Below are 72,089 nucleotides of genomic sequence, written 5' to 3'. Positions count from 1 at the left end.
CTTCGAAGAAGCCATTAGAAAATGGGTATTTGCAGGAAGAGAAGATCAGAAGCAATACTAGACCTATGTGTGTATAAATAAAAGGGTAAACTACTCGTATGACCAATACTCTATTGTTATTTTTAACTTTGACCATTAATGTTTGAATTTTATCAATCAAACCACTTAATTATTTAAATGTTTTAATCACGCCACTTATTGTTACCCTTTAACGAAGAAGATGACGTGAATGTTAAAAATATTACTATAATCATACATTTAGTATTTAATATTTTTATTTTTATTAATTTGGTCCTAATTTTAATTAAATTAAATTAAATTGGTCCCAATTTTGTCACCACATGATTGGAGTATTAATTTTTTAATTAAATTAAAAATAGGAGAAAATTAATAGAATGTATAAATATTACAGATTAAATATATAATTAATATTTTTAACAACCATCTCAGTTAAATGTTAATGATAATGACCCGATTGAAGCATTTAAATAATTATATGATCTGATTGAAATATCTATAGTAAAAGTGAAAAGCAACAATCATTTAATGGTCATACAAGTAATTTACGCTTAAAAATTTGATTTGATTGATCCTATTTTGATCTATTCATTCAATTCCACCGATTTGCTTTTTAGTTTTTGAATAATTTAGATTGAATATTTGATTAAAAAAATGGATAATTGAATTAGATTCGGACCGTCTGAATTTTAGTTTAGAATATCCAAAAATTCAACAAAAATTAAATTTTTGGATTTTAGAAAAATTTTAATTTAATAAATAATTAACTCACTAGCCCATTAAGATAGTAGACTAATAAAAATTAAGATTTTTAATTATTTATTATGTGTGAATAATTAAATATAGAGTAAACTATCAAAATGGTCTCTTACCTTTTATCTTTGTACATTTTTGCTCATCAAATTTAAAAAGATTAAATTTTGATCACTTGCATTACCGTTTTATTAAATTTTAATTACTAAAACATTGAATGTCGTTAGTTTAATGATTGACATATTAGTAAAAAAATTAATTTTTATTTTAACCCTTAAACTTTAGGTAAAATATTAATTATAGACTTTTTACAAACTCAACATAATTTAAGAACAAATTTCATTTTTTCTTTTTTTAGTATATTTTTCTTCAACAAACACCTTCACCAAAACCATGCTTTTTCACCGCTAATATTTAAAAAAGGCTTCAATAAAAAATAACTATCCAAATTATATTGTTTTTCATAAATAATTGTCTAAAGTAATTTTTGACTTTTTCGGTATCTAAAGTTACAAACATTTTAGGTGTACAAGCCATCAACAGTGTTAATTTCCCTGTTAAGTGACACGTGTCACAATCGGTGATTTTTAAAAAAATCTTTAAATTAAAAATTAAAATTTTATAATTTTAAAAAATATATAAAAGTTTTGAAATAATCCCAAATTTTTTGAAAATCTTCATTTCAACTCATAAACTCACGTCGACTATTTATAGCAAAAGGCGAAGGTGGTTGTGGGTGGAAAGGGCCGCGATTGTGGGTTAAGGTTAGGATTTGGAGATTTTAGGGATTTTGAGACTTTTTTTATAATTTAAGAGAATTCTTTTTTATAAATATAATAATATTTAAAAAAAATCAAAATCACCATATTGTGACACGTGTCACTTAACGGAAGAAATTAACACCATTGACGGTCCGAGCACCTAAAATAGTAACTTTATAACGTTAGGTATAAAGATGAGTTAAAAAATAATTAAGATATCTATTCGTGAAAAGTATTATATTTTGGACACTTATTTTATATTTAACCCAAAGAAAACCCTTTGATTTCATGTTCTCCTTTTCAAAGCAAAAAAGAAAGGGTAAAATATATTATTTCTCACTAAACTTTACTTCCTCTCCTATTTCGTTCATTGTATTTATAATTTTTTCAATTTACTTACTAAACATTTAAATTGTTCATGCTTTAGTCACTCTAAATTATTTTATTATTATTTTAGTATAATATGACATTTTATTATTATTTAATATATAAATAATATAAAATATCAAATTAAAATAGATGGTGGTCGTCCACTATTTGTCATCATTGGACGTCATCGTGGATAGCAGTAGATGGTGGCCTTTCAGTCCCATATTTCATTGATCGCTTCGTCTCAACCCCTAAGTTCAAATCCGACATTCATTTTGTTGGAACATGCTTTGAATCCAATCAAAAGTGAAAAAATCAAAGCGTTGACAGTCGTATATAGTGGTCGTTCATGGGTCGCTTCGTATCGACCCCTGAGTCCGAATCCGACCTTCATTTTGTCAGAATATACTTCGGATTCCATGAATAAGATATTAAAAGTGAGGAAATCAAAATGTTTTTTGTCTAGAATCATAGGTTTTGGTATATTTTTTGTGAAACAACCACTAGATTCGAACTCAACGTATAAAAACAAATTTCTCAATACTATTTGGGATCAAACGACTGCAAATTTCGAAGGTCGACGATGACGAGAAAAGGCGATGGACGTTAGTGGGGTTTGGGATGAAAAAGATAAAGGGGTTAAAGTTAGAGATATTATTTTATTATTTATTTTAAATTAAATTTATATTAAATTAAAAAAATCATGTCATAGAATAATAATAATAATAATAATACAATTCAGAGAGACAAAAACAAAAATAATTTGAAAGTTCAGCGAATAAATTAAAAAAATAAAAGTACAATGAGTAAATAGGAGAGAAAATAAAGTTTAACATGAAATTAACAAAAGATGCAATATTAACAATCTCTTTGAGAAGATTTAAGAAACGATAACCTAATTTAAAGCTAAAAAACGATAGAAATAGACTAAACCAAAAGTGTGATAAAAAAACACAATATTTTAGATTGAGTGCAACCTAAAATTTTATATTCTTTTTAACATTTTCGATTGAATATAAACCAAGTTACCATTATTCACATATTCATATACCAACATCCTATGCAATCAATCAGAAATAACAGTTATAGCTAAAAGTGAACGAACCTTCAATGAAATCAACAAATAAACCAATCAAACAAATTTGAACTTCACCTGTGAACTCCTTCTATGCAATATCCAAAAGCCGCACAAGAATTTTATGTCGAACATGACCAGTAGCCTCCACTTCAACCCTAAATTCTTTCTCTGCCTGCCCCCTAGACATCCAATTCAGCAATATTATTACAAAATAATTTTTTCGAGAAAAAATAAATCCAAAAGCATCGAAATAAACAAGATGGTGTCCGGAAAGATATCCTTACAGATTATTAAGAAGCTTCTTAACTTCTACTTTGGTTCCATTGATCAGTATACCCTAGTAAACCATCCCATATCCGCCCTCCCCAATAACATTCTCCCGAGAAATGATTTGAGGCACGATCAAGATCCCTAAGAGTAAACCAGTGACCCCACCTGAGATGTCAAATCTCTGGCAAGGCAACTAAGGGGGAGGCAGTCACTAGTCCTCCATACAACAATGCAGATTGATCTCGGACTGTTCCAGACCTGCCTTCTTCTCCTGAATGCAAACTAAAACCTCTTTCAAGATGATAAACTGAGCTGCATTGACTGACATTATCAGGATCACTCGATTTGCTCATCCCCAAAAGAGCTAACATTTTCTCCGAATTCTTATCACTGGTTTTATCATGAACAGAAATGACTTGATTCTCCGGATGATCATTGCAGCCCTCAACTCCAACCTTGTCAACGTTGATGTCCTTTGACACATCCGGTATTTGAGAGAGCAAGAACTTGTCGTCTACTCCTCCGAAATGTAACCATACAGATAAGATGCCAAGAACCAGCAAGATAAATGCACCAACAGATAAACCAATCAATACCACAGTTTTAGACCAAAAAATGGTGTCTTCTCTGATAACTCGGCATTTAAGGCATCCCGAGACGACATCGTTGACCTTCCCGGACTTTTAACACAAAATTATATTCAATCTCTTGTATGCATGATAAAAAATTTAACACATTCCTACCTGCGTACCAGAAACATGTCATCTAACACCAAAAATGTCGAAACTATTAATAAATTTTCAAAGTCCATAAATGAGCTTTAAGTTAAATGAATAAGTGATTGTCATCAAAATCATCCTCACACTCAAATAAGAAAACCCAAAAATGATAATAAATCCATAAGATTCTTGCTTAATCTACACCCATTAAAAAAGATTGGGGGGGGGGGGGAGGAGAATATGATACCACATTTAATGAAGTTCATATACATTCAATGAATCAAGAAGAACCATTCTATAAAACAAAGCAGACCACTAAAAATTCAACAACAAACTTCGTATTTCATAGTTTTAAATAAATAAAAACATCACTTATAGTCCAATAAAGATACAGCAAAACTAATTCAAAAAACAGGAAAGCATTTACCTTGTTCTTTTTTCTTAAACGTTCAAATAAACAAAGGGAAAAGAAAAACAAAAACCTTACATTTTAGCATCCAACAAGGAATCTTTCAATGAACAAAAGGATAATGTCACGCCCTCAGAACCTTCAAGCTCAAACCGTCGGAATATCAGAGTTAAGGTCTGACGGGTCGTGCGGCTTTAGACGCTTCTTGGTCTTATCTTGGGAGAGAGTAATAAAGCTCTGAGACATTTACTCAATACTTTCAATGTTCTTTGTTCATTATTCTCTTAGTATTGTTATCTATCTTGGTGGCGAGGAGTAGTCGCACTTGTGTTTGCATTTGCACACAATAATCCAACGTTGGTGGCTTGGAGTAGCCACGTTGGTGTTGAAGCTTCCACAATCCTAGAAGCCTTGAGGGCTTGGCAGGATTTCAAATAGCAGCCGAATAGCGGTATCGCGGCCGGTATATCGCGATCGCGGCGGTGTCCGAAATCGCTATTGCGAAAATAACGGTGTGAAGCGGGATCACACCAATAGCGGCAGATCGCGACCGCTATTTAACGGATCACCAATCGCGATAATAACAGACTGTTATTCCACTATTATTCCGTTATTTTAAATTTTTTTATAAAAAATGTTTTTTATTAAAAAAATCAGTTCATTCGAAAAAAAATTCACAATCGCGATATCCACAATGACTGCAATAACATCTGTTATATCCACAACCTTGATAAACGCAACGCTACAAAAAACGTGACCGCGAACGATATTTAAAACCCTGAGTCTTGGTTCCAACCTTGACGAGTTTGCATGCTCATTAGGCTTGAGTAAGATTTACTCAGTCGCAGAGAAGAACAAGAAGCGTCGAGAAGCGCCTAAGGCCGCACGACTCATCAGACCTTAACTTGATATTTCAACGGTTTGGACTTAAAGTTAGAGCTGTAAAAAGCTAACTCGACATGCAAAACTGACTGAAACTGACTTGAGTCAAAACTGTTTTTGACTTGCGCTGCGGCGATCCGAAACCGACTCGAGTCGGAACTGGTGTTGACCTGAACCCGAGTTGGACCTGGAAATTGTGGATCTGAACCCGACCTGCATCCGACCTGAGAACGACCTGAACCCGATTTGAACTGAAAATATGATACCCGAACCCGAACTGCATCCGATCGATATGAACCCGAATCCGAGATTGACCTGATAAATAATTGGCATTACCCGACCTGTTTCCAACCTAACATGTTATGAACCTGACCTATTTTTAACCTGACATGTTTTTAACATGACCTGTAAATGATCGACTTGTTAATGACCTGATCTGATATTTACCTGACTTATATATTACCATGGACAAAATTATAAGATTCTAATAAAATTATGAGTTTTTTAGCTTAGGATGTAATTAAAAAATTAATATGATTATTTTTAAATGTTATAATAAATATTTACTATGATAATTAAATTAATAAATAGACCTATTATATAAAATTATTTGATAAAATTAATAAAATTATTTAAATGTAAATTAGATAAAACATGATTAATAATGCAAAGGAAAATTAATATAGTTTAATTTATATAAATTATATAGTTTAATTTATATAAAGAAAAATAATATTAATAATGAAAGTATTTATTATGTAATATATATTAATGTTTTACATTATCAATATAAATAATTTTGGCAATAAAATGATAATTAATTTGATAATAAATGAATATTAATATTGAACGTGATTAATTCTCTAAAAATATAAATATAATCTATACCGTTTAATTTTTGTACAAAAAATTATCTAACAATTATAACATAAATAAAAAATAATATAAAATATAAATTTAATTGATAATCATAATTTAAATAATATTTAATATAAAATTTGAATAACATTTGAGTCAATTCAAGTTGAATAATAACATGAAGAAAAAAAATTTAAGCTCTCAGATCTTATAACAAAAATGTTATAAGGCTAGAAGCCTAACTTTGCTACCAGAAACTTCTTCATCGAACTTTTATATCGAAATAACTGCCAACATTGTTAAATTATGGGCAACTTTTAAAGCTACCAACATAATTTAACATGAGTAGCTATTTCGAAAAAAATAACAGTTTCAACAATCTATTTAAGTCAGACCAACAAAATAAAATCCAAGGCAATAACAGGCAGCAGCAGGCAGCAACAATGCATAATTTGTGCATTAAACAAACATTTAATTAGCGGTAAAGCCAAAGGGAATATGATGGCTAACAGTGCCAAACATTTCTGACTTTACCAAACCCTTACATGATCAAACATTCAACATTGTTTATGAAAATAAAATTAATATCAAGTAAAATCAGAATGTGTTACTTTGGACAGAAGCATCCTACAAAAAAACAAAAGCATCAATGAAAATTTGTTTCAGTTACTGTTAAACATAATAAATACAATAAGTAATTAATAAGTAAAAGTTACTTGTAAACGGAAAAAACAAGACTAAATCGTAAATTCCAATGGTTTCACTTAACGTTAACACCCTAAAAAATTAAAATTAAAATAATTAAAAAAACAGTTTGAAATATTTAGATTAAAATAAAAAATAAAACAATTATATCATACCTTTACATAGCATAGTCATTAACCACAATAAAGTAGTCTTCATCCTTATCATCCGGCTCAAAACCATACAATTGAACCTCATCCTCAACATAAAGAACATCGTACAACTCCAAAAGAAGTTGTAATTTATATCGAGGATCAAGTAAAACAACAAAAGACAGAATCATAGAGTGATCATACCAATATTTCTCATAGAGTTCAAGCATGGGTCCTGCCATTGCAGAAATACCTTCACAAGGATCATTATGAGCATCTCACAACAATTTCTCAATTGCAACAACGTTAGCCAAATACAAGTTAGAAGTGGGATACTTAGAACCAGAGAAAAGAGTAGTAATTTCATAAAAGGCTCAAGAAAAACACAGATTTTTGAATTGTTTCCCATTCATAATCAGTAATGATATCCAACTCATTTTCCCTATTAACAAACAAGTTAATTCTTAATCTAGCCTCAAGTTCCCTGTGAATCATCAAGTAAGTCGAATTCCAATGAGTGGGAACATCCAATACTAACTTATCAGAGAAAGAAGAATCACAGTCTTTAACAGCTAATTCAAAGGCACAAAGTCGAGAGTTAGAAGAATCAATAAACTTAACAATATGACATAATTTATTAACAGAAGAATCAATTACCTTTAAAACTTTTTGAACTATCAAGTTCAAAATGTGGGCAGGACATCTTATATGGAAGTTCTTACCATTACAGGGAAGAGGAGAAATGACATTCAAATCATCTTTCAGTCTCTTAACCATTCTATCATTTGCAGAAGCATTATCTAGTGTAATGGTAAATGTTTTTTTTTCAAGCCTCATTCACATATCATCTTTTTCACAAACTTAAATATAGACTCAGCATCATGAGGAGAAGGAAAATGACTAAAATTAAGTATTTTAGACTAAAGTTTCCAGTTATTATCAACATAATGAGCAGTAAGGGCAAAATAAGAACGTGAAGTACAGACAGACCAAGCATCACATGTAAAACAAACACGACTTGAGACAATGCAATGAATCAAGTAGTAATTTTTTACGGTTTTCATGCTCCAACATGCAATACTTAGTAACAGTATACCTAGATATATCCTTAACAGAAGAATTAAGGATGTAAATCCCTAAGTTTTTCATTCTCAACTATACTATATGCATAACCATGATACAAAATAACCTTAACAAACAATTCACAGTATTTGTTTTGATTAAAAGAAGCTACACTATCTGGATTTTGAGCAAGAAAAACCTTATATGCTTGGCATTTCTCAGTATGCCTTCAAGGGTTAGATGTACCAATATAATAATAGCTTTATACCTTTTCAATTTACAGTACTTACACTCGACATAAACAAAACCATCATCAGATTTGGTGAATGTGTAGTGGTCCCAAACAGCAGAGGTTCTTCTTCCAAATTCGAATGAACTAGTGGACTTCCTCTTAGAGGATTTATTTAAATCAACTGCTTCGAACAGTACATCATTGACATCCCCTTGTAAAAAACTAGGGTTAGTATGGTAAAATTAAACAGTAGCTACAAATTAAACATTTTATTCAAATCCTAAATAAAGGTAGCTAACAATCTCATACAAGCAATCCGAATGAACAACCAACAACACAAACAAGGACTACAGAGGAAACAAATTAAACAGTTTATTTAAATCCTAAATAAAGGCAGCTAACAACCTTATACAAGCAATCTGAATGAACAACCAACAACACAAACAAGGACTATAGAGGAAACAAATCAACAGTAGCTACAAATTAAACAGTTTATTTAAACCTTAATAAAGGCAACTAACAACCTTATACAAGCAATCCGAATGAACAACCAACAACACAAACAATGACTGCAGAGGAAACAAATCAACAGTAGCAATAAATTAAACAGTTTATTTAAACCTAAATAAAGCTAGCTAACAACCTTATACAAGTAATCCGAATGAACAACCAACAACAAAAACAAGGACTACAGATGAAACAAATCAACAGTAGCTACAAATTAAACAATTTATTTACCTCTTTCAGAATGACCTTAATTCTGATTTGTTGGGTTTTCTCCTACAAAAAAATGAATAATATATTAATAAACAATATTAAAATAAAATAATAATAAAATACAAAACATACCTGGATAATTCAACTCGTAAGAAAGGTTGTCCATGAAACCCTTGAAAAAAAAGGATTCAAATATCAACTAAGATAGCAAGTGAAGATGCTCGGTTAGGGTTTTTAGGTTTGGGTTTAAATTCAAGTTAGGGTTTGGGTTCGAGTTTTGGGTTCTGGTTTGAGTTTGGGTTTTGGATTTGGGTTCGGGTTTAGATTTGGGTTCGGGTTTTGGTTCGGTTTGGGTTTAAGCTTAGGTTTGGGCTTAGGTTTGGGGTTGGGTTCTAGTTTAGGGTTTGGGTTCAAGTTAGAGTTGGGTTACAAAAGATGAACATGTTTGGGTTTGATCGAAGAAAACAAAATAATTTAAGGGTTTATGTATTTATAAGGATCAACGAAAGGTTTGGGGAAGAACAAGATGAACTGATGTTTGGGTTTGAGGTTTGATCTAAAAAACATGAAATAGTATGTGTTTTGGTGTTTGTGAAGACCAACAGACGATTTTTATGAAAAACATATATGAACTGGGATGTATACGGATGAACAAGGGAGAAATGTTTGGGTGTTTGATCAAAAAAAAAGAAAATGTATGGGTTTTGGTATTTATGAAGATCAAATGAGGGTTTTGGTATGAACAATGATGAAATTTCGAGTGTTTTATAAAAAAACATAATTGTTTTTTTGGATTTGATGTTTTTGAAGATCAAAACAAGGTTTTTTCAAAGAAAAATGAAGAACACAGATGAACTTCTAGAGAGAAGACAGAGAATTTGAGAGAAATGAAGAGTTAGAGAGAGAGAGAGAAAATGAGAGAATGAATAGAAAATTGAAAATGAGAAAAAACATAATTTTGACCTTATATAGCGATATGTTCGAGTCGGGTTAAAGATTAATTTTCTTTCGTATTATACCGTTGTCCCCTCTTTTTGATTTTATTCAATTTAGTCCAACTTTAATGATTCAATTTAATCGTTATATTTTAAATTATTTCAATTTCATCCCTATATAATTTTTATTAATGAACTATTTATAATTAATATTAATATAATTAATAGTAATAGTAATATTAACTTATATTAATATAATATAGTTTATAATTTGTAATTAATATTATATAAAATATAGTCTATAACATTAATATTAATATAAACTATAAGTTATAAATTATATAGTATAGTTTATAAACTATAGTTAATATAAATTATAGTTAAGATAATTAACATTAATATAAACTATATAGTACATTAATATAAACTATATTTTATAAATTATATACTATATGTTATAAAGTATAAACTATATAATACACTAATATAAACTATTGATTATAAACTATAGGATACATATATAATTTATATAACATATAAATAGATTGTATATATATATACTATAGGTTATATATATAGTTTATATATATTATACATAATTTATACATACATGTACTATAAGTTACATATATAGTTTACATGTATACATATACTATAGGTTACATATATTAACTATTGTTTATGTATAGTGTTTAGGGTTTTTATAAACTATATATTTTATTAATTTATATAGTTTATGAATATTGTTTCTATAAACTATATAAATAATTTACTTTATATGGTTTATATATATACTATACATAGTTTATACATACATGTACTATAAGTTACATATATAGTTTACATGTATACATATTGTTGAGTTAATCTATCGACGAAATAGCTAAGAAGGAGGTGAATTGGCAATAAAAATTTTGGTGGAAGCTTTTGCAGAAAATTGAAAATATTTACACAGCGATTTAGAGTGGTTCAACTTTCTCAACCAAAGTCTACGTCCACTACCTTAGCTATCCACACTAAGGATTTTCCAACAAATTCACTAATTTGTTCTTTCTTTTGAGGACAAAGAGTAACCTAACAACTCCCTCAAGAATTATACCCTAAATTCTTGAGAGCACTCTCTCCCAAAGAGAAATACACAAATTTGCAAACTTACAGAAAAACCTCACAAGGGAATATGTTTGCACAATTCTAGAACAAAGAAATAACACTTAAGAATGAATGCAATTGAGTACAAGTAGTGTTCTTGAAAGCAAAATGAATATTGAATGAAAAATAGGCTTGAAATGCTCAAACAACAAGTTTAAGCTTTTCTTTGATTCTCTCTATTTCCTTTTTGATTATTGTTGATCAATGGCTCCTAAGCTTGTTTAAATACTCCTTGGATCACTTTTAAACGTTGGGGGATCATTAGTGGAGTCAATAGAGCTGTTATTGTGTGAAAACAATTAAATAAAAAAGTTAGGAGTGTGTATGCATCGATGCATGGCCAAGGAGCATCGGTACACTATGTGTAAAATTCAAATATTTCGACCGTTATAAGACTTAGTGCATCGATACACTAGGGGTGGATCGGTACACTAATTACATTCGATGTTTCAAACAAGCCAGGAGTGCATCGATGCATGGTCTGTGCATCAGTACACAAAATGCATTCAATGTTTCAAAATATTCAAGAGTGCATCAATGCATGGCTTGTGCATCGGTACACTAAATGCATTCCAAGTTTCAATTAATTCAAGGGTGCATCGATGCATTGAATGGTGCATCGGTACACTACTTTGAAAAATTGATTTTTGGCTCGATTTTGGTTCGAAATACTTTGTAAAAATTATTTCAAAAATATTTAAGTTTAAAACACAATTTTACACTTTAGTTAGGATTGAAATTGATCTTTGAAAAACTTGGAGTAATATTTTGATAATCAAATGATTGAATCGAATATACTTTCAAAATGATTTGTAAAATCTTAAAATTCATTCATGCTTAATTTGTTATATCGAAACATCAAAATGTTTTCAACATCCTCCCCCTTTTTATATAACAAAACATTTGAGTAATTTTAAGATTTTCTTTGAAGAAAATATTTTTGAATCAATTTTGAAAATTACTCCCCCTTACTATATTCTCCCCCTTTTGTTAAATAAAAAGTCTATAAAACGTTTTTAAACAAGACTTTGAAAATTTTAGCCAATTGATTTTAAATTTAAAGCATAAGCTGTTAAGATCACAATAAAGAGAAATGTTAGACATTAGTTTCATAAATCAATATTCATAAACAATGTGAAATGATAAATTGGTCATATTGCAACTAATATGTAAATGATGCAAAAACATAATAAACATTAAGCTCAAAATAAAAATTCAAACAAACCTAATATATATGTATTAAGTTCAATCATCCAAAGCATTCAAGTTTAAACATTCAACATCCCTAGAAAATTCAGACATTCAAACATCAAAACATATCAATCCATAATCATCCAAAATGTTTAAAACAATGAGTCCTAAGTTCGATCCAAGAAAACTAAGCAAGGTAGGTCTAGTCATCCAAAGGAGGATCGGGAGAAGAAGATAATGTGCTCGTATCTTGAGTGTGTGCGTATCTAAATGTTTCATCTCCCATTATTGAGCCCCCATAGCAGTTAATAGGACTTTATGGATGCAAACCTTAGATCAAATGTCTTCAAAAATGATCAAAAGTATAGAGGCATTTGATCTTCTTTCTGCGCCGGCGCGTCATCGGGAACTTTGTCATCAATATCTTGCATAAGTTGTTGAAGTTCTGGATCATCGTCTGTTGCTGGAGCTGGTGGCGGTCGTGAAGAGCTAGGTGCCGAAGGAGGTGGAGCTCGTGAAGAACTAGCTCCCGATGTTTGTTCAGTGGGTCGATACACCCATTGGTCACCTTATTTTTTCCATCCCGATTTCTTTAAGGAAGTGAGATTGAGTTGGTACTAAATAGGGATGGGAATATCAATATTGACCCTAAGACCGAGTTTGATAAATAAATTACTGAGAAGACAGCCGTAAACTAAAGTTTTTGTATTCTTAGATGGGACAATGTTTATTGTATCTACCAACTCACTAAAAATGATCTGTGATAGATTTATTTTCTTGTTATCTTGGATACAACGTATCACCATAAATCTATGACCCTAAGAGATGAGTACCTACCTGTAACCCTCCAGACCTAGTCTATAAGTTAGACCCAAATCTAAGTGGTCACATATCCCATTCAGAGTTTTTTTTAAAACAACTTTTAATACATTATATATAATACATAACAAAATATAAATAATACAAATATATTCAAAACGATAGCAAATACATGTCACCAAACATAAACTGAAAACATATAGAGATATGCGTTCGTACAAAATAAGTAGTTGATCTCCCCTGATGCCAAATCTGCTAGCTTACGGCCTGCTATTATCTGAAAAATTTAAAAACTATAGAATGAGCTAAAAAGCCTAGTGTACTCCAAACAGTGTATAAAAACATACGAATAAAATATTACAATAAAATCGGTTATCAAACATATTTTAAAATATGAACATTATTTTCATTCAATCACTCTGGTTTCTATCTTTTATATATTTTCCCGAAACATACACCCACATGCACACCAGTAAGGACTTACCCTATGCACGAAACCGAGGAGCCTGCAGTAATAACGTCTCCATCCAGTCACTTCCATCACTATAATGTGTAGGTTCCCCAGAACCATACACCCACCTGCACACCAGTAAGGACTTACCCTGAAACACATCAAAGGAGCCTGCAGTAATAACTTCTCCATCCAGTCACTTCCATCACTATAATGTGTAGGTTCCCCAGAACCATACACCCACCTGCACACCAGTAAGGACTTACCCTGAGCACACAGCAAAGGAGCCTGAAATACTTACCTCAATAATATCCCAGTGACAGAAATAAACATGTATGTATTTAGGTGAAACAAATATTAATCTACTAAAACATGAAAATGGTTCATGCTTAAAAAGCATATGCAGAAATTACAGAAACCATACATCAGATCAGTAATATCCGGTAAATCAGGTGTCGGTAACCAGTATTCATAAAACAAGTATCATGTTGTAATAATATTCAACATCATTATAAATTTGAAACCATTCATATGATAGTTTAAAACAGTAAGATAACACCGTCAGTAAACACACCTGTAACAGTCTGAGAAATCAGATAGGGAAGCCTATTACTGGGTTTGTCGATCACGCTTTGTTGATGCGCTAGATCCTACGAATCGAAAAATCCATATTGGAATCCTAATATAAATAATCTTAATCTTTATTTAAATCATTTACAGAAACCTACGAGTAATTCTTGTATTACGCGGTTCGGACTGATCCGATGAACGGACAACACCGGACCTGACTGATCCTCGCTCAGGTGAAACACGAGTACCTTCATAAAATATATCACTTAATCAATTCCTTAACCATATCTCAAATAAATAATCAAAATACTAAAATACTAAGCCTATTTGGGTTCACATGCTCAATTCGGAGATTTCGGGTCAAAATTTGGCAAAACGACTTCGGAATCAAATTCAGACGTCGAAAAACATAAAGTATGACCTTCCGAAATTTTGAATTCTTGGTCAAAATCAAAGTCAATGGGTTTGACTGATAATTTGGAGATTTGCGGGTTCGAATTTGGCAAAACGGACCCCAAAAACGGATTCAGACGTCGAAAACTATCAGGATAGGTATATTTGGAAAAGATTAACAGTCGTTTAATAGCTGGTCAAAGCCGGTCAAAGTTTTGGTCAGGTCAACAAACTGTCAACCATTTTACAGAAATAGAACCCTTTTTAAAATAATTACTAAAATAGCACCATTTTAAATTAATTACTAAAATAGCACCTATTTCGAATTAATTACTAAAATAGCACCTATTTTAAATTAATTACTAAAATAGTACCTATTTCGAATTAATTACAAGAATATTACCTATTTCGAATTAATTACTAAAATAGCATGGTCAACGGGTCGGGTTGAAACCGGTCAAACCCTTTGAAAAACCGATCAAACCGGTTGTTTTTGCCTTCCCCGCGCAGTGGCGGCGCGTGGGGGCGCGTGAGGGCTCTTCTGGCAGCGTAAAATTAACGGAAAAATTCTTAAAAATTATTTTGAGCGATTTTGAGATACTTAAAAAGCTCAGTTCAAATTTTTGAACGGCGGAGAGCTCGATTTCATTAAATCAGAAACTTTGACAGCTTTACCTCCCCACACGCCGCCGTCGACGGAGACCTAGGATGACACCGGCGGACTCGGAACGGCACAAGGAACACGATGGTGCGGGAGGTGTCGTAAACGGAGCAACGATCGACGATGAATTTAAGATTTTCTCGGCGATTGAGCTAAAAAAAAGGTCGAGACTTTGACTGGAAATTCCCGACGTTTGGCAGCGTTTCGCTTTAATTAATTTAAGGGGTTTGTTCTCGCTCGATGATGAACACGATGGTGGTTTCAAAACGACGATCAGAATTCGGACGGCGTCGGGATCGTTGTCGGAAGTTGACGTTGGGGAAGTAACATGTCCAACTTTCTTCAAAATACGATACGGCCCAATAAATCGCGGACTCGGTTTACCCTTACGTCCAATTCTCAATACCTTCTTCCATGGGGATACCTTGAGAAAAACCTGATCTCCAACCTCAAACTCGATATCCTTGCGTCACTTATCTGCGTATGATTTCTGCCTATCGAATGCCTCTTTTAAGCGATCACGGATCAATCTGACAGTATCTTTAGTCTCTCGAACCAAGTCTGGACCCAAAGTTTTTCTATCATGCAACTCTGTCCAACATATAGTAGTACGACATATACGTCCATACAGAGCCTCGTACGGTGTCATGCGAATACTTGCCTGGTAACTATTATTGTAAGCAAACTCAGCTAATGGCAAGAAATCTTCCCAACTACCATGGAAATCAATCACACAACCCGTAACATATCCTCTAACACCTGAATTACTCTCTCAGACTGTCCATCAGTCTGAGGATGAAAAGATGTACTAAAATTCAACGAGTACTCAGAGCCTCGTGCAAAGCTTTCCAGAACCTGGAAGTGAATCTCGGATCTCGATCAGATATGATAGACAACGGTACACCATGAAGTTTAACAATCTCCGAAAGGTACAACTTAGCCAGTTTGTCCAGAGAATAATTAATCCGGATAGGGATAAAGTGCGCTGACTTGGTGAGTCGATCAACAATCACCCAAATAGAATCCTTTTTGGAAGGAGTCAGAGGAAGACCAGTAACGAAGTCCATCGTAATGTGATCCCATTTCCACTCAGGAATCTTAATTGACTGTAACAATCCAGATGGATGCTGGTGTTTTGCCTTAACCTGCTGGCAAGTCAAACACCTCGCCACAAAATCTGAAACATTCTTTTTCATACCAGTCCAAAAGTAATGCTCCTTGAGATTATTGTACATTTTGTCCCCGCCAGGATGCATAGCATAAGGACTACTATGAGCCTCCTGAAGAATAACCCGTCTCAACTCATCATCTTTAGGTACGCAGTAACGACCATGAAAACACAAAATACCATCCTGATTTACAGTATACTCTAAACCCGTTCCCTGCTTAACTTGTTCAATAATGGAAAGCAATGAGCTATCCAGAAGTTGTTTGGCCTTAATCTCCTCGACCAAAGTAGGTTTAACCTGCAACTCTGCTAACAGACTGCTATCATCAAATAAACTCAAGTTAGCGAATAAGGCTCTGAGATCTGATATCGTCTTACAGTCAAGGCGTCTACCACTACATTAGCTTTTCCTGGATGATATTCTATCTCTAAATCATAGTCCTTTAGAAGCTCAAACCAGCGACGCTGTCTCAAATTTAATTCTTTCTAAGTAAGCATATACTTCAGAATCTTATGATCAGTATACATATAACACTTTTCTCCGTATAGGTGGTGTCTCCATATCTTTAAAGCAAAAACCACGGCAGTAACTCCAGATCGTGAATAGGATAGTTACGCTCATGCGGCTTTAACTGACGCGAAGCATAAGCGACAACCTTCCCATCTTGCATCAAAACACATCCCAATCCAGAGTGAGAAGCATCACTGTAGACAGAAAAATCTTTCCCAGATTCAGGTTGAATCAGTACTGGGGCTTGGGTTAGAACAGTCTTCAATTTCTCAAAGCTAGCTTGCTGGTTCTCAGACCATACAAATGGAACATCTTTCCTCAATAGTTTCGTCAGAGGAGTTGCAATAAGGGAGAACCCCTCAACGAACGACGGTAGTAACCAGCTAAGCCCAAGAAACTACGGATCTCAGAAACATTCACAGGTTGCTTCCAGTTCAGAATAGCCTCCACTTTGCTTGGATCCACCCGAATACATTCAGCAGAAACGATATGTCCTAGAAAAGCCACTTCGCTGAGCCAAAACTCACACTTGCTCAACTTAGCGTATAACTTATTCTCCCTTAAAGTTGTAGAACAATCCTTAAATGCTCCTCATGTTCTGCTTCACTTCTAGAATACACCAGTATGTCATCAATGAACACAACTACAAACTGATCCAAATAAGGTCGAAACACCCTATGCATCAGATCCATAAAAGCAACAGGGGCATTTGTTAACCCAAACGACATCACTAAAAACTCATAATGCCCATACCGAGTTCGAAAAGCAGTCTTCGGAATATCCGAATCTTTCACTTTGAGTTGATAATACCATACCTCAAGTCTATTTTTGAAAAGATAGAAGCCCCTCGAAATTGGTCAAATAGATCATCGATCCTGGGCAGAGGATATTTGTTTTTAAACATGAGCTTGTTCAGCTTCCTATAATCAATACAGAGTCTCATGTCCCATCTTTCTTCTTGATAAAGAGAACTGGGGCTCCCCACGGTGATACACTGGGTCGGATAAATCCCCTGTCCAACAACTCCTGAAGTTGGATTTTCAGTTCCTTAAGCTCCTTTAGGGCCATACGATAAGGAGCCATTGAAACTGGAGTGAAACCCGAATAGACTTCAATTTCAAACTCAACCTCTCTATCCGGCGGTAATCCAGGCAACTCATCGGGAAAAACATAGGGAAATTCCTTAACAATCCGGATGCCTTCAATATCAGATTGAGAACTCCTGGTATCCAATATATAAGCAAGAAACACCTCGAACCTTTCCTGATCATCTTCTCAGCTACCAAAGCAGATACAATATTCGTCAGAAATCCACGGCGTTCCCCGATCATTACAATCTTTCGATTATCTGGGGTCTTCAAATAACTCTCTTGGTCTCAAAATCAATATTTACTCGATGTTTGTCCAATCAATCTACGCCGAGAATCAAATCAAATTCTTCTAAAGGTAACTCCATCAAGTCGGCCAGAAAAATCTCTCCATTGATCTCTATAGGACATTCTCTAAAAATACGATTCAACATTATGGACTTGCCTAAGGGACTTTGAACTATCACCGAATGCTCAGTATTCTCCACAGAATATTTAGACCCTCGAAACGGAATATGATACATAGGAATTGGTAGAACCACTATCAAATAATACAAGTAGGGAACTGAATGAATAGTAACAGTACATGCAGTCACATTAGGCCCATCGCGATCCTGTCGAAGTCTGGCAGTGTAAACCAATGCAGGTTGTCCGGCCTCAGATCTGACTGGACCCCTACTCTGAGATGCTCGGCCTCTACTAGCAAATCCTGGTACTCTGCTCTGATTACGACTACTACTGGAGTCTGAACAGTACTTTGAGTACGTACGGGAGTACGAGCTGGCGTCTGAACTGTAGTAACTGGCCTTGGACAATCCTTCATGAAATGGTCACGAGAACCACATCTAAAACAGGTACCCAATTTTTCCAGCATTCTCCAGATGACGTCTTCCACAATAATCACATAGCTGCAAAGGTCGCCACCCAGAAGAATCACCATGTCTAGAAGAATGTACAACTGAAGAACAGATGTCACAGGCCTGACACTCGCCCCACTTCTCTGTAAAGACGTACCCCTGCCTCTCTTGTAAGGGTGTGCTGAAGAATCAACAGAACCGGAAGGCCTTCTGAATATGGTTTAAGCTCGATCACTATCCTTCTTGTGCTCCATACCTAATCGTTCTATTTTATCAGCAGTCTTGGCTATCTCAACCAATGCATCAAAATTCCTCTCTCGGTGGGTAGCGACTCGACTCCTGATCTCATACCTGAGTCCATTCTCGAACCTCAAGCATCGACCTGTCTCAGTGTCCACAAGTCCAGGAGCATAGCGGCTCAAACGGATGAACTCAACCTCGTAATCCATAACAGATATGCTACCCTACTCCAGATTTTGAAACTCCTGACGTCTCTCCTGCTGTATCTCTTTCGATGTAGCAACTCCGGAAGCGCGTCTTGAAAAGATCCCATGTTAACTGGTTTCTCGGAATACTACCAGAAATTGATTGCCACCATCTGAAGCTCTCTTTCTTCAACATAGTTAGGGCCCCTTTCAACTTCTGCTCAGGTCTGAGATCCATCTCATCCATTATCCTCTCTGTGTCCTCTAACCAATACTCAGCGTCTGTCGTAGGTCCACCAGTAATACCCTTGAATGGAACTATACCAGCAACTACCAAGGAATTTGAAATCTCAACCGCAGTCATATTACTAGGGGCTCTAGCAGCTCTCTGAAACATGCGGAAGATAGCTCTATTAATGGCATCTTCATTCATCTCAGTATCCTCATCTTCAGTGATGGGAGGGTCTCTCACTGGAGTAAACTGATCATCATGAGAAAGAGTCGGGTCGGGTCGAAACCGGTCAAACCCTTTGAAAAACCTGTCAAACCGGTCGTAAACGGGTGATTTTGAGCGATTTTGAGATACTTACAAAGCTCGGTTCAAATTTTTAAACGGGTGAGAGCTCGATTTCATCAAATTGGAAACTTTGACCGCTTCACCTCCCCACGCACCGCCATCAACGGAGACCTAGGATGACACCGACGAACTCAGAATGGCACAAGGAACACGATGGTGCGGGAGGTGTCGTAAACGAGCAACGATCGGCGATGAATTTAAGATTTTCTCGGCGATTGAGCTAAAAAAAGTCGAGATTTTGACTGGAAATTCCCGGTGTTTGGCAGCGTTTCGCTTCAATTAATTTAAGGGGTTTGTTTCTCGCTCGATGATGAACACGATGGTGGTTTAAAACGACAATCAGAATTCAGACGGCGTCGGATCGTTGTCGAAGTTGTCGTTGGGGAAGGAAGTTTAGGCTCAATTTAGGAGCAATTGGTTTCTGATTTTTTTTAGAAACCAATTGCCGTATATAATACCAAACTTCACCAACTTTTCTTGGGTAAATTCAGGGCTTGGTCCCTAAATTTTCTTTAACTCTAAAATAAGTTATAAAATTTTAAAATCTTTTAATTTAGTCCCCAAATTTCACCAAATTACTTAATTAAAACCTCAATTTACAATTATATTTTTTTTAAATTTCCGAGTTGTTACACTACCTCCGGATGTTCTAAACCACCAAGAGATCATCAAATGAAGGAATCGCTCGTGATGAGTTCGTAAGGTACTTACATTATCCTTATATTTATAGAGTGATGCCACAGTCTCCTTTTCATTATATAAACATATGTTATCTAGTCCAAAATGGGTAATGAATGTGTCAGAGTCAATATAAATGAATTGTCGTAGAAGATAGGATCGAATTCCTATGGTTTTAGTTTGACGCTCATTTTGGATACATATGCATTTGAATAGAAGATGAGGACTAATTGATGATAAACAATAGGTTTGAGTTGAAAAAGTTTATCAAACTTCCAGGATTTAAGAGTAGAAAGATATTGAAAATTCTTATATTCCATAGCTTGGATCGAAGGAATACGCTCTTCCCAGATTTTGTATGATTCAAAACAATTATGGTACCTATGTAGAGTTCTTCTCGACAACGACCAGGTACATTAAAACATGAGTTTAGTATAGTTATATTTGGATCATTCGGATTTGGATTTGGATTGGATGGAGGAATAGGAGGTCGGTTTTGACTGAACGACTCGATGATGACCTAGGGTGTTTAGGATTAGACATGGTTTACGAAATCGGAATAGGATAGATAACCTGCAAATTTGAAACACATGTATGCAATTCAATCAATCCCAAAACTCAAATGAGTCCGCAACATTTCAAGATTCTCTAAACCGAATCCTAATGGGCAAAGTTTTGAAAAACTATTTGGAAAACAATTTTGAAAAAATCATAATATTTATAGTTTTCATGAAAACAACATAATTGAATCAAAAACATCAATTTAAAACAATAATTTTCGAAAATAATAATTTTTTTATAATTTAAAATTTTTGAAAATTTTGAAAAAATCTTGTGTTTTTTATGAAATTAGTTGTAGAATCTAGTTTAAAAACATTATATAATCAATGTACGATATATATTTCAACCTAGAACTAATCAAAACTACTCCTAAGTTCAAAAATCAATAAAATAGGGGTTTTTGAAATATTACCTTGAAAATTTCAGATTTTGTGAGAATGAGATGTTATTTGCACGGATTTAATGATGTTAGTAGATCTGAAGTTGAAGAATGATCTAATTCCGACTTGATTCGTTGGTTTTAAAGTAATTTTAAGAGTGGAGAGTGAGAGAGATAAAGATGGTAGAATGTTTGGGTGTTTGGGGTTTTGAGAAATATAAAGAATTTAGGCATTTAAACCCAAAATCCCGATTGGTGTATCGATGCACAGCAGAGTGCATCGATGCACATTCAAGGGATACATCGGTGCACCTTCATGGTGTATCGATGCACATTCAAGGGATGCATCGGTACACTGTCTAGTGTATCGATGCACAAAGTACAAAAATGTCAAAAATCCGTTTTAAACACTTAAAATGCTAAATTAATTAGCCCTGGTGGTATTGGAAACTCATATATTGAAAATTAACTATATTCATCAACCAAATCAAATCCTTAAACATTATTTGAACATACAATTAATTTTCACTAAAATCATAAACTCCCCATAACTAATAGCAAAGAATGCAATTCAAAAATATTATTTTTATAAGCATTTTCCAAGACTAATTAAAAGTGCTACAAATTATTTTAAACACTAAGTGAAGATAGGTCAGTTAAACCTAATTCTCTCCTAAGTGTCCAAAATCTTTCTTTATCTAAAGGTTTTGTAAAAATATCCGCTAATTGGTGTAAATTATCAACATATTCTAGAACTATATCTCCTTTTGTGACATGATCTAATGAAATGATGTCTAATTTCAATATGCTTAGTTCTAGAGTGTTGGATGGGATTTTTAGTGAGATAAATAGCACTAGTATTGTCGCACTTGATAGGTATGATACCTACTTCAATTCCATCATCTATAAGTTATTGTTTCATCCATAAAACTTGTGCACAACAACTACTTGCTGAAATGTATTCCGCTTCAGTGGTAGATAATGCAACACAATTTTGTTTTTTTGAAAACCAAAAATCAACATATTTCCTAGGAATTGGCAAGTACAGGAGGTGTTTTTCCTATCTATTTTGCATCCTCCATAATCGCATCAGAGAAGGCATGCAAGCTAAAGCTAGAGTCTCTAGGATACCAAAGTCCTAAAGTATGAGTGTCCTTAAGGTATCTAAAGATTCTCTTAACAGCTAGTAAATGTGATTCCTTAGGGCATGATTAAAATCTAGCACATAAGCAAACACTGAACATAATGTCTGGTCTACTTGCGGTTAGATAAAGTAAAGAACCAATCATTGACCTATATAAATTAACATCAACACATTTACCTCTTCATCTTTGTCAAGCTTTGTTAATGAGCTCATTGGAGTGGCATGAGGTTTCCCATTTTCCAGTCCAAACTTCTTGAGCATATCCTTGACGTACGTAGCTTGATTGATGAAGATGTCATCTTTTCTTCGCTTGATTTGGACTCCCAAAAATATAAGAGCTCCCCCATCATGCTCATCTCGAATTCACTCTACATTAGCTTAGAAAATTCTTGGCAAAGAGCATCATTAGTAGAACCAAATATTATACCATCAACATAAATTTGAACTAGTAATAAATCTTTACCTTTATGCTTTAAAAACAATGTAGTGTCAACCTTCCCTTTTGAAAAACCTTTTTCTATTAAAAAAATTTGACAAGCCTTCATACCAAGCTCTAGGAGCTTGTTTTAAACCATAAAGCGTTTTTGTCAATTTAAAAACATGATCTGGAAATTTTGAATCTTCAAAACCTGAGGTTGTTCTACGTACACTTCTTCTTTTATAAAACCATTTAAAAATGCACTTTTAACATCCATTTGATATAATTTAAATTCATGAAAACATGCAAATGCTAATAACATTCTTATTGCTTCCATCCTAGCTACGGGAGCATATGTCTCATCAAAATCTATGCCCTCTTCTTGAGTATAGCCTTGAGCAACAAGTCTAGCCTTGTTGCTCACTATATTACCACTTTCATCAAGTTTATTCCTAAATACACATCTAGTACCCATCTAGTACCTACAATAGATTTATTACTAGGCCTTTCAACTAATGTCCATACTTTTCTTCTCTCAAATTGATTTAACTCTTCTTGTATAGCCATAATCCAATGTTCATCATTTAATGATTCTTTAATATTCTTAGGCTCTATGCATGAGATAAATGCAACATAATTACAAATATTTCTAAGAGAAGATCGAGTTGTTACCCCTTTGGATGGATCACCTATTATCTCACCATCCTTGACAGTTGTATTCTTGGGTAAGAGACTTCCCTTTGTTCAATGTTTGGATTCTCGAGAACATCATGAGTTTCCTAATCTTTGTTTCTTCCTTTGATGATGGTTCTCCAACGTCATGTTTAAGGTCATTTGCTTTTATAATACCTATATCATCATTCACACAAGAATCCTTCCTCAGAAGGGGATTATCATCGAAAACTACATGTATAGACTCTTCTACCACTAAAGTTCTTTTATTAAATACTTGATAAGCTTTAGAATTTAAGGAATAACCAAGAAAAATTCCTTCATCACTTTTAGCATCAAATTTGCAAGATTTTCTTTACCGTTGTTTAAAACAAAACATTTACATCCAAAATGATTAAAATAGCTAATGTTAGGCTTTTTATTTTTGAAAAGTTCATATGGAATTTTCTTTAAAATTGGCCTAATCATTACTCAGTTTATAACATAACAAGCGGTATTTGTGGCTTCCGCCCAAAAATATTTTGGCAAATTGTTTTCACAAAGCATGGTTCTAACCATTTCTTCTAAAGTTCAATTTTTCCTCTCAACAACTCCATTTTGTTGAGGGTTCTAGGTGCTGAAAAATTATGGCTAATACCATTAGAATTACAAAAATTAGTAAATCCAAGATTTTCAAATTCAGTGTCATGATCACTCCTAACACTAGTTATGGAGTAACCTTTTTCGTTTTGGATTACTTTTGAAAACGTGATGAATTTTTCTAATGCTTCATCTTTAGTACTTAATAATAGAACCCAAGTATATCTAGAATAGTCATCTACCAATACAAAGCAATATTGTTTTTCACCCAAGCTAACAGTTCTAATTTGCCCAAAAAGATCTATGTGGATCAATTGTAATATTCTACTAGTTGATAGATCATTAATGGACTTAAAGAAGCTTTTCTATGTTTTCCTTTAGCACAAGCATCACAGATTTTATCATTATCAAATTTTAGTTTTGGCAACCCTCGAACTAAATCTCCTTGAATTAGTCGTTGTAAAACACTCATGCTATCATGTCCTAATCTCCTATGCCATAACCAACTATCATGTTCATCCTTAGCAACTAGGCATAAATTAGTCATATTAATAGAATCTAAATGCACCATGTAAATGTTTCTTATTCTATGACCAATAAGCATAATTCGATTAGATGCAATGTCAATGACTTTACAACCATTAGTTTTAAACATGACATTGTATCCCTTATCGCAAAATTGACTAATACTCAATATATTATGCTTTAACCCATTCACATATAAAACATCTTTAATTTATATGGAAGAGGTATTACTTATTGTACCTATACCTTCAATGTGACCTTTTGAATTATCACCAAAAGTCACATCTCCTCCATTTTTATCGTTAAGGTCTATGAACCGGCTCTTGTCTCTGGTCATATATCTTGAGCATCCACTATCAAGGTACCATGTTTGAATTTGTTTCCCGTGCCTTGTAGAAATGCTCATTTTCCTACAAACATAGATTAATTTTTTATTTTTGGTACCCAAATTCTTTTGGGTCCACATTCATTAGTCTCCAAAATTCTAGTCCTCTTAGGTATCCATTTGTGTAGGATATCCTTATCGTTAGTAGTAATGAGTTCTTTAGGAACCCATATACTTCTAACGATTTTTCCATTAGAGGTTCTTCGGGGACCTCTATGATTGTAGTTTCTAAAACTTTTTCTAACAAAGTTGGATTTTGAACTTTCTCCATTTTCAAAACGTTTTGTTCCAACTTTATCAAAAGAAGCTTTAAGATCATCAATTTTCTTTTGATGATCATCATTCACTCTTGAAAGTAAATTATGCAAATCAATATTTTTCTTTTGAAACTCATTTAGTCTGATTTGCAAATCTTTAATTTTACTTTCAAGATCAACGTTGGTCTTGGATATGAGATTATTTTCATTTTTCAATTTTGAAATATCATTTTTGTATTTTAAAAATAATTTCTCATAATCCGAAGCCAACCCAGTATATTCCTCTACTAACTCATCAAAAGAAAAATCTTCTAAATTGGATGAGTTAGAAGTTACCTGAGAATCCTCCCCAAATGCCATCAAGCACAAGTTTACTACTTCTTGTTCCTTTTCATCGGAACCTTCTTCATCGCTCCATGTAGCCACGTGAGCCTTGTGTTTATTCTTTGATTGGCCTTTTTTCTTCAATTATGGACAATCATATTTTACATGCCCCTGACTTTTTGCATTCGTAGTAAATGATTGGGTCATTCTCCTTTGGTTCATTCATGAAACCTTCATTTCGTTTGAATTTTCTTCCTCGGTTTGGCTTCATCAATTTTCTAAACCGTTTGGCAAACAATGTCATTTCCTCATCATCGTCATCTTTATCCGAATCACTCTCATCCTTTGTGGATTTGAGAGTAACTCCAACTTTATTCTTCTTCTCAATCTCATTCTTTGGCTCGTCTCTTTTCTCGAGGTTTTCCTCTTCTTTAAGCATCATTTCATGCGTGAGGAGAGAACCAATAAGCTCATTGAGAGTTAAAGATTTTAAATTTTTAGCCTCGATGATCGCCGTCTTCTTTGATTGCCAAGCTTTTGGAAGAGAGTAGACTAACTTCCTCACAAGCTTCTCGTTTGGAATGATCTCTCCATATGCTTTGAGATCATTGACAATCGTGGAAAATCTGCCCGTCATAGCTTTGATATCTTCATCTGGTTTCATCCTGAAATTTTCATAGCTATGAGTTAGAAGACTAATTTTATATTCTTTTACCTAGTTTGTGCCTTCATGAGTGACTTGTAGTTTATCCCATATCTCCTTGGTTGTTGTACAAGATGAAACTCTGTCGCATTCATCCAGTCCAAAAGCACAAATATAATATAGATAGCCTTTGAGTTGAGCTGGAACATTCTTGTCTCTCCTTCACTCCACAATCTTGGATGAATGGAAGGTTTGATGTATCCGTCTTCTATGATATTTCATGCTCCCATGTCACTTGCTTGAATGAAGTACATTATTCTATTGAAGAAAGTAGGCTTGTTGACGGGTAATGAATCAAGACCAAAGTCGGAGTTTGAAGTAGAGGTCATTGATGACTTGATTATCGATATAACTCTTCTCGAATCGACTCAAGAGACGATTAAACCTTCAAATGAGTGAGGCTCTGATACCAATTGTTGATTTAATCGATCGATGAAATAGTCAAGAAGGGGGTGAATTGGCAATAAAAATTTTGGTGAAGTTTTTACAGAAAATTGAAAATATTTGCACAGCATTTAGAGTGGTTCGACTTTCTCAACCAAAGTCTATGTCCACTACCTTAGCTATCCACACTAAGGATTTTCCAACAAATTCACTAATTTATTCTTTTTTTTGAGGACAAAGAGTAACCTTATAACTCCCTCAAGAATTATACCCCAAATTCTTAAGAACACTCTCTCCCAAAGAGAAATACACAAATTTGTAAACTTACAGAAAAACCTCACAAGACAATATGTTTGCACAATTCTAGAACAAAGAAAAACACTCAAGAATGAATACAATTGAGTACAAGTAGTGTTCTTGAAAGCAAAATGAATATTGAATGAAAATAGGCTTGAAATGCTCAAACAACAAGTTTAAGACTTTCTCTTTGATTCTCTCTCTTTTCTTCTTGATTATTGTTTATCAATGGCTCCTAATTGTTTAAATACTCCTTGGATCATTTCTGAACATTGGGGATCATTAGTGGAGTCAACAGAGTTCTTATTGTGTGAAAACAATTAAATAAAACAGTTGGGAGCGTGTATGCATCGATGCATAGCCAAGGAGCATCGGTACACTATGTGTAAAATTCAAATATTTCGACCTTTATAAGACTTAGTGCATCAGTACACTAGGGGAACATCGGTACACTAATTACATTCGATGTTTCAAACAAGCCAGGAGTGCATCGATGCATGGTTGTGCATCGGTACACAAAATGCATTCGATGTTTCAAAATATTCAAGAGTGCATCGATGCATGGCTTGTGCATCGGTGCACTAAATGCATTCGAAGTTTCAATTAATTCAAGGGTGCATCGATGCATTGAATGGTGCATCGGTACACTACTTTGAAAAATTGATTTTTGGCTCAATTTTGGTTCGAAATACTTTGTAAAAATTGTTTCAAAAATATTTTAAGGTTAAAACACAATTTTACACTTTAGTAAGGATTAAAATTGATCTTTGAAAAACTTAGAGTAATATTTTGATATTCGAATGATTGAATCGAATATACTTTCAAAATGATTTGTAAAATCTTAAATTCATTCATATTTAATTTGTTATATCGAAACATCAAAATGTTTTCAACACATATACTATAAGTTACATATATTAACTATTGTTTATAGACTATATGTTAATGTTACATATATAATTTATATAAACTATTGTTTATATAAACTATATATGAATTATCAATTGTGTCTATACATATATAGTTTATAAAGTTTAGGATTTAGGTTTATGTTTTAGGGTATAGGGTTTAAGGTTTTTATAAAGTATATATTTTATTACTTTATATAGTTTATGCATAGTATATATATAATATATATATATATATACTATATTAATATAAACAATATTTTATAAACTATATACTTTTTATAATTTATACATATATAATATATATACATAGTTTATATATATAGTTGACATAAACATAATTTATATATATAGCTTATAATAATTATATAGTTTATAATATAAATATAGTTTATATATAAACTTATATTATATATATATATATATATTTTTTAATTTTTTAAATGAATGCAATTTATTATATTTTTCATTATTTCTTCACATTTTGCATTTATTTAGATTTAATCCTTTTGTTTTTTTAATTTATTTCAATTTTAAGTCTTTCACTTTTATATGTATTCAATTTAGTCCTTAAATTTATATTTGCATCTTCATTTGGTCTATTGTTAGTTGTTATTTATTTATATTTTTGTAACTAACCCATAATTTTTTAATGTGTTTAATTTAATCCTTTTTATATTAATTTAAACCTCATATTTTTAATTTATTTCGATTTAGTCCCTTACCTATGTGTGTTGTTTAATTTATATTTTAAAATTTTATTTGTAATTTTACATTTCTTCAATTTTCTCATTAAATTTATATTTTTTACAAAATTGATCTATGAATATTTATTTTTCTATTAATTTACTCTGAATCATATTAAATTACAACTTGCAATTCAACAATCACGAAAGATGAAAAATAATTAATCCAAAAATAAAAACGATCGGACCTGAACTCAATCTGTATCCGATAAACATCCGACCTGAATTTTATTTGTCAATGATGTGACCCGATCTGAACGATATCCGACTGAAGTCTACCCGAACCTGAATTAACCTGGTTTTATCTGCTTCGGACCTGAACTGTTTTTACCTGAACTGACATCGATCCGAACTGAAAATGACCCTACATGAACTCGATCTGGATCTGGTGTCAAATCAACCTGAAAATAACTCGAACTGATTTGACCCGTACCCAACCTGATCCGAGTCAAACCAACAAATTAACCTGAGTTGACTTGTACTCGATATTACCCGACCTGCCAAAATCTGACTGAAATTGTCCGATTACCTGATTTTACAGCCATACTTAAAGGTTCTGAGAGCGTGACAATAACAAGCCAATGAAGAACAAAAAATAAAAAGAAAAACCCAATTTTGTTTTGTTCATGTTGTGGCCATTCCAAGTGGTCCAAAACAAATGGAAAGAATTCAGCAATGATAAAAAGGAAATGGGCAAGTAAAATCCAGACAAAATCCAATATTGCAAGCAAAAATGTAGAGAGAGAGAGAGAGAGATAGTGGGGAAGGAGAAAATTGTTAGAAAACTGGTCGGTGGGTGTGTTAGAAGACATCCGAGGGACCTCAAAACAATGCTGGAAAAAGGAAGCTTAATTTAGTTTCCGATCGAGGAAACCAGAGAGAAAGACGATACTAAAGAAAAAGCAAAAATGAAGTTAACGGGCAATGTGATTCATATTTATATCTGAATTAAAAAATTAAATATACAAATGGTTCCGATTATACAATGTTTTTCTATTGAAACTTTGATTATTAAAATTTATAAAATGATATATTAATTATATAATATTATTTCGTTGAATTATCATATTATTAAAAATTATAAAATAATCATTTAACTATTTTTTTTTTGTAAGTGAAGGGTACTAATAAGGATATTTTTGCACCAAGTCTGATGGGATAGTTCGTGGTAGTGATTATAATATACAAGATATTTTCATTAGAATTCAATGTTAAGTACTAACGATTGAGTTGATGGATTTCTCTTTCAGGGTGTTCAATGTGATTTTAAACATGAATCAATGTGATTATAATATACAAGATATTTTCATTAGAGATTCAATGTTAAGTACTAACGGTTGAGTTGATGGATTTCTCTTTCAGGGTGTTCAATGTGATTTTAAACATGAATCAATTAATCAAGCATTAAGCAGACAAGTGTTAGTATAAGTGTTGAGATTTAAGAATTTGAGCTTGTAAGTTCAAGTTCGAATTTGACTACTGTCATTCTTGATGGACAATCTATAAATTCTTATATGAATCTCAATTGGATCTTTGGTATACCCTGATCCTAGATTAGAGGAGTCCCTCCTAACCTAAACTTTTTTGTATAAAAAAATAATCAAGCATTAGATTAATTTAAACTGCCATCAACGACTGAGTTATGATCCAATATACCAAAATTTTAGGAGGAGAGCTTCATCCATGCATGTCACGAAGAAGATAAATCTTAATACTACATATGATAAAAAGTTTATAATGATGAGTGAAAAAAGAGGTTATATATCAAATATGTGGTTGTTGAGAAATCGATCGTAAGGATTGTTAGACGTATCGAGCATATATTCTATAGATTCAAGAAAAGATTGATCCAACTCTAAATGATATACATGCCATGAAGAACTTTTTAAATGTTTTTTTAAGGATCTGTATAACATTCTCAACTCGATTTAATCGAGAATCAGATAGAAGATGTATCAAAAATAAAAAAAAAAATCCAAAGCAAATAAACATTTAAAACACATAACATATCACATATTTATTTTAAGGCCTAAACACGCTAAAATTATCAATAATAAACATTTTAGGAGATGCATAATGATTAAGAATTAGATTGTAACTTTTCACAACATCAAAGACTACATTGTAATTAATCCAGAATTGAGGGCTAAACTGTAACTATAAAAAATATAAGGTGGTTCAAAAAATTTATTTTTAATATCTATTTGTCTATTAATAAATTGTTCTTTTCAAAATATGAATTTAAAAAAACATGAGGACCGAATCGGATATCATATAATAAAATTGTGGATTAAGGACAAAAATGCAGGAATTTGAAACTGGGAATGATAAAACTAGAAACTGGGAAAAGGTGAGTAGCATATAAGAAGTTTACAGTACAAAATAAACCAATTTCCTTATTAGCAGCTCAAAAACCCCCGGAGTTCAGTTCCTTCGCAGTTCTAAAATCCTCGTCTCCGGCCATTTGCGGAGAAGAAGAAAATGATGATCACCGTTTCCAAACGAACAGTTTCCTTAGCCTCCAGGCGAATATTGACGGTCTCCTTGCAAACTCTTCTTAACCACTTCCACTCAACAGCAGCTTCAGTCGCCGCCATAAATGGTGAGCCTCTTTTTATTGACAGATTCAAACCCTTCTCTTCCTTTCTAGGTTCCACCGCAAGTGGTTTCCACACCCAATCCGGGACGTTGAGTTTCAGTGTATCGCCGAGCTTGCAGGCGAAGTGTGCCGTCGAGGATTATGATGAGGAGAAGGGAGGAGGTGACGGGCTTGAGATTTCTAATCTGGGTATTGCTCCGGAGATTGTTTCCTCTTTGAAAGATAGAGGTATCACCAAATTATTTCCTGTTCAGGTAAAATCATATACATATTGGCTTACGTTATAATTAAGTACCTAAAGTATATTCTTATATACCTTTGGTCGAAATAATTAGCTAAACATGTCATTTCGGTAAATTAGATATAACTAAAGTATTTTTTTTTGTTGTCAAAATAGGTAGTTAAAGTACCTAAAGTATAGTCTTATATACCTTTGTTTTAGGCTTTAGTTTTTAAAGAAATATTAGAAGTTAATATTCCTGAGAGGATTTTTCGTTTGTTTTCTACTGTAGAGAGCAGTTTTGGAACCGGCAATGCAAGGAAGGGATATGATTGGACGGGCTAAGACAGGGACGGGCAAAACGCTTGCCTTTGGGATTCCTATCATGGATAAAATCATTAGATACAATGCCCAATATGGGTTTGTGCACTTTATTTCTTTCTCTTACTCTTAGGCTTTGCTTGGACGGAAAAATGAAAGGCCAGAAAATCGGGAAAGGAGAACATTAAGGAGAAAAAGAGATGAAAACATGTGCAAACACACATTTTCTTTCTATTGCTGTGCTTGGTAGGAATGATGAAAATTTTGAAAGAAAATGGAATATAATTTCTGCCCAATTAGCAGTGTTGAAAAATTAAAAGGATGTAGATGAAAAATATATTATTTTAACATTATATCATTTTGCAAGTTAAGATGGTAAATCTAAAATCTAAACATGATAGTCAATCTTGTAATTATGCAATACTTTCTCACACCTCTCCCCATTTCTATTCTCGTAAAAAGGGCTTTGGTTGTATAAATGGCTCTTTTGCATTGCACAATCTATTATTTTGCTTTTATCAGGAATGTTATTTTGCTTTATGCTTTAGCCATTGTTCATGTAAATCAAATTGTAATAATATGATACTATTGTGATTTAGCTTTTTAATTCTTTTAGGTTTTAATAACAAACGTTGAGGAGGCATAAGGTAAAATAGCAAGCCAGTAGTCATACAGAACCTTATTGATTTAATTTGATTCTTTTACTCACACAAATGATTGATTTGTTTCTTGAATTTGGACAGTTTTTGTTCCCATTTTAATCATACCTGTCATTTTGTGTAAATGAGCAGACGTGGTAGAAACCCCTTGTGCTTGGTTTTGGCACCAACAAGAGAACTTGCCAAACAAGTTGAGAAGGAATTTCATGAGTCTGCCCCCAACTTGGATACTATTTGTGTTTATGGGGGTACACCAATTTCCAACCAAATGAAGCAACTTAACTACGGTGTTGATATAGCTGTTGGTACACCTGGACGCATTATTGATTTGCTCAAGAGAGGTGCTCTCAACTTAACAGAAGTTCAATTTCTTGTTCTTGATGAAGCTGATCAGATGCTTCAAGTTGGATTTGCTGAGGATGTTGAAACCTTATTGGAGAGGCTACCAGTAAATTGTCAAAGCATGATGTTTTCTGCAACAATGCCTAATTGGATCAGGAATCTTGCCCAGAAACAGTTGAAAAATCCATTAACTATTGATCTGGTTAGTGTTCATATATACTCATCAATCCCCAAACTTCATGTTTACTGTTTCTTGCTTCTTGTTACTTGTTCATACAATTTGTTTGTAGTATGGAAATTTAGGGATCTAAAAATCAATGCATGTAATGTTGAAAGTTGTGAAATCTGATTCCATTTGCTGCTGCTGATTTTTTTATGACAAAGATAGGCTGAAGTGAGAAAGACACACACAGAGGAATAGTTATTTCTTGTGACTTATATGCATCTGCAGGTTGGAGATTCTGATCAAAAGTTGGTAGAAGGAATTTCCTTGTATTCAGTTGCAGCTGATATGCATGGGAAAGCATCAATTCTTGGTCCTCTAATAACAGTAAGGGTCACGACAATAGAGTTTGTTTGTTTTTTCTGTTTGTCAGTTTTATTTTTTTGGTTTTTATTTCCGTTGTTTTTAATTTCAGTTTTGGACCAATTTCAATCACAGTCCGTATAGTTCTTGCTCAATTATCATTTCTTTTTCTCTCATCATCAAGTCTTTTTTCTCTCAGGAGCATGCAAAAGGAGGAAAGTGTATTGTTTTCACTCAAACAAAGCGTGATGCTGATCGACTGGCACATGCTATGGCAAGCAATTTTAAATGTGAGGCATTGCATGGTGATATTTCACAACTCCAGAGAGAGAGAACCCTCTCAGGCTTCCGAGATGGGCGTTTTAATATTTTAGTTGCTACTGATGTTGCTGCTCGTGGTCTTGACATACCTAGTGTTGACTTGGTTGGTTTTAGTTGTTATTCTTTTTCAAGGTTCTTACCCTTTTTTAGCTTGGTTTGTTAGAAACTGTAGCTATCTCTGTTGTTACCCATTATAGTTGTTATTACACGTCTTGTTGGTTGTTATCTTAGATGCGGTACCATTTTAAGGATAACCTACTTCTTATTGGCTGTATAATGTGAAATCCTAGAAAAAGTTGTGGCCTACATGATATATGGATTTCCTAATCACTATTGCTAAAAAATATTTAATGGCTTGTTGTAGCTGGTTTCAGTATTCTGCCTTTTCTGTTTGTAATTTCTTGCTGACCTATTACATAGGCCATGTCAGGATTATAGGGTACTAGTTGTAAGTGTTGAAATAATGCAAATTCTTTTAAAATACAAAGCTATGAGGGAAATAATTATACCGTTATTTATTGGTGATGGAGATGATTTTTCTAATATTTCTCTTTTGGAATCCATGACTATACCTACAATGGAAGTGCTTGTATATTCTAGGGTCATCTTGAAGAAGTCCTTTGACTTCTGCATGCATTGATACTGTGGATTCTCAAATTGCACTATATTGTTACTTTCCTTTCCCATTTTGTTTGCTACAGTTCATGGTTTAGCTGAAGTTACTGTAAAATAGTATATGAGGTCATATTTTCTCATAAGCTTATAGTATCAGGTCTTGGATGTTAGTAATTTATATAATGAATGGTTGAACTGTTTTTCAAGCAACCAACTTTTTTCCCCCATTAATTGAACTTTTGAAATGTATTTTATTATTCTTTTATTCTCACCCAGGTAATACATTATGAGCTTCCAAGTACTTCTGAAACTTTTGTTCACCGAACTGGCCGTGCTGGAAGGAAAGGTAGTGCCATTCTTATCTACACCCAGGAGCAGAGTAGGGCTGTTAGGGTTATTGAGCAAGAAGTTGGATGCAGATTTTCTGAGGTTGTATACTATATCCCTTGTGATGTGCTTGTTGTTTTCCTTCCCTTTTCTCGTTTTTTATTTGGGAGGATACATCCATATATGTATAGGGGATATTGAATGTTAGAAAAGTAAGGACATTTGAAATTTAAAGTGAAAGAGCTTGTCTTGGGGTTGGCAAAAGAAAATTAAATTTTGACACTCTTTCAGTCTTTTGGAAGTGGAGCTGGCCTATAAGTTAAACCTATTTCAGCCTCTTGTATTTTATGTATCAAAACTACTTTTAGCTGATCTTTATCATTATATACTTGTTCGGGGTTAATTATAATAGGCTTTGAAGCAAAGAACTTGCCAGCTCCTGCTCAAACTGGCTGGTATGTTTTTTATTTTTAAGCATTTTTATCCAAATGTCATTTTCCCGGGTAATTAAAGAAAGGGATCTTTTGTTTCTTCATAAATGTGACTTAGTTCCTATTGGTATTTGTTAAGGTGATGTTTCTCCTTGAATTTGGTGAGAATAGCTCATTAAATGGTGTTAATTTCCCGAAATAGATTTGTAATAAACTTTAACAAGTGTCTATAGGGTCTCATTACCAGACCCTTGTTTCTTTCCACCAGAGGGGAACACTATTTACCATGTGAAAACCAATGTCAGCACTAAAATGTGAAGTAAGATAAAGAAAGATACCATAGAAAAAGAAGAAAATCTGGAACTGCCTTTCCAATTTGGATCTGGTCCTCATTGGTTTAGTACATGATCTGGCTTTTAAATAGTTAAGAGAATGGTATATTCGCCTTGTTTGTTTGGGAGTTACAGTGGTATTTCTTTCTGGGGAAAACAATTTTAAGTGTTTGCATAACTCTAAGTCTCACCACATATTCTTGAGGGAATTGGCATAAGGTTGACAACTAGGGAATGTTTGTTTCACGTAAAATATTTTCTGGAAAACGTTTTCCTCATTTTCCAGTGTTTGGCGGGAGGAAAATTGGTTGGTCAATGTAAAATATTCTTGGTCAATAGAATTTCCTTTGTATTTTCTGGAAAATGACCTACGGTCTGATTTTTCCGTAAGTCATTTTCCAAACTTTTCAATTCAAAGAATAAATGCTCCAAATAATTTTATTTTATGAATTTAATATTAATATAATGTTTTAATATCATTTTAATTAAAATATTAATTATTAAAATATTTATAATATACTTATTAATATTTATAATAATATAATATTATATTTTTTAATATTATAATAATATATTCAATTATACTATAATAATATAAGATATTATATTTTTATTTTAATAATATATTATTAATATAATTTATATTATCTATTAATTTTATAGAAATAATATTATTAAATTATTAATAATGAATAATATTATTTATGTATTTAATATTTTAATAAAATATTTAAAATATATTGATTAATGCTTTTTAAAATATAATACAATATTATTATTTTAATAAATAATTAATATAATTTTTAATATTTTTATTTCAATAGAATGTACTAATCTTAATATTTTTATTAATAAAATTATAGAAATAATATTTTAATAGTAAATAAATAAATAAATATTTCAAAAATAATAATATTAAGTTTTTTATGATAAATAATAGTATTTATTGTATTTAATATTTATAATAAATAATTTTTAAAAAATTCATCAACTAGTGGAAAATGGTTTACACAACCTCTTTCAAATACCGTAAAACATTTTTCAAAAAATTTAATTTATTTTACAGAAAACTTTTTCCGTAAAATGTTTTCAGTGAAACAAACGGACCCTTAGTTTGTGAGGAAGGTGGAAATATTTGGGACTGTTTGTTAGCCATGCAATCGAGTCTCATAGGAGGTTTGTGATGTTTCAAAATGGATCACTGTCTTAGATTGATGCTTAAAGTATTAATTTGAATCTGTTGAACATGCTAGTTTCTGTTGTACAGGGATGATAAACTTGTTGTTTGGCTATAAAACATTTCGTTTTTAGTAAATTTTCTGTTCTTGCTGATACACATTCTGATCCAATTTCAGTTGGGGGATACTGGTTTGAATGATTTAATGACGTCAATTGTAGTCATATTTGTTGATGTGAATATACACAATAAACAAATTTCCACGTTTATGATTGTACGAGTATCGTACCTTAAAGATATTCATGGAGTAGACATTTATTGCTTTATTACTTTTTATGTTTTCGTGGACTGAGCTTATAAGCTAATCGTTTATTACATTATTGTAGCTTCCTAGGATTGAGGTTGAAGTTGGGAGCACCTACTTGTTCAATGAGATTGGTTTTGGTGGTCGATTTGGGTCATATGGAGGTACACGAGATCGCAGATACAAAGATATGGGTTTTGTCCATTCTGTTAGGCAGCAGGAGTATGGATTTGGCCGTCCTGGAGGCAACACGGGACCTGAATTTGGTCGTAATTTTGGTCAATTTTCTGATGAGATGGGTGGCTTTGCAGGGTGTAGCTCTAGTCGCTTTGGTTCTAATAATCGGTCTGGAAACTCTGGTCAATTTTCAGCTCTTGGTTTCTTGTGTTGTAGTAGAAAACTACCACTGCTTTGAATGTGAAATTGATAAGTCGGTCCATGGTACGGTTCTTATCCAAACTTGAGCTCATGGAAGAGCCTGCAATATATACATGTTAAGTAAATATATGATTAGCTTATAATATGGAAATGGCTAAGCCTTTTTCTGGCCGACACCTGCCTATAAATGATTTTCATCGATAAAGAACACTAATTTGTCATGATTTAGTTGGTCATTTTGCTTGCAATGATAATGAATTATATTTTCTTTTGGGGCCTTTGTTTGGCTGACGCCAAGTAGTCTATAAATGATTTTCATTGATAAAAACACTAATGCCTTCATGATGTAGTTAATCATTTTATAATTTGGTGGAAGGTAATGTGTTTTCTTCATTAATAGAATTATAAAGTTCGGCTGTTGTATGAGGCTCAACCTTCATTTTGCTCCATCACCCTTCTTTTGATAGCATATGTGCATTCAATGCATAAACATTATTCTTTTATCAGGTGCTATGTCTATTTGATTACTTACACATGCTAGACTGCTAAGATGCTGACTTCTTACACTTTCCCCTTTGCTATGTTTGTTATCAATCGGTGGTTGTGGCCTATCATACCTTTTTTGGTTTTCATGTGCTTCTATTTTGGAATGGCTGGGAAGACGGCACCACTCCATGACAGCTTCATACATTTGCTAGGTTGTTATAAACAGGCTGTTGTGGCCAATGATAACTTTGTTTTTTCATGTGCATTATATTTTCCAATGACAGGCGTAAAATATTGGGAAGATAATACTTGTATTTTTTTTCCATCAACATGATTAGTATTCTGTCACAGACTGTCAGTCCGTGAGCTGACCAGCTAGGACGCCTCCAGACCCTCTTGGGCCACCTTAAGACTCCACCAGCACCACCCTGGGCCACCATAGGAGCTTCAAGACCATCATGGGCACTCTAGCTAAGTTGGTCCGTTTTTTTTAATAATTCCTTTCTTTTATCTAATAATTTTTAATTTAGAATAACCATCTTTAGTTTGAATTCAAAATTAAGTTAATGTTAAGATTTATATAAGATTTCCTTTTAATCTTAGCCATTATATAATTCAGTTTCAACCGTTGAATGTAGGGAGCTTCAACTATAAATAGAGGCGTATTCCCACCTCATTTTTTCACTTCAGTTTTGAGTAATAAAACCTAGTATTTTCTCAAATTCACTTGTTCTTTGTTGTGAGCTATTCTCTTTCAAAGATCTTGTTACTCTTGCATTTTGATCTTAATCTTTCTGATTAGATTATTCTTGCTGACTCAGGCCATACGATTTCTAGTTCAAGGTTCTAGGGACGCGACTACAAGTAGAGCAGTCCAATAATATGTAAAGTAATGTTCTATATTATCATACATCAAATACAATATATATCAACCTTAATAAGAGTATAGTTATTAATTATGTCCAATCGACTTATTACGTAGATAATCAATTTTTACCATTATGAGTCTTTGAAAAAATATTTTCTCATCATTCTTTAATTTTCATTTAGAAGAAATGTGAAGCGCAATATGATTTAACGGGAATTCAGCTCTCGCTATGGTCCAAAATGACACTGTAAAATCCAACCTGGAACCACTTGTTACAACAGCAAGTGACTATGACCATTACCATGACTGTGACGCATCTGTCTTCAAGACACCCAAAATCATATCTAAAAGAGATCTATTATCTTGAGTCGTGTTCAAACCCTAAAAGGCCTTGTGAAACATTGAGCATTCTCTAGGGATTTTAGAGGAGGGAGCCACTAACAACGTTTTTCTCTTCTTTTGCGTTTTTCTGTGAATTACTCAACTTTTATTTTCTGGTCATGTTATAATCCACGATGAAAACATTAATTCAAATTAAGGAATATCATAATTAGTATATTTCTATAAAATAAATATACTTAAATTTAATCTTAAAACTAATTATTCTCAATTTTACAGCAAATACATTAGTTTGTTGTGATGGTTGTATTTTAAAAGGCTTGTGCTTCAAATCCTAATCTTTAAACTTATTTTTTCTCTCATTTTGTGGTCAATTCGATACTGACTGGTGACTGAAATGAATCTTTTTTTAATGTCCGTGACGAAATTGATAATGTTATAACAGTTTGAGTGACTCGATTGTAAGAATTTTTTGTTAATAAATTAATAGTGTAATGAAAGTTGGGTAATTTTGAGCAGTCTACCCTAAAAAAATATAATTTCGACTTTTGTATCATTTTTACTAGAATAAATATAATGGCTCTTCTAAATTGATATTGTGCATTGATTTAAGAGTTTGCTGAAGGATAATATTTAAGAGTTTCCACTTGTGGTAAAATACAATGTGGATGCTTGGATCTGCCAAGCTTCAAATGTAACACCCAATGTGCAATTGTGAGGAAAAATTATTAGACGGATCTGACTCACCTCGTCATCCTTGATCTCAATCAATAAGATCCGTTTCTGTTTATTTCTTCTTCTTTCAAGGTGAATCCTCACCACTTTCCTATATGTAAATAAGGAGTGGATAGTTTTATGGAAATTACTTTAAAAATAGCCATGGATGACATGGTGAATCGGATCCATCAAATAATTTCTCGAGGGTGAGGGATACAAATCAACAATCAAAATAAAAGAAAATAATTCAAAGCAGTCTCAATGATTTCCTTTTGGAAGACGGATACCAAAAGTTTAAAATAAAACAATCATTGGCTCCATAAAATAAAGGTTAACAGCTTCCCTAAAAACCATGTTGAATCATACAACATGTAACTTGAGAAAATGTCGAACAACATGCTCTAATTACGAAAATTCGAAGCTAGTTTCAAGACCAAAAAGCTTTTCGTGTCTTCACGCCTGCCTAAATTTACAGCTCAATTAACTAAACTTGAACTGGGATTCAAACTTCTCACCATACATATACATGTGTATGCATACATAGAGACAGACATATGGCAAAATGACATGCAGCATAGGCAAACCGAAGATAAAGACAACGACTTACATAATTGGTTTCTTGCTACAACTGGATCTAACATTGCTGGTCATTGCTGCAAGGTTGCGTTAATCTGCTGCTGTTGGCGGGGTTCTGTTCGTCGTCTTAATCGCCATCTAAGGTATTCCACGAGAAGAGAATTTGTACTAATTGCAATACTAAACCCAGTGAATGACGAAAGGAGGACTGAGAGAATTGGGTTCACAGCAAGCTACAAAAATCAAGGGAAGTACATTAGGAGCTTTACTCCGATTCATCCCATCGGAGCAAATTGATGCCGCTGATAATTGAAGCAAAAGGAATAGTAATACATTATACAGTAGATCATTGCTTAAGAAATCGGATTTAAACTCACTACTGTATAAAAGATATGGGCAAACAGGATGACCGTTGCAAACTGGAACGAAGCATATGCCCATATGTAACTCCTGCTCACTGCCATCATCAGATGCTGAAATTTAGCTACTTTAGGCAACGAAAAAAATAGTGGTGGAAGCTACAGGAAGCTCAAGGGAAACAAGAATTGGAACGAAGTTCGAGTTTTATGAGATTTGATTGTCTACATAAAAAGTAATTATGTTAGCTAGTTCACTGTTTTGTTTGGTTTCTCTAATTGACATATTTGACATCAAAACATAACATATAAGCTGTCTTTTTTTTTTTTTTGGTACTGGGTAAAGTAGATATCTCAAAACTGTTACAACAGAGTAACATAGTCAAATTGCTATGCAGAATGATGTTTAAGTAAAATTTCATAAAACAAAAATAACGAATAAACCTCAGCAAAGGAGAAAATATTTCCTTCCTAGAGGATTTCATGCAACTTTAGTTGTCTATGGAATTTAAAGGGTTTGAGGCACTTTTGTTGTTTTATGCAAATGCGCAAGACTCACGCATGCCCTAGATGTTTTCATTAGCAACACTGACCCAGGAGATCTTATCATGGTGACAAAATTTTAAAAATAAAATAGAACTAATGTCCGTAAATGGCAACATGTTAATATCCGGGTACTGAACCAGACAGGTGAATTGCTAATGACAGTTGGACTACCAATCTGATACACCAATTTTTCTTTTAACACGAATTAGGTGTGACACAATCAGGAGTTGGGGTGAGCAAAACTCGACTTGAGTCGAAAAATCAATTTTTTCAACTCAACTCAAGAAACTAGATTCGAATTTACTTTGAGTTGTAATTTCATAAACTCGACTCGAAAAATTTTCAAGTTCAAGTTGAGTTATAAAATACAACTCGAATAACTCGAAATTTTTAGTAATTAGTGGCTTGGTCTTCAAGTTTGAGCCGATTTCCTCGACTTTGTATGATATATGTATATCACATACGAAAAAATATATATGTATTGTATATGGTTATAAAAAAAACCATTTAAATTGGAATCAAATAGTATCATAATATTATAAATCTTTGCAATTAAATTAAACAGAAACTCGAAAACTCAACTCGAAAAAATTTCAAATCAAGTTTAAGTTATAAAATAGGATTCGTCAACTCACTCAAAACTTTTTGACTCTACTCAACTAGATCAAAAGCTCGACCCTCCAGGAGGGGCGAAGCCAAAAGTTGTATGAAGAGGGAGGGAGTACAATTTCACCATTATACTAAATTACAATTTCAAAAATCTTAAAATACTAAAGAAATTATTCCAATTGGGGGTGAGGGTAGTGGCATTGCCTTCCCCTTGCATGTGCCCCTGGCAACCAGGAGCAACAGAAATACCAAGGAAGCACCACTATAAAGTTTTACATTTTTCGCAATGTGTATGACTCGTACATTTTTTCCAATCAAGAAATGACATACTCACCCATTGTGGCAGCAATCGAAGAGGAAAGAAGACCTAAAGCACAGGAGAAGGGTAATGAGATGGCTAGAGCACGTGCACCCAAATTAGACACCTACATATGTTGAAAATTTTTAAAACCATAAATCAACTTGAACAGTAAAAGAAAATTGTTAAAAGCTAACTTTAAAATGGAAGAAAATGCCCAAAATACGCAGATATAAAAGCTTAAAAATGAACCATGCATGTTCAGACTTCTTATGGTAGCCTCTTGACATCAGAATTTTTATAACAGCTATAGAATTGTTTCAAATAAAAAAAAATACTTATTGCAACAACAAGAAACATCATTATGCGGCGAGAAAATATTTTATTTGAGGGAAAGTTCTTTGATGTTTTAGAAATTTTTTTAGGATGAAAAACAACTATGGACCTAGTAGTCAGCTACTTAGCTTAATGTTTGAGAAGCACAGACCTTTGGAAGCAAAGAATCAAACAGTCTTGCTGGAAAGGAATGTGACATGAAAGATCTAGGTAGACACACTAAGCTTAAATTTAGGTTGGGCAATAACATCATCATGATTAAAAAAGTTCTACCATATTAAGCAGACCTTTTTACAGGTCAAACTTACAAAGAAAGATATAGTGATATTTTCGTGACTTCATCCAGGTTTAAGTACGGAATTTTCTTGCAGAATCCTGGGTTCATATGCATACAGAAACACTACCAATATATGCAGTGAGAGAGTATTGAATTTCGTTGGCAGTGCAGGGAATCAGAAGTATTCAGGTGATTTGATTCTTTTGAAAGCAAAACAAGATTAGGGTGTATTTATCATTGCTTTTCAAATCAGTTTTAGACTTAGATTAGTTTTTTATCCATAAATAATGATAAACCAGTGAGAAAGCATTGAATTTAGTTGGCAGTGCAGGGAATCAGAAGTTATTTGATTCTTTTGGAAGCAAGAAAATATTGTCTTAGTTGCGACACATGTTCTATAATATAACTAGATATCATAAAATAGTGATAAGAATTATGAACCATCTGACGGATGCTATTGCAAAATAAATAAATAAACAAGTGGCACAGCACAACATATATAAGTGAATGTTACCAGAAGTTGTTCCAGGAAACAGAAGTAAGCCAGTATGCTGACCATGACAAGAACTGGTATATCCTGCCAGAGCCTATTGATCAGACAAGTGGAACACTGCTTTATTAGATCTGAAATCAATTTATGTATGCAAAAAATAGGAACATAGATATTACAGATGTAGACTGCTCATAATGAACCAAAACTGATTATCTTCTTCAGTTTGGTTGCTTACGTAACTGAATGAATATGCAGTATACACATTGTAATTACAAAGAGAAAACAGCCCTTTTAAAATGGAACTGGTTAAATGGCCTTATTATTTCATTATGAAAATATTCAGTACCAGATTTGGTTCATATAAAAATATAGTTTTAAATTGGATATTTAGAAGTTTGAATCTCATTATTCTATGGCCTTCCTTTCTCCACTAACATGGGCATCATAAAGTCACGTATTTTTACAGAAGTATCATAAGCCTTACAGAAAAATGTTTAAAATACCTTAAAGGTTCTTCTTAGTTTTGCCTTCCAGAACCCTAACTCCAATCTGTCATTAAACAAGGAAAAAAAACTACACCAGAACTACCCAGATAGGTTTGCTATCTTTCTTCTCTTTCACTCACACAGTTTGTATGGAAAATTGACTAAAGATAACAAACCAAACGGAGTGCATAATAACTTACTAGGTAAACGCCCTGATTTCACTAAACACAAAACTACCAAAATACCTTTGCTATCTAAACAAATATAAATCCAAAAGAAATCATGAAGGCTTCCAATCAAAATAACAGTTTGAGGATTTGTATATCAGACCTACAACAAGCACTTAAGAACCAAAGTTATCAAAAACTTTGAAAACGAAAACTTGCCTGTAACCAGCAACTTGAGCCTGCTGTGGCACAGTCGGAGGTCGTCTGATAACAATCCTTGGATCATTCATTTTTAATAAAGTTACAGGGAGATTCTGAACATCTTGCTTACACACATCACATGTCTTGTTTCCCTTGATGCTAAACCACTTCACAGCACAGTCTTTGTGAGCAAGTGCAAGCTCTCCTTTACAGCTACACTCCATCTTCAGTGTCTCGCCTCCTTCACCCAGCTCAACCAAGCAAATCCTGCATACTGCTGCTTCTTCGGGAATGTCTTCACCTGCATCTTCACTAGCTGAGAACATGACAAAAGATTGTAAGTTATACCTGCATCTTCACTAGCTGATAACATGTCAATAGTAAGGTAAAAGTGATAAGCAGATAGGATAAAATATTAGTAGACCGGGCCTCAAATGGCCATACATTGACTTATTAAAGTACAAAAAGTTAAGCAGTAAAGACTGATGATGCAATCATAGAATAAAGCACCGCAATTATAGAATAAAGCACCACAAACACTTGTAATCAAATGACACTGGTCAGATAACAAAGCACCTCAAGCATGGACATAACAGGATTATATTAAGCTGTGTCAAAGACCAGAATAAAATAAAGCTCCAAAGAAATAGTTCAATATATCCTTAAAACATTTTACCATATGGTATTCAGAACCTGATTTCATAAGTTGCTTGAATGAAGCAACCAAAGCATCTCTAGAATTTACTTGGGTGAAACCAGACAAGAATTAGCAAGACCAACTAAAGATGCAGGTATGAAGAAGGAAAAAAAATAATCAGGAGGTTTCAATGCAAACATGCAATAGCTCCCACCATAGGAACACACTCATTTAAAGTCCATTCTAGAACATCAAATTTGACACAAAAGGAGAACAAATCCAATTGTAACTAAAATAGTTTTCATACAAGTGGGAGGAAAGTTAAAGAAAGAAAAACCTAGTATTGAATATTTTGTAAAGAGTCGAATATTTGAAAATCGCATAAAATTAGTCTACAAACTGAAGCTATTGATTAAAATTCAAAAATAAGAAAATTAGCACCTACTTATTTCTGTTGATGGGGCATCATTTGGCAAGGCACCCTCAAGTGCAGTAGGACGTGGGGTTGCTGAAATTACACGGACCAAACCTCGTCCAGAGTCTGCTCGTCTTAAACTTCTAGGTTTAACATTAACTGGTACTGACAATGAGCGTGCCATACTCATGCGCTGCTGAACTACTGAGTTCTGTAGGCAAAAGAACATCCTTTTTAAATAGCATAAACAAATATTTAGCGGCATACACATTTATGCAGTGAATTCCTAATTGCATCTTAAATGACCATAAAGCATCAATAAACACTGGAACTAAATAGAAAATGAGACAAAAAGCACTTACAGTAACAGTAGACTGAGCATCTATATGTCTTTCTGGTATAGGCTTTGGACCTGAATACGCAATTGGTGTAACTGGTAAAGAATGTGCTACCTTTGTTGAAGGGAACAAAACTTTGTTGAGAGAAAATGATCTTGAAGTGGAAGGCTTCTCCAACGAACAATTAGAAGGAGGTGTCTCTGGAACTATAAGAACCATCTTCTCACCTTTTTGGCAAAAATTGTTTACCCTAAAGCTGCCTTGTGGAAGAAGATTTCTAACAGAGGATCTGATTTTAGCTGAATGGGGTCTAGGAGGCAATCCCGCTTTTGTCGAGCTAGGACTTGGGTCAGAAGGAATATCTACAGATGTAAAATCGTAGAAGGAACTTTCCAAAGACCTCAAAGGTATCTGCAAAGAGGAGAGATTTGGGCGTCTAGTCTGATGAATCGAGGCTTCTATTCTTTTGTCCATTTCAATGCATACCTACAATCCATCACAACTCTCCATAACTATCAAACTGTACCCAGCAACAATGAGTTGTAAAGAGAATAAATGAAATCAAAAGCTACAAACATCACTTCAACAGCAAAGCACATGTTATATGAAACTACACAAACCTACCGCCCCGTAATAAAGTGTTTCTAAGAAGAAGCTTAACATATAGTTACATCAAGGATTTAAGTTTCAGTTTCGGATGCATTTTTGGTTGTCACATTTAAATTGTGGTCCCAGATGCACTTTTGGTTGTCATATTTATTGTGGCTGCAGGCGTAACAAATGCTATTACAATCAATTGGAGAATGCAGATGACAGAGAAAGACGAAACTTCACAATGGCAGCCTAACATCACCTCACTATTTAAATTAATGACTATGATATTGATATAACAATCAATATTCAGGTATAAATAAAATAAATAGACCACGTTCTTTGAATCTGAAAGTGATACTATAAACTACAGTTTTTACAGTTGGTATGTGGGTTGGACACTTCTCCTATAGATTTGTTCTTTCAACGAATACCCTTGCAGGCACAACACTGATAAATGATAAAAATATACACTGCTTCCGGTGACAAAGAAATTCAGATAAACCACTGCATGGAAAAATCACATGGCAATGGCAAGGTTTCCGAGCAAAATTTGAGTCATATTTTAGGAAATTCTATAGATTGTAGGTATTCTAAATATAATGAAATAGATATTCTAGTACAGCCTCATGCAACAAGTCATCCTCCAAATACACACACAAAACCCCCCTCATAAAATTGTTATTTCACCACTCACACACACCAGCAGTAAACAGGTGGAAAGTGGGGGGGGGGGGGAGAATAGCATCAATCTTCAAATAAACCCCACAGCATTAAGCCTAATTGAGAATGGCGCACACTAACGACTAACAAGGTTTAAATAGATCAAACCTTTGGCTCATCTAATCTACTCTGTAATATTGTGAAAATAAAAAGGAAAATAATAATAATAATAATAACAAAAAAAGCCATGATCAACAAGGAAACAAATCAATTTGCAAGCTAAACCCAGTCGAGCTTCACTAAAACTATATCAAATGATTACAAATATATAAATAAAAGAATTACTTGGGAATTGGATTTGTGAGAAAAAAAAAACAATAACAGTTTCCATTTCTTGAAAACAAAGAAGAAAAAAGAAAAACCTGAGAATTATGTGAAGGATCTGATGAAGAAGATGCTTCACTGCGTTGATGTTCAGCAACTGAAATCTCCATCACCTCCTCTTTCAACACAATGGTAAAATATAAAACGATTTATCAAGCAAAATTTTGCAGTTTGCTTGAATTCAATTTTTTTAAAAACAAAAGAAAAAAAAAAACTCCGTTTCCTTCATCTTCACTCCTAAATAGACCACTCATGCTTCCAACAGTTACTAAATAATATTTTATATAAAATATTTAAATATTTAAAATATGATTAATAAATTTATTCCTATTTCCGCAAAAGCAATAAGCCGCCATGAATCATGACTATGCCTAGTCAAAGTTGGTCAGTGCTTTTTCCGAGGGAAGCAACTGTACTGTTCTTCTTTCAATTCATATTTATATACTATTGATGTCTCTCTCTCAGTATTTATGACTAAATTTCAGATATTTAAAATAAAATCAAAGATAAATTAGATATACAACTTATGTAATATAATAATTAATAACAGAATTTAATTTAATAATTAAATATTATTATTTATGTTATAATTAAAATTTTAAATTTTGAAAAAATATCAGGTCAATAATTATCTTATATCAGGTCAATAATTATCTTAAGTAACATATGTTGATTAGTATTTTTTTTCTAAAATGACTATTTATATAAATAATAAGAGATTATATTGTCATTATATCTATAATATTATGTATATATATATATTTTAAAATTTTTAATAATTTATAAATAATTATTTTATAGTTATAATATATATTTAGTTTTTTAAAACTTTCAATAATAATTTTAGCATTTTTAATATAAATTTATTTTTTAGTAATTTAATTTTTTGAATATTTTTATATTTTATATTTAAATTTAAAGTAATTTTATTTTTAAAAATATTAAATAAGTCTCTGAATTTTTAAAAAATTAATTTGTCCATTGAACAAGATAAAAAAATCAATTTAGTTCATTTGTCTCGTTAGCACCGTAACAGTCAAAGATAAAAAAATATTGGTTAAATGACCTATTAAATTTATTTTTTGAGTTAGAGGGTCAAATTGAATGTAAAAATTATTTAAGGGTTACTTTGATTTTTTTAAGTACAAATACCTCATATATCTTTTTGCTTAAAATATACACACCATGAGATGGTAATATATATATTTTTTGGAACGATTCTTATTTAAGGGGAGAGAGAAGATAAATTTTATTCTTAATGAGTATTAAATTTAAAATCTAAAAAAAATGCTAACCGATAACTTTTGGGAATTTTTAGCCCAATAATTCAGGCGGGTGGATTATTTGGCCTAATAGGACAACAGGAAATTTATTTTGGGATCTACGACAAATGCTATAGTGCCATGGGATATATTTTTTAATGGGTCGTGTCACGTGGATCCCACTACTCGAATATATTTAATATATCCTAAGGGACTCATCATGCCCACGTGAAGAGTCCCAATAATTTATTTTTAATTTTTAAAAACATTGAAAAAAATATATTATTTAATGCAAAAGGAACTAGTCATGTCGGTGTGACGAGTTTCAACAGGTATAATTTTGAATTTGTTGACTGTTGGATTGACCATTGTTGAACGGTCAAATTTTCTTTAAAAAATTCAATAGAACTTGTGACGCCGAGTTCCAACGGCTATTTTCAATTTGAAAAAACTAGTCGTTTATAGCCGTTGGATAAAGTAGTATAAATAGAGGTTTGGATTAGATTTATTTTTCACTTAGAATCAAACATTCTATTGAGAGTAAAAACTTTTGTGTTGAAATGATCTCAATAGAAGAAATGTTACGTCTTGATGATGTTAATATTTCATCGACAGAGTTGACTACGGTAAATTTAATTTGTTTTATTTCATTTTAGTTTTGACAAAATTATAGTATTAATAATAATTATTTATGTAATTATTTTAAATAATTTATTTTCAAATTATAGCGAGAAGAACGAGTTATTCGTCATCGAGGAATGAAGAACCACATGAGCGGATGATGATATATTTTCACAATCCAGATTATATGGAGCGAAGTTTCTTCGCGGATTTAAGGTGAGTCGACATTGATATCAGCGTTGATTGAGCTTTGGATGCCGAAACTTATTCGCTAAATGTTGTTATTTCAAATTTATTGAGAAATAAGGCTCCAGTCAATATCATTGATGGGTTGCAGATACAAATGACGTGGTTGGAAAAAGAAATTAGAGTATATGAACAATCAACGGAGCAAGAGGTGATAAATACAGCTCGAGCATATCTTATGATGTTGATTTGAGGGATCTTGCTACCGGATAAATCAGGTAATTTGGTCCAGTAATGGAGGATTTCGTTGTATGTCGCTAATATAGTTGGAGTTATGCAATTTTGACTTTTTTGTATTATAAACCCTGCAAGGCGACCATAGTCGTTAGAGGAAAAAATCAAATGTAGCGGGTTATTTAGTTTTGCTCCAATCATGAGTATGATATCGTCTCCCGTTTATGACGCCTATTACATCCGCTCCTATGGAGTTTTCTCTCGCCGTAAGGTAAATTCATATGTTTAAAGTTTTGATATTTTATAATATTTATTTAAATATTTTGAAAATGACAATAAATAATGTATTATTTTAAATGGTGACACCGAATAACAGATACAAAGTTGTCAGGTGCAACCAAAGTAGATATTCGGATGAGGACTGATATCGTGGTAGACATGCGATAAATTTTAATATTTTTTGCATTAACTTTAAATTTGTAATATTAATTATTTAATTATACTAACATAATATTTTTGACATTTTAATTGGATGGCTATTATGAGTCGGATATCCAATGGTGTCTACCGCCAATGTTCTTTGAAGGAGCGGAGACATGGTTTGTCGTAACACCATTGCTCCATTTCACAATTATTGAGATCCATGTCGCCGATAGAGTATTGCGACAATTTGGGTTTTTCCAACCGATAGAAATGTCTATATTTAACATTGACGATTTGCATAAAATAGACGTGTGTGGGAAGCATAGCGAAGATTTACCGAGGAAACATGCTATATTCATATAGTAATAGGAAAATTGACATTTACGATTGTCTAATCGTTCTAAGGTACAACCCGAAGATTTTTATTTCAATGTGTCTCCCTACCTCCAAAATTATGAAGCAAATGGGAAACCATACTTGACAACGCCGGAGGAGCGATCCGAGTGGGAAATAATGAAGGCAAAATATGGAGAAAAAAATCATCATCTTCGTCAACATCTTCATCTTATGCTTCCGTCAATTATTATTCGTCGCAAGAAAGTTATGATGTATATGGTGCATATCAACCATCCATGGAGAGTCGAATGAAGTGGCAAGGACTTGGGTGGGATCAAGTGACACCTTCACAACAATTTTCCTCAAAACTGGAAGAAAGAGGTCCATGTGATCATATTCTTCAATACAAACAATCTAAATTTGAGGTGATGACGTCAATGATAATATCTTGAATACTCCATCGTTTTCACCCGAAAATGTAAATCAAAGTGGTGGAGTAATGTTCAGTACATCGGAACCGAAAGAAGACGAAAATGACGAAGGTGGACGACCACGACAAAATCGACGAGCACCTCGTCATTATTATTCTACCACTCCTCAACATCGGAAAGAAGTGTGCAAATATAAGTAATAAATTTATTTATTTAAGTTTTTGTACTCAATATTTAATTGTATAAAAAATCATTGATAATTAATAAATTTGTTTATTCGTTTTCACCTTTAAATATGTTTAAAATTTGTTAATAATTTTATTTTTAATTAAAAAACTTTGAAAATATGTAAAATGTAAAAAAAATAAAAAATATTTAATTAAAAAATAATTTTTATTTAAAATTAAATTAAATTAAAAAATCATTCATATTTAGTGTAGATTATAAAAGTATAGGGAGTATCGGTACTCCTTTATAAGTATCGATACTTCCTTTATTATTTTAAATAAAACTAGCCGTTAATAGCCGTTGGGGATGACGGTATCGATATTGTGACCATTGTATCAATACTACTATGTAAAGTAGTATCGGTAACTATTTTGCATTATAGAATTTGAGCAACCTGGTAGTATCTATATTACCTAGATAATATCGATAATTTTCTTACTTAGGGTATCGATACCACATGAATAATATCGATATTGTTCAATAGTATCGATACTATAAGAACAATATCGGTACTTCATACGTGAAAATAAGTTTTGTTCTCAAATTCACTTTAAATTGACTTTGAATTATTACTTGAAAACTTTTGAAGACTTTGAACAAATTCAATTAAGTCCAAAAACATTTTTCCTTAATTTTATATATCAAAATATTACAAAACGTGGTTCAACATAGTACAAGTTAAAAAAATATTTCCAGTACAAAAAAATACATAGTTACAGTTCATAATATTTTGTAACGCCTATTTTAGCGTCCAACTCAATATTTTGGAATATATGAACAATGTTTTCTGTTATGACCTTCACCTCTGCAGTGGCCACAAAGTTTGGGTAGACCTGGCTCTCTTTGCGGATAATCCATATCGATATGAATTCGGCTAGATTCAGGTCGATCCCGTAACTTCCTACGTAATTGAGGATTTGGCAATTATTCCTCATAAATTGTGCATTTAGGCCAATATGCTTCATTTGGGAGATACTTGAACTCACAACTATAAATGTTGCGTATAGTGTGCAAGCTATAACAGTCATCAGCATATAAATATGGGTTAACATTGATATGCATACATGTAGCAACAGCATGAGCGTATGGGAACCTAAAAGCTTAAAATCTACCACAGTCACACAATCTTCTATTCAGATTACCAAAGTATATTGTAGAATTACCTCCCTCATGTGGTCGAACTAGTGCTTGGACAACGAAATCAGAATCAAGTCTGACAAAATTACGGACAAACATTGATGTCGTATGTGTTTGATTCTTTTGCATTGCCTTCTCTAAATCTGGAGACCAATCTCTCCCATCGTTGATCATGACATCAATTTGTGAACTTTTGTCTACTCATACTTTACTCAACCTAAAGTAAGTCTCTCTAACAATACTTGCTATTAGGAGATTGTCGAAACGATTTTTTCCTTTAAAAATTTAGATTTTAAAAACCACACATTTTTAATTGCTTCTTTCTTGATTAAGTTTTAATAAAAAAATGTAATTTTAAAAAACCTCTCGTTCCGAAAAAAAATTGGGATTTACTTTACGATAGAAAAATATGGTTCGAGGAGTCGCCACCAATCTTTGATTAGGGTGTGATTGGGCACCCAAAAACGTTTTGTCCTTTTAAATAAAAATTAATTTTAAATAAAACAATAAAGCAATGGATTACACGCTGGATGCCGTGACCTTTTCTCCAATAATTGTGAAAAACAATTTTAAATTTGGTTCATTCTTCCTCTCTACACGAAATGAAAACAAAGAGGTTTGTCTCGCCTTGGCTTCAAATTTCAGAGGTCGGTGATGGAACCACCGTAATGCTCATCGTCGATCACAGTCCACCATCGGGTGCCGCCGTCATTCTTCGGTCACCGTTCGACCCCAAATTTTACGAAAGGCCTAGTCTCGACGCGAGGAACACGGATCTGACCTCCGTTTTGCAAGGAACAGTCACCAACTTAACAAAAAAGGTCGTCAACCGTTCAATTTTTTTCACTCTGATTTACCGTTGTCCGCCGTAGATCGTCTTGGTTCCGAAGTATGTTACTCGTCTCACCGTAATGACACTTTCCACTGTTCAGATTAGCGAACAAAGGCTCCGGTCTCCGGAAAACATCGTCAGTCGAAAGGGAAGGCTCTCCTTTTTTATTTGCTTATGTTGAAATAAAACACACACACCACATACACTGGAAATCGAAAATGCATTAAAATACCTCAAGAAAATTGTTCTTCCTTTTTTCTATTGCTTCTCGTCTGGGCGTCCTCCTCTTTATATTTATTTTCGGTTTAATATATTGATTGCTTGATTTGTTTCAAATCCGAACATTTTTTTCAAAGCTTGATCATTATCTATAAAAAAGCTATTGCTTTCTTTCCATATTTTGTATTGATTGAACAGGGAAACAAGTTTCCGATTTTACAGAAGAATCATGGATGCTTTCTTGTTACATTGCTTCTCAAAAGAGAAAAATAAGTCTCTTTTCCCTTTCGAATGGTTGCTCCCTGTACCCTTAAACAAATGTGAAGTCCCCTTTGTTTACAGTTGTTTTCTGAGAAAAATAGTCACCTTTCCTTTTTTTTTGCTAATGATCAGTTTCCCTTAATGAAAAATGGCATGACTCTACCAACCGTTTCCCCTCGCTTTTTACCGTTTTCTTCCTTTGTTGGATATCCCCACGTCTATGGAATATGTTTTCCTCTCCTTGTTTATTGCAGGTACACTCCAAGCGGTTGCACGGTTAGACAACTCCAACCACTCGATCCATTGGTCTGGGTTTGCTCCCAAATCGGGTCTTTATTTGGGTTGAATAAATGTTGTCTTCTTTGTAACTATTTTGGGCCTTTAATCCCCTTTTGGACTTTGTAATAAACCTAGAAACATAAAAAAAATTATTATATGTATGTATATATATATATATATATATATATATATATATATATATATATATATATTTATATAAGTAAAGCTCAAACAAAAACTCCGGACAAAAACGAGCATCTACAGAGTTGTCGAGTCCCTTTCAGCATTGAGTTGATACATTCAACAAGGTTGGTAATCATATGGTCGTAACGTCGATCCTCAACATCATATGCTTGTGACCATATCTCCATATGGATTTTAGCTGCAAATTCATACACATCATCTCCGTATCTTCTCAAATTTTCATGTTGTGCACAGAAGTTTGGTTGGAATAAAACAACCCTAAAAAACAGTAAATTAAATGTTATTGAGAAATAAAAAAAACATAAATGAAGCATAAATAATTAATGAGAAATGATATAATACTTACCCATGTTGATAATCTTCTTTTTGATCTTTTTCTGCTTAAACGTCTTCATTGCATTCGACACAATATGAAGTATACAATAAGCATGATATACGTGTGAAGACATCCATCTATTTTTAGGTCTCAAAATTGTGCTTAACAACCCAGGCGACATATATGAGATCATGCAAACCCTATATTAAGTAACAACATAAAAACGCAAGTTGGAGAGAAAAAATTTCAAGTTTTCTCCTATACACTTTTTAACAATGGAGAAGGCAATGAGAAAAATATTTATGTCTTCATCTTGTGCAACGACTATTATCAAGATGTGTCTGTAGAGCATATGAGTCAGAATATAACCAAATTTATTCTGAATGGATGCCACTAACACATAAATGGGAACTCTTGGATTTTTTCCACCAACAACTTCACATAAGAGCACATGACATCTGAATCTAAATGTTTGTGGTCTTGTGTCAAGGTCATTGTACACGCGTGTTGTTTATTGAACCTTGTGACTTCCCACAACATCTTCCGTTGTAGGTATGATACTCGTATCCTCCATTTACAACCAACATCATGGTGTATACACTGTACGAAATAAGTCTTTTGATCCGACTCCGCCGCATAGAATTGAAGATGAGCTTTGATATAGTACTACTTGATTGCTAGTTGTGCCTCTTTTTTTGTTTCAAACTGAGACCCAATGACCAACTCAGATGACTGCTCATCTGAAGAACCCTAGTGGGTAACACATAACTCTAGCATATCATATAATTCAGGATTCCACATAGCATTATAGTTATGTTATGCATTGCAACTGCATGATGATACCGAGACAAATCATGGCGAGGCATTTCATGTTGATGGTATGTTTTTACCCAAACATTTGGAGCATTCTACAATCCTTGACATCTTGAAAGAGTTGTCTCTCATACATCAACCTCAATATCCACACCTTGTCCCTCTGAAACAACCTCAAAAACATCAGACTCATCAACTAATGGTGTATCGTCATCGTCTACCAACAAACTAATATTTTATCATCTTCGCTAAATTCAACAAGACTTTCATCGAACCGTCCAACAAAGTTATCATCACCATCATTTGCATGTGGTTCAGAGGGACCTGCTTCTTCTGTTCTTCAATCTGGTATGGATGAGGTCAGAATATCAGTTGTATTCGTGGTTTCGATATACATCTCCACCATATTATTATTTGGTGATTGATGAAGTCTAACCATAACAGCAACATTGCCGTCATCATCAAGCTGAAATTTTCCATATGTCATTGGATTTGAGGAGATCAGGTGCCGATAACTTAAACATGAAACATAAGCCCCAAATTTTCTCTCAATTTTTTATTTCATTTGGCAATGAGATACATCTACAGGGAACATCATATTGATAGGCCTGTTTGACTTAGGGGTTGTTTGTTTGCCTCTTAATGGAACCATTCAGCGTTGAATGTTGAACCGTTCAACATTCAGCGTGTTTGTTTCGCACCTCTGAATGATTCAGTGCTGACTAATTCAACAAAATAGTGTTGAATGATTCAGCACAGAAGTGCATTCTGAATGATTCAGAGCCATTATCAAACATCATGTCACATTCAGAACTAATTCATACAGAGCCTCTGAATCATTCAGCATTTGAATCATTCAACGCTTAATCATTCTGAAGTAAACAAATAACCCCTTAAACTCAACACCAACATCAGTTGTAGAATTTCGTCATTATAATGGACAACTGTGAAGAATTTGTTGCTCATTGTTTGAAATGCATTTGGTTAAAAGAAAGGAGTTTGTTGTGTAAGAGAATGAAGATGAAAGGAGTGTTTTGTGTGTGTAAGAGATGAAATGAGTGTGTTATGTATTTTAAATTTTTAGTCGTTGGAACTCGTCGCATTGGCGTGACGAATGCCACTGATTTTTTTTTTTAAATTTGCCCGTTTAACAACGGTCAATCCAACGGTCAACAAATTCAAAATTATACCCGTTGGAACTCGTCACACCGGCATGATGAGTTCATTCAGCAATAAAATAATATTTTTTTATAATGCTTTTAAAATTAAAAAAAAAATTATTGGGACTCGTTATGCCCACGTGACGAGTCCCTTAAGTTATATTAAATAAATCTGGGCTATGGGACTCACGTGACACGACCCATTAAAAAGTATATAACATGAAACTCGTCACGCCGGCATGACGAGTTCTATGAGTACGGTAGCATTTAGTGTTGATCCAAAAATAAATTTTATGTTGCCGTATTAGATTAAATAATTCACTCGCCTATATTTTTTTTTTGCCGAATTCCGCTGAACTTTTGATCACGTATCGTAGAAATTATTAACCCATTAAATATTTCTGAACATAGACGTTAAAGATTTCAACTTTTGTGTTTCGGTTGAAAACTACTTTTTAAACACAATTTTGTTTTTCAAGAAGTTACATATGTAACATTAGCTATAATTCTAAAAGTGATTTTGACTTTGAAAATTCTTTTGATAAGTGATTTAAATCAATTCTAAAACCAAAAGTGGATTGATTGAATATTTCTAGACAATACTTGATTTTAATAAAAAAAATCAATTGAATATAGCAATTAAATTAAGAGTAAATTACATATTTACTAACTTTACTTTATTTATCTTCTATTTCATTTACTGTATTATTTAAATTTTTTTCAATTTTTTCACTAAACTTTAGACATTAAATTTTTTTGTTACTTTGTCATTAAATAATTAACAACATTATGACATGACTACTGGTACTAAAACGACGTAGTTTTGAATCATTAAAAAATCAAATATGGATCAAAACAACATTGTTTTAATCTAAATAAAAAAATTAAATTTCTTTTTTTCCTGTTTTATCCCTTTTCTTCTACCACCTCCCCTCATCTCTCTCAAAATCACGAATCACACCATTTATCCCATTTTCTCCTCCCATTTACCCCATTTCTCTTCTCCCTTCACCGTTGCAATAAAAAAATAAGGTAAATCTCTTAATTTTTTTTTGCTTTCTTTTGCTTTTCTCTCTTCTATTATTTTTGGTTTTCCCTTCTTTTTTTACTTCTCACCATCACAATTTTAAGTCATCGTCGACCATTATAAAGGCTAAACGATAGTGGGGCAAATGTTCATTCCATTCTCTTTTTCTCTTTGTTTTTTTGGATGGTTGTTGTTTTTTAGTCTATATTTTGAGTTTAATGGCCGAGCTTATTGTTTTTTTTATGTTGATAGAGATGTTAAAGTTGAAAAACAAATATGTTGAAATTGAGATAGTGAGTTTGATTGGGAGATAGTGATGGTGATAATGTAATTTAAGGGTTTTAGCACAACTTGATTAGGACGATTAAGATGGTGGTTGGAGAAGGAGGATTTGGGGGTGGGATGGGGGTGGGATGAGAGTGGGAGTGGGAGTGGGAGTGGGAGTGGGAGAGGGAGGGTAGGGGAGATTAAGATTTTTTATTTAAATATTACACGTGATGTTTTAATATTAATAATATATATATATACATTATATTAATAAAAAATGCCACATCATCTTGTTGTTACTGTAACACCCCAAACATCGGGTCAGTAACTATAATGTAAGTAATTTAAATTTAATGGTTTAAGTAGAATAAATGAAAAGTTCAATGACTAATTTTGGAAATTTTGATCAGGACTTGTTATTAAAGAGGAGATATTGGAGGGGCATTATGGTCTTTTTGAATAAAAGGAATTTTTATATTCCTTTTTAATGGATATATATCACGTGTAGGAAAGAAAGAAAGAAAAATCTGGAAACCCATTTTTGTTATCTTATTCTTGCCGTGAACTTCTATCTTTCTACGGTAAGTTAATTCAAGCTGTTTGTTTCTTCAAATTTTGGTTTGGTGTTGAAGTCTTGGGTGATATATAAGCTTAAGGAAAGATTATGGTTGATTAAAACCAAAAGATTAGTGGAATAATGATGAATATGTATAATGGGTTTTTAAGGGAATTGTTGATATGGTGTAGTTTTTGGATTTCTATTGATAAATTTGAATTGTCAAAGGTCTAATTAAGGAGTTAGAAGGATTAGAAATGATTAAGAATATGTTTGAAAATATGATATGATTTTGAGATTGAAGTGTTCTAGTGAGATTTTGGATATTTAGGAGTATTAAATTGAGATAAGTTGGTTTTGATGAATGAAGTTGAGTTTAAAGGCATAAAGAGAGATAAAAGTAGAAGATTTAGGTAAGTTTTGGTTAATTTTTGGAATAAAAATGGTAATTTCTAGGCAAGGGTATCGGTATTGGAAGAACAATATCGATACTTCAAGGCAAAATTAGTTTAAGTTCGAGGATCAATATCAGTACTGATTGAAGGAGGTATCGATACTGAAAGGGGAGTATCGATACCAAGAGTAAGGTATCGATACCATTTTCAAGTTTGAAATTACAGAATGTCAAAATGGTATCGGTATAGAAGTGAGTATCGATACCATAGAAGGAAGTATCGGTACTTTAGGAGAAGTATCGATACTAGTGCGCTTGAAATGATGAATTAAGTGTTTCTTTCAACTTAAGCTATTATGTTTGGTTATAAGCGATATTCATTTTCGATTTTTCTTATGTAGACATCGAACAAAGATAAATTCTGGACAATTCGACGTTATAAGTTATCGATCAAGTTTGATAAAGATTTTGCTAGAACTTACGTGAGGCAAAGGTGAGTGCAACTCATTTGTTTTATATTAGATTTGAGAGCAATTTACGATAAGCCAACCTCAGATTTTCAATCGAAAACCTTTATATTTCTTTTATGTTCTATTTTTACAATGTTTTATTCAAGTTATTATACTTAAGTTATGTTTTGATGTTTATGTGTACATGATTATGAAAATGTGATATGTGAATATGTGTAAACGAAATTACTCGATGTGAAAGTGCCCATGTGAACAAGATATACTTTGAATAACGATATGGTGAATAATTATGTGGTTAAAAGCCCAAGGTATATGTATGAGGATTAGAGGTACAGTTGGTATGCCAAGAGTTGAGGGTTCTATGTGGTCATTCGGGACAAATATGTGGCATTTCGGTGCAAATTATGTGTGTTGTGGTGACAACATTAGTGCACAACCTCAATATACTCAAATACCTAGAGTTCTTAGTAATATACATTGGGCCATTAAAAAAAGTTATATGAATTGAACAATGAATAAAAGAATCTATTCTTGTTATGAAAAGCAATTTGAATTCCTTATGAAATGTTTTTATGACATGAATAAGAAATTTTGTTTATAAAGTTTTATTTGACTCGTACTTGCCTCACTAAGTCAACGACTTAGCGTGTGATTGTTTCGCACGTAGGTTTGAAGAAAACCGAGGATTGAAGATAGGCGAGGACAACATACTCTCGTAAAGATCAAATCAAATGTAGGTTTTTTGTAAATTGGTAAACTGTTGGCATGTACTACGAGTTTAAATTGAAATTATCTGATCTATTTTGTAAACTTATATTTTTTGTATTTATGTAAATTATTAAGGGTTTATTTAAATATGAATGTGAGTTTTTATTATTTACTTTAATTTAAGGGTTTCACCATTTTATTACAAATAAAAGCTTAAATTTTCTCCTATTTTTTTAGAGTAAATGTTTTGGAAAGTCAATGTGACACCTCAGATTCATATATGGGTCGGGTACGGGTTAGGGGTGTTACAGTTGCTGAGTAAACGATTGAGTAACCAAAAAAGTTCAATGTCTAAAGTTCACTGAGCAAATTGAAAAAAAATTAAAAATATGGCGAGTGCAAGAGAGAGTAAAGTTCAGTGAATAAACGTGTAATTTACCCTTAAATTAAATTTAGGATCTATGTCGTTTTAATAGATCATATTATTATTATTTATTTGTTTAGTTAACGGTGACATTGATTTTAATTTTAATAATTGATTCTCTTTTTTGTTTCTTTTTTTTTTAATAAGAAAAATTATGTTCTTGTGTCACATTTTTTTCTTTGCCTTTGTAGCATATTTTTTGTTTTTGTCGTTTGATTGTTCTTTTTATTTTATATTTTCTCAGGGTTGGATTTGACGACATTATGACTGAGTAAGATGATGCCTATATGTAATCCTGTTAATCTTCCCTGTCATGGACGCTCAGATTGATTTTGGATATGCGATATTGCGTTCATGGATAGTTTCTCACGACGCTTGACTCTGATTTATGGTTTCCGGTCTTTCAATAGCTTAATCTCATTTTCTAGTTTGCTTGCCGATGATATCAAATTTATCCATATCTATTTTTTATTCGAGTCTTTTGATTGAGTTATTAACCTTTTTCATATATAATTCTTATATAATCTAAAGTGACTAATTTTATTATATAAAAATATTAAAATTATGTAGTTAGTTTACTCTAATAATTGTAAACCCTTATTATAATTTTAAATATTTTTACTGGATTAATGACTTCTATTTAAAAATTAAATATTCACCGATTATTAAAGTTTTTTACGGTTTTATCTTGTTTTTCTTCAGTAACTTAACCAATTTTTTTGGAAAGTATAATTATAATAAATTTACGGTCACCAATAATCAAGTAAATGATTTAATAAGATAAAATATTAAATTTTTAAATAATATTTAAAATATATTTTTAACATTATAATAGAATAATTTAGAGTAAAAAATCATTATACTATTAACTTTTATTAAATCAAGTATCAATATTTAAGCCTTAAAAAACCTCCAGGCCGACTTGAATCTGAATTAGTAGCGGCTGAGTAATCACGTGAATCAATAATAATGATTCGAAATGTATAAATAAAACTGCTTGATATATTTTAATTGTTTAAATAAATTAATTGATATCAAAGATTTAATTTTCATTTAGATGGAAGATTCAATCATCTACAAAAAAAATTAATAAATATAAATAACTAATATTTATGAAAAAAAATGAAATAAGAAAACCATACAAAAGTCAAAATTTTAGGATATACATTTTAAAAAAATTAAGCTGAAAATGAATCTAAAACATAATGCAAATTCTACTTTTTTTATATGTTAAAAGATCCTAAAATAATAAAACAAAAATATAATTTTATTATTTCTTTATTTTACTCATTTTGACTATTTTTTAAATTTTCCAATTTAGCATATATGATTGAATTATTGACCAATTTGTGTTGTGTTTGTATACCAAAACGTATGGGTAATGGAACAAATAAAAGATAGTACGAAAAAGAAAGTAAAGTGGTTTTTTTAAGAGAAAATCGTCTCAGTGACCAAAAATGCCTTATAATATACGATTTTAACCAACTTTTTCCGGATTTGCCAAAATGACCAACAAAATCGCAATGCGATCGCTAATTCGCAACGCGATCTCCATTATCGCAAATTTGCGTTGCATTTCGCGTTGCGATAGTTGGAAATCGCGTTGCGATGGTCTACAGTGTCGTTGCGATTTTCCCAATTCGCAATGCGAATAAGTAAATCGCAACGCGAATTGGAAAAATCGCAATGCGATACTGACTATCGCAATGCGATACTTACTATCGCAATGCGATAATACAAAATCGCAACGAGATACTGACTTTCGCAACGCGATTCTGACTTTCGCAACGCGATTTACATAACGCCATTCGTATTAACGCGTATTTTTTTTTTCAAATTCCAAACACGAATTTTTTCTTAATAAATCGAAAACTGAACCGTCCACAGTAATCGCAACTCATAACCTCAAACCCAAAATCACAACACTCCGTCTCATCTCCATCTCTCACTCTCTACGGTGAAATCCGTCCCCATCTCTGAAGATTTACGTCCCCATCGCCGGCGAAATCCCTCACAACCATTCACAGTCAAAAATCCCTCACAATCATTCAGAAATGGAAAATCAACCTCCGAGGGTTAGTTTTGTTTTATTTTTATTTTGAAATTTTTGTATTATTTTAGGTTTTTCATATTGAGATTGATGATAAGTTTACTGGTAATTTCAATAATAGATTAACCATTTCACTTAGATTTCTTATTAAATTCATTCGATTGCTGCCAATACTGCTAAACTGTTTAGCCTGTGAAGTTAGTATTTGTCTTTGTTTTGTCTTTTGGTTGAAGTAATGCAGAAGAAGAATAGTTTCGAGAATGAAAATCGCAACGCGGAAATAACTATCGCAACGAGAGAATCGCAACGCGAAATAAAAATAGCAACGCGAAACCAAAATCGCATTGCGATTTTCATTTCGCGTTGCGATAGTCATTTCACGTTGCGATTCTCTCGTTGCGATAGTCATTTCCGCGTTGCGATTCTCATTATCTCGTTGCGATTTTCATTTCAACCAAAAGACAAAACAGTGTTGCAAATTTTAGTTTCAAGAATAAACTACTATTTATGTTTATTGGTTTTGGTATATCTTGACAGTGTAGATTTTGGTATATCTAACTTGGTATGTTTATTGTTTTTGTAGAAATTTTTTTCGGCTTCATTGACATTAAGGAATAAAGTTAGCCTAGCCACTACAATTGCTTCGAAGCTTTCACCTGCACAAAGAAAATTGTTTGAGGAAACCTGCTTCGGGCCATGGCTGAGAGTACAGCATCCGGGTGGAGATGCTAATTTGACCCATTTGTGGCTTCAGACCATGACTAGAGATCTACCCGACAGTATACAACGTGGTGAGGAAGAGATATGGTTTCATTTTCCACCGGCGTATTCTTGTTTTGGGCGGAAGGAGTTCTGCTTAATCACTGGTCTACGATTCGGACACGATGATGTAGGCTGGTACACTCGTCATATCACCCGCCCATCATGGTTATCCAAGGTTTTTCCTGATGAGTCAATAGAGAAGCCGAACTTATACGTCGTCGACATGAAGAAATTGTTTAATAAGAAAGATGGTTTTACTCGGATGAATGACGTCGATGTTGTCCGAGTATGCCTTCTACTACTTTTGTATGCCGACTTTTTAGGCAGAGAGGCCAGACAACCTATTCCTCAGGAGCTAATATTATTGGTAGAGGACCTAAATGCATGGAATCTGTTTCCGTGGGGTTCGTATATATGGAAAGCTACCTGGACTAAGTTGTCGTCTGCCTTTGATGACCGCAAAAGTTTGCGGGGCGATGGGTCGAAATACACTTTGTCAGGCTTTGTTTGGGCCTTTAAGGTAAGAATTTCTATATAATGTTTTCAAAATTATAATTAATTATTTAACAATTACTAATGTTTGTTATTATATTGTTTGTAGATTTGGATATTCGAGGCCTTTCCCGCCATGAAGACATATGCAATAAAAACTTCAAATGATATTCCAAGGGCTATTTCCTGGAAGAGGAAACGTCTGTTGGATTGGGAAGCCTTAATACCATATGCGACAATAAATAATGTAAGTTAACACAAATACTATCATATATAAACAAGTTATTAATAGTAGACGTTTAACTTTGTTTGAGTTTTTATATTTTTAGGAGGCCAACATTCCATTAATTAGACTGACACCCACGGAGGCTGAGCTTGCCACTGATTGGTGGCAAGCTAGTCAGCGTTTTCTTGATGGCACGAATGATGAGCAGCCTCCACTTCCTCCACTTCGAGAGCCATCACCTCACCCAGAGCCATCACATGATCGACCCGACTATATACCTCTACAACGAGAGCCATCACCTATCCCGTCACATCATCGAGCCTCTTCTCCACCATCACCTCATGATAGGCGACCGGCAAAGATGCCACGACTTCTATCTCCCTGTTCTCCACCTCCACGGGATGAGTCAAGGGAGTTACGTGATGAGGTCAATGCCTTGCGTGAGGAGATCGGTACTCTACTCGATAACGATGGTGCATGGCGTGTGAAGGTGTCTACTTTACGTGGTGAGGTTGCCGCTCTACGTGAGATGGTAGTATCGTTGCAGAATGAGGTTCATACTCTACGCAACGAGGTAAGTTTAAGATTTTCCATATTTAACTTGATGATAAATTTACTCGTAATTTCACTTAAATTAACCATTTTACTTAGATTGTTTAGTAAATTTATTCTGTTGCTGCCAATACTGCTAAACTGTTTATTAACACTGTGAAGTTAGTATTTGTCTTTTTGTTTTGTCTTTTGGTTGAAGTAAATTTATTCGGTTGCTGCCAATTCTGCTAAATTGTGTATTCTTTAACACTGTGAAGTTAGTATTTGTCTTTGTTTTGTCTTTTGGTTGAAAGTTTGAAATATATGTCTTTGTTTTCACTGTTTAAATATCATGTCTGTTTATTTACTGATATTTCTATTTAATTATTTAGCGGACCGATAATGTGGATGCTTTACGTCGGGTTTTTCTTGCACGACAGAGTTCACGCATCAGACGGCGTGCACGTGCTATTAAGTCTCCGTATACCCCAATAGTGCGAAGACACCGCAAGAAGAAGCCCGACTCGCCTGTCATCCCTCAAGAGTCCACTCCTATCGTTGAAGAGGCCCCTATCATTCCTCGAGAGTCCCCTCCCACCATTCAAGAGGCCATTGCCATCCCTCAAGAGTCCACTCCTATCGTTGAAGAGGCCCCTATCATTCCTCGAGAGTCCCCTCCCACCGTTCAAGAGGCCACTGTCATCGTTGAAGAGGTCCCTCCCACCATTCAAGAGCCCGATTCACATGGCGTCATATGTAAGATTCTTGAGAAACCCTCTGACGTGCCGGACATGATGGATTCAAGTTGGCTCTCGTATGAGTTACCGGCCAGTACCATACCGGTATCTGAAGTGGAGAGGAAACAACTACCGGACACAATTCTGGATAACACCCTTTGGGCTAAGACCGCAGTTGATTTTTATCTACATGAGCGAAGCCAGGGGTGTTTCACTGACATATGCAAGCTCAATGATGATATCTATTTGTTGCTTGATCGGTCTTGGTGGGGCGTATTATTAGGGGTCGAAGACAATGGCTATTTCGATGGAGGGGTAATTCTTATATTTTTCTTATATTTTAATTTGATTATTTTTTTGTAAATTTATGTAAGTTACTAATATATGTCTTTTTTTGTAAAACAACATATCGATGCGTGGGTGTCACGTCTTCTAATAATTAGGAAACTTAAGGAAAATAAAAGAAATACACGATATACAATTATGCCGACGTCTTTTAATGCCGTTCACTTGAAGAATCAACGAGATGAATCATTTGCGTTGGGCAATGGACAAGCTAAACTTTATCCTGCATGGTGGGAGGTCGATAAGGTTAGTGTTTATTTTAGATTGAGTTTAAAGGTATTCATAAATAAGTGCGCAAATGAATGAATTATTACTTATGATTGCAGGTGTTTATCCCTGTTTTGGAACGTAACCATTGGCTTCTCGTCGAGCTTCAGATCCCATCCCTTAAGGCAATAGTATATGACAGCATGATAAATTACATATCATTGGCTGATTTAAGAGATATTATTAAGGGATGGAGCTCTTATTTGGATAAATTCTTGGATGCGATAAATTATTAGACTCGTTCTGGAAACAAGAAGCCAAAGAAGCTCAATATTACAGTTAGCAGAGACGAGACCTCACCACAACAAACGAAAGGACCCAGAGGGGATTGTGGTCCTCTCGTATGCTTGGCGTTGGACCGTTTTATCACAGGAAGTATAAAGTATCTACCTCCTACCGATATAGATAGAGTTGCAGTAGGCTTGCGGTTTCGACATTATATGGCTAGATCGATATATACGAGACGCTGCCTACCTGCATCCGCGTTATAAAAATGTCCATAAACAATTGGTATGTTTATAGGCTTATGGTTTGAAAATGTTTGGTTAAGTACCTAGAATTCTATAATTTGCTGTTTGTAGGTTTTAGATGTGTAGAAAGTGTTGTTTGAGCAAATGTTTGGTTTATGCAGGTTAATCTCAGAAGTGAGCTGTGTGAAAATGATGTATGGCTGCAAAAGTTGATTCAATAGTAGAAGTGTTATTTTCTCTAATAATTATTGCTTATTTTTTTATTGTTTAATTGATTTGTAAAAGGTGATTTGTAAAAGTTGATTTGTTTAATTGATGTTAACATAATTCTTATTTGTGCTTGTTTAATTGATTGAAATGTAATAGTTGATTTTGTTGATTTCAATCTGCATTATGTTGAAGGCAAAAAAAAAGTACTATCGCAATGCGAAATGAAAATCGCAACGCGAAATGAAAATCGCAACGAGAGAATCGCAACGCGAAATTAAATTCGCGTTGCGATTTTCATTTCGCATTGCGATTCCCTCGTTGCGATTTTCATTTCGCATTGCGAAATTAGCGTTGCGATTTTCATTTCGCATTGCGATTCTCTCGTTGCGATTTTCATTTCGCATTGCGATAGTAATTTTCGCGTTGCGATAGACATTAAGATGATTGCCTATTAAGTGATAACAACTGAACAGATCATAGCAATTTTCAAACTCAAGTTACTAATACATGCCTAACTGAAAATGTTAAAAGTTCACACATAAAATCTACATAATACAACGTTTGCATTTAAAAATCACCTAAGTTAACAGTCCCAAAAGGTGAAGCCAGTTGTGATAGGAATTTTAAAGATGATTGCGATTTTGATTGCCTTTTTCTTGACACCATATGAGCTTTGGATTTTGATGATGATCCATATTTTGGTAGAGGAAAAGATGATTGTGATGGCACTGGTGATCCACATGTCAACCTTGTATGACCACTTTCCTTGCACCGACTACATGTCGATCTCTTCTTCTCTTCACCCTTAGACGGTATACGATCGTGACTTTTTGGTCGGCCAGGTAGCCTTCTGTCTATGGCTGGTGGCAAAACTGTTTGTAAGTCATCTGGTATGTCCCACTCAGAAGGATGTGGAATAGGGTAGACAATCTTGGCATAAGTCTGTCGATATACTTCTGTAGTGTAGTAATCCATAGCGTATGTGCTTGAATCATCTTGGTTTAGATGAAGAGCAACTTTTATAACATGGCCACACGGATAACCAGATGTTTGCCATTTCATACAACTACACGTCCTTGCATTTAGATCGACAAGCCCATTTAAGTTATTATCCAGTACTTCAAACAAAGTGTTTGAACATGGTTCAACTCTCCATGATGTTGACTTCACAACACGTTTCGTTATCTTTTTTTCAGTCCATGGTGTAACACGATGTTCCAATGTTCCTGTAAATTTAAATAAATAATACTTAGTAAAATATATGATAAGTTATGAATTCAAAGAAATAATACCTGTATGGTTTCTTTTCTTGTAGTACCACTGTTGAATAGAGGCTTGAAAAATCTCCATTAACATAGTAATGGGTAATTTTCGGGAATGACGACTTAGAGCGTTGATTGATTCTGCACTATTAGACGTCATGAAACCATATCTTGCTCCAAGTTGATGTACTCTTGACCATCTTTCAAACCCGACATCTTCTAGTGTTTGAGCACACTGAGGCAAAACACGTCTTAAACAGTTTATATGCTTATTGAAATCCACTTCCCGATAAGCTTTTACAGCCTTCCAGTATGTCCATTTGTGCTTTTTTATACCAGCAGACCTTGATTTTAGATTTCTATACAAATGAACACCACAAAGTCCATGAAAAGCATCTGGGAAACACCTTCTAACAGCGTTGTCAATTGAATTTACCCTATTGGATATGATTGTCAGATTGCTAATAGGACCTATGCAATCCCTAAGATGCCCCATAAACCATTTCCATGAATCAGAGGTTTCAGATTTGCCAACCCGGTAAGCTATTGGCAATATCCCATTGTTAGGATCCATGGCTACTGCTAATAAGTTTACTCCAAGGTATCTACCTTTCAAATGTGCTCCGTCAACTATAATAACTGGGCGCATGCAAGTAATAAACGAACGAATCTACAAAATAATATACACAAGAAATATAATCATTTAAATGTGAAATGCATGTAACTAACAGAAATGAGTCAACAGAATTATATTGATTTACTAACCGCAGCACCAATGGTGATAAACAGCAACTCAAAGCGTCCATCTCTATCTGTTTTGATATGAGTTACCGACCCAGGATTTTTCAGCTTTAAATTGTGACAATAAGCCGACAGTTGGGCAAACGATGCTTCTGGCGACCCCCTCAACAATTCCAAGGCATAACATTTGGCTCTCCAAGCTTGAGAATATGATATACTAATCTTGAACCGAGCATTCATGTCAGTCATAATTTCATGTCCCCGATATACCCTGTCATTCAAAAACATTAACTCAGCCAGAAAACCACCCAACACCTTTTTGTTTGCCTGTCTATGGTTAGGAAAAACTTGGGTTCTTGAACATGTATGTTTATCAATAAAAGTCCTAACTTGAAACATTTCGCAATCTTTTATCCTCTTTGCAATCATACGCCACGTACAGTTTTTGTTAATCATACACCTTGTTTCGAAACGATCTTTGCTTGATTTGTTAACTTTTAGTTGATAGTCATCTTCCACACATTTCGTATACAAAGCTATCTTCAAGTCTTCCTTTGTATCAAAACAATCATCTTTCTTGATACGAATAACTTTTGTGTAACAATCAATTGCTTTCTTTACCAACTCTTCTTCCGATATCTGAAGTAATTCTGGCATATTCCAGTTATACTCCCGTGGCATTTTCTTTTCTTCAGGGACTTTTTCTTCTTCTTTTTCTTCTTCTTTTTCTTCTTCAGGATTATAAGAATTACAGAATGGATGTTCAACATGTTCATTCACAGCCTCCACTTCCTCCTCATTATCATCAACAACATCTTCCTCGGCAACGGTTGTTTCATCATCAAAATTCGGGTATTGACCAATATCAAAATCATTACACGCAGGGTCTGTTTTTTCTTCTGAAACATCATCAAAATCCGAGTATTGACCAATATCAAAGTCCGGGTATTGACCAAGATCAAATTTCGAATACTGACTAGTACTCACAATTTTTTCTCTTGGCTCATCATCGTCTAATTGGTCAATACGAAAACCGGAATTTGGTGCTGAAAGTTGATTGGGATTTGGATTAGAGAAAGGTTGTAGGTTTTGAGAAAAACTTAGTTGATTACTACCCGCTACTGACCCAACAATACTACTTCTAGGTTCAACAACATACAATGTAACATCATCACTTGAAACACTAATGTAAGCAATGAATCGTTCAACATCTTTATTGTCGGTTAACAAATAAACTTTACTATTCCTCTGATAAGATAGCCTAAATCCACTTAGGGGCTCTAAATTCAATTTCTTTGAAACACATAACATTACAGTTTCATAAGTTAACTTTTTTAATGACAGTTTTAGTTGAAGATTCATGGGTAAAGGCATATATTGTAAAACACCATGAACATTCTCCCATGACCCTCCAAAACACAAATCTATCCAAACATGATCAACATTAGATGATTTCATGGTTGTAAATTAATTTACTAAACAAACGAGCTGCGAAACTAAGACTTGTTGCCGGATGGGGAAGGATGTAGGAACGGATATAGGAATGGATGTCGCCGGAGAGAGTGATAGATGGAGATGGAATGAGTTGCGATTTAGGGATTTAGGTTATGAGTTGTTGCTTCTGCGTAGATATATACACAAAAAATTTGTGTTGCGAAACTAAAACCTATTGCGAACTTTGAAAATCGCATTGCGATTCTGTATTATCTCGTTGCGAATTTGGAAAATCGCAATGCGATACTGACTATCGCAACGAGATAATACAAAATCGCAACGAGATTCTGACTTTCACAACGAGATTCTGAAAATCGCAATCATCTTCAAAATTCCAATCACAACCGGCTTCACCTTTTGGGACTGTTAACTTAGGTGATTTTTAAATGCAAACGTTGTATTATGTGTATTTTATGTGTGCACTTTTAACATTTTTAGTTAGGCATGTATTAGTAACTTGAGTTTGAACATTGCTATGATCTGTTCAGTTGTTATCACTTATTAGACATTCATTTGACTATCGCAACTCGAAATGAAAAATCGCAATTCGAAATGAAAAATCGCAACGCGAAAATGGCTATCGCAACTAGAAAATCGCAATACGAAATGAAAATCGCATTGCGATTTTCTCGTTGCGATTTTCATTTCGCATTGCGATTTTCATTTCGCATTGCGATTTTCTCGTTGCGATAGTCAGTTTCGTGTTGCGATAGTCTGTTTTGCCTTCAACATAATGCAGATTGAAAATAAACAAATCAACTATTACATTTCAATCAATTAAACAAGAACAAATAAGAATTATGTACACATCAATTAAACAAATCAACATTTACAAATCATCTTTTACAAATCAATTAAACAATCAAAAAATAATAATAATTCTTATTTCTTCATAAATAATTGAATCAATGAATCAACAACTTTGTGACCCCGTACATCCATTTCACGCAGCTCACTTAAGGATTAACCTGCAGAAACCAAACATTTGCTCAAACAAGACTTCCTACACTTCTAAAACCTACAAACAGCAAATTATTAAATTCTAGGTACTTAACCAAATATTTTCAAACCAAAAGGAGTATATATGTTAACAAAACTTGCATTTGACTTACCAATTAACAATGGACACTTTCATAAGGCGGATGCAGGTAGGAAGCGACTCGAATATATTGCTCTAGCCATATAATGTCGAAACCACAAGCCTACTGCAGCTCTATCTCTATCGGTGGGAGGTAGAAACTCTGTGCTTCCCGTCGTCAAACGCGCCAAGCACAAGCATACGAGAGGACCACAATCCCCTCTGGCTCCCGGCGATTGTTGTGGCGCGGTCTCGTCTCTGACAACTGTGACATTGAACTTCTTTGGCTTATTGTGTCCAGAATGAGTCCAATAATTAATCTCATCCAAGAATTTAGCCAAATGAGAGCTCCATCCCTTGATCATATCTCTCAAATCAGACAGTGATATGTAATTTATCATGCTATCATACACTATTATCTTCAGGGATGGGAGCTGAAGTTGGACGAGAAGCCAATGACGACGTTCCAAAACAGGGATAAACACCTGCAATCATAAGTAATAATTCATTTATTTGCGCACTTATTTATGAACACTTTTAAAAAATTTAAAAAATAAACACTAACCGTATCGACCTCCCACCATGCAGGATAAAGTTTAGCTTGTCCGTTGCCCAACGAAAATGATTCATCTCGTTGATTCTTCAAGTGAACTGCATGAAAAGCCGCCGGCATTATTGTATATCGCGAATTTTTTTTATTTTTCCTAAGCTTCCTTATTATTAGTAGACGTGACACCCACGCATCGATATGCTGTTTTACAAAAAAATACATATATTAGTGAATTACATTAATTTTAAAAAAAAATTAATCAAAATCATATATAAGACAAATATAATACTTACCTCCCCATCGAAATAGCCACTGTCTTCAACCCCTAATAGCACACCCCACCAAGACCGATCAAGCAACAAAAACATTTCATCGTTGAGTTTGCTTATGTCAGTGTAACACCCTTGGCTCCGCTCATGTAGATAAAAATCAACTGCGGTCTTAGCCCAAAGGGTATTATCCACAATTGTTTCCGGTAGTTGTCTCCTCTCCACTTCAGATACCGGAAGGGTACTAGCCGGTAACTCATACGAGAGCCAACTCTCATCCATCATGTCCGGAACCGGTGGGGATTTCTCAATACTTCGATATATTACCCCATGTGAATCGGGCTCTGGAATGGTGAGAGGGACCTCTTCAACAATGACAGTGGCCTCTTGAACGGTGGGGGGGACTCTTGAGGGAGGATAGGGGCCTCTTGAACGATTGGAGGGGACTCTTGAGGGATGACAGGTGAGTCGGGCTTCTTCTTGCGGAGTCTTCGCACTATTGGGGTGAACGGAGACGTAATAGCACGTCCACGCCGTCTAATGCGTGAACTCCGTCGTGCAAGGAAAACCCGACGTAAAGCATCCACCTTATCGGGCCGCTAAAAAAAATTAATACATAAATCAGTAAATAAACAGACATGATATTAAACAAAGACAAATATGTTTCAAACTAGCATTGTATTCACCCAAGTCATTATTCTATCATAGTTCACAAAATGCTCAGATAACATTCCAAAAGTAAGCACTTATATAAACATTTAAAA

The 72,089-nt window shown here is 33.5% G+C and overlaps 3 protein-coding genes and 1 pseudogene across 3 annotated transcripts in view; 1 reads left to right on the top strand and 3 right to left on the bottom strand.

Moving 5' to 3' along the window:
* The window catches only part of LOC120166762 (ubiquinone biosynthesis O-methyltransferase, mitochondrial), a 3,446-nt gene extending 3,393 nt beyond the window's left edge, over window positions 1–53 (bottom strand). The window contains exon 1 of the mRNA XM_039175971.1: window positions 1–53. This exon is cut by the window's left edge and continues 197 nt beyond it. Coding sequence (XP_039031902.1) covers window positions 1–15 — 15 coding nt within the window. The 5' untranslated portion in view covers window positions 16–53.
* Window positions 54–2,801: 2,748 nt separating this feature from the next.
* Window positions 2,802–3,913, bottom strand: LOC120166717 (annotated as a pseudogene).
* A 27,218-nt stretch (window positions 3,914–31,131) lies between these two features.
* LOC120166723 (DEAD-box ATP-dependent RNA helicase 53, mitochondrial-like) lies at window positions 31,132–37,341 on the top strand. The gene is made up of 7 exons (XM_039175944.1): window positions 31,132–31,572; window positions 31,831–31,958; window positions 32,651–33,062; window positions 33,312–33,410; window positions 33,586–33,810; window positions 34,599–34,751; window positions 36,976–37,341. The coding sequence occupies exons 1-7, from the start codon at window positions 31,201–31,203 to the stop codon at window positions 37,306–37,308; spliced, it is 1,722 nt and encodes a 573-aa protein (XP_039031875.1). The 5' UTR covers window positions 31,132–31,200; the 3' UTR covers window positions 37,309–37,341.
* A 2,758-nt stretch (window positions 37,342–40,099) lies between these two features.
* Window positions 40,100–47,284, bottom strand: LOC120166749. The gene is made up of 8 exons (XM_039175960.1): window positions 47,092–47,284; window positions 45,440–45,901; window positions 45,108–45,288; window positions 44,044–44,341; window positions 43,194–43,266; window positions 42,103–42,193; window positions 40,635–40,714; window positions 40,100–40,490 (listed from the first exon to the last, which is right to left on the bottom strand). Exons 1-8 carry the CDS (start codon window positions 47,161–47,163, stop codon window positions 40,329–40,331), a joined length of 1,419 nt encoding a protein of 472 aa, XP_039031891.1. The 5' UTR covers window positions 47,164–47,284; the 3' UTR covers window positions 40,100–40,328.
* Between the last annotated feature and the right edge of the window lie 24,805 nt (window positions 47,285–72,089).

Source organism: Hibiscus syriacus, unplaced genomic scaffold (genome assembly GCF_006381635.1).
Source record: "Hibiscus syriacus cultivar Baekdansim isolate YM2019G1 unplaced genomic scaffold, ASM638163v2 tig00111644_pilon, whole genome shotgun sequence".
NCBI classification, from domain to species: domain Eukaryota; kingdom Viridiplantae; phylum Streptophyta; class Magnoliopsida; order Malvales; family Malvaceae; genus Hibiscus; species Hibiscus syriacus.
Note: the sequence above shows the minus strand (reverse complement) of the source record. Positions and strands in the feature narration are given on the sequence as shown.

Excerpts from the sequence above, each read along its gene's own strand:
- LOC120166723 (XM_039175944.1), top strand. The coding sequence starts at position 31,201 with ATGATGATCACCGTTTCCAAACGAACAGTTTCCTTAGCCTCCAGGCGA. Across the intron at positions 31,959-32,650 it reads AGATACAATGCCCAATATGG|ACGTGGTAGAAACCCCTTGT; the intron begins GTTTGTGCACTT and ends GTAAATGAGCAG. Across the intron at positions 33,063-33,311 it reads ATCCATTAACTATTGATCTG|GTTGGAGATTCTGATCAAAA; the intron begins GTTAGTGTTCAT and ends ATGCATCTGCAG.
- LOC120166749 (XM_039175960.1), bottom strand. The coding sequence starts at position 47,163 with ATGGAGATTTCAGTTGCTGAACATCAACGCAGTGAAGCATCTTCTTCA. Across the intron at positions 44,342-45,107 it reads TGCCCCATCAACAGAAATAA|CTAGTGAAGATGCAGGTGAA; the intron begins GTAGGTGCTAAT and ends TCATGTTCTCAG. Across the intron at positions 40,491-40,634 it reads CCCATATCTTTTATACAGTA|CTTGCTGTGAACCCAATTCT; the intron begins GTGAGTTTAAAT and ends TGATTTTTGTAG.